At 40.2% G+C, this 72,089-nt stretch overlaps 1 protein-coding gene across 1 annotated transcript; it reads right to left on the bottom strand.

Annotated features, from left to right (window-relative positions):
• Positions 1 to 24,113: 24,113 nt before the first annotated feature.
• LOC132821474 (probable cationic amino acid transporter) lies at positions 24,114 to 71,145 on the bottom strand. Its single transcript, XM_060834068.1, has 7 exons — positions 70,842 to 71,145; positions 49,221 to 49,457; positions 46,073 to 46,290; positions 34,455 to 34,601; positions 29,897 to 30,105; positions 28,058 to 28,935; positions 24,114 to 24,483 (listed from the first exon to the last, which is right to left on the bottom strand). The coding sequence occupies exons 1-7, from the start codon at positions 71,143 to 71,145 to the stop codon at positions 24,155 to 24,157; spliced, it is 2,322 nt and encodes a 773-aa protein (XP_060690051.1). The 3' UTR covers positions 24,114 to 24,154.
• Positions 71,146 to 72,089: the final 944 nt, after the last annotated feature.

The following is a 72,089-nucleotide window of genomic DNA, read 5'->3' as shown; positions in this document are numbered from 1 at the left end:
ACTGCTTTGTTCTGGATGGTGTCAAGCCTGTTGAGCATTCATACAAGTATGAATTGTTCCATCACCCTCTTGACTTGTGCCTTGTATGTGATGAACAAGATTTGCAGAGTCAGATGGTGATTTACTGACTGCAAGGTACCTAGGCTCTGACTTGTCCTTTGAGCCTTGGCATATTAAATGGCTGGTCCAGTTCAGTTTCTGGTTAATGGTGATCCCCAGGATGTTGAGAATGGGTGATTCAGTGACAATAATGCCTTTGAAAGTTGAGGAGTGATTGTCAGATCTCCACCTGTTGGAGATGGTTATCACCTATCACTTGTGTGGTGTGAATGTTGCCTGTTGCCCGTCAGCTCAAACTCAGATATTGTCCAAGTCTTGTTTCTTTGGATATGGAATGTTTCAATATCTGAGGAATTGAATGGTCGAGTGATTCTTTGGGCTGAATAGCTTCTCCTGATCCTATTTCCTGTATTCTGTATGACGTATCTAACATTTGATCAATTGGAAGAAGTGTCTTATGTGATGCTTCATTTTTCTGATAAATCACAGATTGACATGAAAAACAAAAATATTGAAACCAATAACTTGTGATGGCTTTTGGATTCTGACTAATCTCTTCTAGAATTAAAATGTTGTACCTACCCATTTCATGAATTGACAGTGTCGGGAGGGTCACATATTCTGGCTGAAAAACTTCTTCATTCATTCATAAAATATGAGCACTGCAGGCAAAGCCACCCCATACTTTGAGAATGTCTTTGAGAATTTAGCACTGACACCCTGTTTTCCAGAAATTTAATGCAGAAATGGTGGCTCAGTAGTTATCCCTGCTGCCTCACAGCAGCTGGGACATAGGTTTGATTCCAACCTTGGTGACTGTTTATGTAAAGTCAGTACATTCTCCCTGAGTCTGTATGGGTTTTCTCCAGGTACTCTGGTTTCCTTTCACAGTCTAAAGATGTGCAGATTAGGTGGATTGGCCATGCTAAATTGTCTATAGTGTCCAGGGATGTGCAGACTAAGTGGGTTTGCCATGGAAATGCAGGCTTACAGGGTAGTTGGGTGGATGCTCTTCAGAGGGTCAGTGTGGTCTTGATGGGCTGAATGCCCTATATGCTCCGACACTGTAGAGATTCTATGATTGTATTCTCTGAAACTTGCCCATGGAGACAGCATCTATAATTGACTGGGTTTGGGACTTTTTCATAGATCTCTTTACTGTTTAACAGAAAGGCGAGTTTTCTTTTGAATGTGGTACACTTGCATTTAAAAATGGTTTACCCACTGTTTGGTATTATACAACTTGAGTATTGCCAAAAAGATACAGTCAAAGCTTTTTGTCTTGCACTCATCAGGACAATTTGCAAGAATCCCAAAAATGAGGAAAACCAATATTTATATTGTATGAGGGAAGAATGCTGGCATGGAGAATTCACCAATTAATAACGATTGACAGTTAACTGTCAGGCTTTATTTAAAATTTAAAACAGGCATGTTGAATTGGATTGGTCAACACATAGCCCTAAGAAATGCACCAGTGAATGGCTGCCACCAATTTTGTCTTTTCTCAGCATTACTCAAATATATACTCATAAAATTGGATCAGCAATCATTGCCTTGGCTTTGTCTGGAATATTGTGTTCCCAGACATGGATTTTCTTACATGATGTTAAGAAGTTTGGAGTTTAACAGAATGAGTGGTGACCTTATTGAAACATAGAGGATTATTTGGGGTTTGTCAAGTAAATGCAGAGAGATTGTTTCCTGTTAGGGGACAGTCCAGAAACATAGAGTGAGGGGTCACCCATTTCCTGTAAAACAGTGTTGAGTAGGAATTTCTTCTGTCAGAAATAATGTGTCTGAAGAATTTGTTTCCACAGGTGGCTGTCAAGGCTGAGTCATTGGATATATTCAAGGTTGAGATAGACATTTTTTTAATCAGTAAAGGGATCAAGAGTTATGGTGACAAGAAAGGAAAGTAGGGGTGAGGATGATCAGATCAACAATGATCTCACTGACTGGTGGAGCAGACTCAATGGCCAGATGATCTACCTCTGTTTCTGAGTGAGAATGTTAAAATGGAGATATAGTTAAGGAATTCAAAATCATAAGAAGTCTTTGCTTTCATTTGAGGGAAGCTTAGTAACCAGGGAACACAGATATACACTAAGTAAAATAAATGCCACAAAAGGAAAATTGTTTCTAAACAATGAGTTCTTCTGATTTAGAATGCACCACTTGAATAGATGTTGGAAGCAGATTCACGACTAACTTCAAAACAGAATTGGATGTAGACTTGAAAGACATAAATGTGCAGGACTCCAGGTAAACAGCAGGAAATTGGGTGTAACTGAATAAGTCCTTAAAAGATCTCATATAAGCATAATGGACTAAATGGTTTCCTTCCTACAGTGATCAATAAATGTAGTCTACATAGCCTCCAGCATGTATATTGAGTTCCAATTATGATTTTTGGTACAGGAATTTACAATAGGAATATATAAGTAAGACTAAATGTATGATGTTAATGCAATTCACACACCCAGGTACAATATCCATTCTCCTCTCAGCCCACATCTGCCTCGACTCCGTTCTTCCATGTAACCATTAGTCAGTGTGTTCTTTAATTGTGCTCCTAATCAGATATTTCTATAACACAATTTTGAAAAATTCTGTTTCCCCAAGGAGATTTTTCCATAAGTCTACCACATTGGATTGGAGGAGGATGGGAAGATGTGCTAACTGATCTATATATTGCTAGTAACTGTATTGTAAATAAATGTCAACACAACATTGACCATGTTGATTACAGATGAAGGAACACAATATGATAAGGCCATGCAATGATACTTAGGCTGGTTTGTTAAACAACAGTTACAATTAGCTATGACTGGCTAAGCCGATGCTGAAAGATGATCAATCATTTTTATAGCTGAAATATAAATATCTAGGAAAGTGGTCTATGAAGTTTGCAAAATGCAACACTGAATTCATGGATAAGGATCAAGGTAACAATTGATGTGAGCAAGGAGCATCTGCAGGAATTACATTCTACATGTGATGTGTTGAAAATGTAAACAATTCACACTTTCCATATGTAATCTGTTCACTGGTTGTATGATTATATAATAAAAAAACAAGTGCAAGTCTGTTTCATCAGTTGTCTCTATATAAGTACATGGCAGGGCATTGTTCACAAATTTCAATACAATATTGACCTTTTCACTCAGAAAGGAGCAATAACATGAAATGCCCAGAGGTCTCAAGACACCAATTAATGACTTATCTTTTGTGATATGAATTGAGGCCCTCACTGAGCAATGTCATAATTATTAATTAACACTTTGGTGATGGAAGGCCCAAACATGGGAGCTGTTCAGTGATGAGAATATCATCCACAAAATCTAAGGAAGTATGATTAAATTCTGGGAGATTGCAGAGCTCATGAACCACACTTACAGTTTCCTGAGATATTTGAGATTCTGCACAGAAACAATGAGTCAGGAGTCCTGAATAAAGCCCTTCATTCCTGATAAAGGGTTTTTGCCTGAAACATCGATTTTCCTGCTCCTCAGATACTGCCTGACCTGCTGTGCTTTTCCAGCACCACTCTAATCTAGACTTTGATTTCCAGCATCTGCAGCACCCACTTCTGCCCAGTTCTGAATAATGTCCATTCTATGTTGCTCCAACAAGGGGATGGGTACAAAAATTACAAAAAGCCTCACTTTACAACATTTCATATATACAGTGGATTAGTGGATTTACCTCAGAACAAGAAAAACATGGAATAAAAATGTGGAGAAAATTCTGGAGTTCAGGCAAGGAAGCAATTAAAATCATGAATGCTAACATGCCAAAATTAGAAGATTGCAGATATATTAGAGGTTGGATGATCTGGAGGAAGTAACAGAGATAGATTGGGAGCAAAACAATGGAGGGATTTGAAAAACAAGGAAGAGATATTGCCTAATTGGAAACAAAGGGAGCTGGGCGAACAAGAATCAAGGTAAGTGATTTTTACATAGAACTTGGAACATAGAAAAATACAGTGCAGTACAGGCCCTTTGGCCCTCGATGTTGCGCCAACCCAAGCCCACTTAACATACACTAGCCCACTATCCTCCATATGCCTATCCAATGCCCGTTTAAATGCCCATAAAGAGGGAGAGTCCACCACTGCTACTGGCAAGGCATTCCATGAACTCACGACTCGCTGAGTAAAGAATCTACCCCTAACATCTGTCCTAAACCTACCACCCCTTAATTTAAAGCTATGCCCCCTCTTAATAGCTGACTCCATACGTGGAAAAGGTACTCATGGTCAACCCTATCTAAACCCCTAATCATCTTGTACACCTCTATCAAGTCACCCCTAAACCTTCTTTTCTCCAATGAAAACAGCCCCAAGTGCCTCAGCCTTTCCTCATACGATCTTCCTACCATACCAGGCAACATCCTGGTAAACCTCCTCTGCACCCGTTCGAGTGCCTCCACATTCTCCCTATAGTATGGCGACCAAAACTGCACACAATACTCTAGATGCGGCCGCACCAGAGTCTTATACAACTGCAACATGACCTTAGGACTCCGGAACTCAATTCCTCTACCAATAAAAGCCAGTACACCATATGCCTTCTTCACAGTACTATTTACCTGGGTGGCAACTTTGGGCACCAAGATCCCTCTGCTCATCCACACTACCAAGTATCCGACCATTAGTACAATTCTCCATCTTTTTGTTACTCTTACCAAAGTGAATCATTCCACACTTACCTACATTGAACTCCATTTGCCACTTTTCTGCCCAGCTCTGCGGCTTATCTATATCCCGCTGCCACATCCTTCCTCACTGTCAACAACTCCACTGACTTTCGTATCATCCGCAAACTTGCTCACCCAACCTTCTAGCCTCTCTTCCAGGTCATTTATAAAAATGACAAACAGCAATGGTCCCAAAACAGATCCTTGTGGAACACCGCTCGTAACTGCACTCCAAAATGAACCTTTACCATCAACTACTACCCTCTGTCTTCTTCCAGCCAGCTAATTCCTAATCCAAACCTCTAAAGCACCCTCAATGCCATACCTCCATATTTTTTGCAGAAGCCTACCATGGGGAACCTTATCAAACGCCTTACTAAAATCCATATGCACCACATCTACTGCTTTACCCTCGTCCACCTCCTTAGTCACCTTCTCAAATAATTCGATATGGTTTGTGAGACGTGACCTGCCCTTCACAAAACCATGCTGACTATCCTTGATCACATTATTCCTATCCAGATGTTTATAAATCCTATCCCTTACAATTCTCTCTAAGATTTTGCCCACAACAGAAGTGAGAATCACCGGCCTATAGTTACTAGGGTTATCCCTACTCCCCTTCTTGAACAATTACTAGGGTTATCCCTACTCCCCTTCTTGAACAAAGCTCACATTATTTATTATTTCATAGGATGTGAGCTTTGCTGGCAGGGTCAGTATTTGTTGTCCCTCCCTAACTGCCTTTCAACTGAGCTCGCTCAGGCCATTGTCTGGAGTCACACATTGGCCAGGCCAGTTAGAGACAATAGATTTCCTACCCTAAAGGAAAACAGTCCATCAGTTTTAATGACAATCAATAATACTTTTATGGTCATTGTCAGTTCTGTGGTTTCAATTCCACACATTACTAATTGAATTTAAATTCCACCCATTGCCATGCGATGTTTGCCAGTAACAATGTGTCCAAGATTGGGCTAGATCCTGGTTGGGGGGAGAGGCACAGGGTAACCTCTCTGTGTTTCACACTGGGATACTAATCTAACACCTGAAGCATTCGCCAGTTGCTTGAATAGCAAACAAATTCTATATTTATTCAACTAAATAGCCACGTCAAAAAGTGCATGGGAACTAGTCCTCAGTCCAGTCAGGCAGGAACTGCTGTCCGTCACGTGGTCTGAACACCGTGAGTCATGGCCACAGAGTCCTCACATTCCATGGGCTTGAATGATGGTCTGTTATCCACTCAGGACAATCACAGTCAGGGAATTTGCCAGCATACAGTCCACGAGTTGATAATGGTCAAGTTTGTAGGGCCATCGCAAGCAATTGGGGAACTGCATATCATCTGTCTGAGAGCTGCAAATGCAGAGATCTGATCAGTCATGTCTAGAGGCTATTTGTTGAAATTGGCTAATGTCTGCAGTGAATAAAGTTCTGAAGGTCAATCTGTTTTTCATTAAGGGGCCAGAGATCCAACAGGTGCAGTGAAGAATCATTGCCAAACAGATTGGGATTCAAGACTATGGGCAGATGAAATGGTGCAAATAGAGATGGGGATACTGACAGGGAAAACTCAAGGTGTGCAGGAGACAAGTGGATAAGCATCAATGGTTAAGGCAAACTGCGGGGTGGCGGGGGGATATTATTGGCAATGGTCACCTTTGTGGCTTCCACAGTGGGAGCATTCAAGACCAGGATGGGCACCGTTGTGGTGTCATTTTGAGGACAGTTGGATGCAAAGTTCAATATGATAGGTCTCCACATGGGGCGATGAGTAGAAATAAGTTGTCAGGGTAGAGCAAGACAAAAGGAGACATAAAGACTCTGCGCTTGTACCTGATTCTCTGAAGAAGCCCAAAGCTGATGTTATTAACCAAAAACTGCATTCCCTATCATTACTTTCATTCTCTACCTGCAAAATGCAACTGGAAAGTGGCTTAGGCAACACCCAGAGTGGGCAGAGGCAGTGTTAGTTTGATTGTCAAAAGCACGAGATCCTGGCCTGCTGAATGCAAGAACATTGATGCAACATACCATCTAAGTTACATAATGTTGTAAACTCCAGCTATATTCCATTTTCAATCATCTCTTTGTTCATTTGCAATACATGCTGAATGGTTGTGTGGGAGGAGGTGAGTATTGCTTTATCATTTGTCAGGGAGGTATGACAATGGACTTTACTGAATGCAATGAAACCTTGAATAAATGGGGTCTGGGCTGGCAGTGAGTTTGAGGTGCAAGAAGCACTTCCTTTTATTAGTCACTCAGCTGGGGCAGCACCTTCACCAAGTTGGCGCACATGCTGTGAATAGGACCGCAATAGAGCAGACAATAGGACTAGTGAAAATGTACTTGCTGCTTGGGCTAGAGGAAGTGAAGTTTCGCTCCACTATAGTAAAGATAATGTGCAACATCATCCCGGCAAGCAATGAGGCCAAGTGACAGCTGCTGAGGAATGGGACAATGGGAGCATTCTTCCAAAGAGGAGTACAAGGACACTGGAGAGGGAAAATCTTCTTTGTGCATGACAGAACTTAGCTGTGTAAGGCACTATAAGCTAGACAGAACTTGACAGACACCCATTTCCCGTAGACAAACGCTGGATTTAGCAGATCATCATGGGCCATGGACTAATCATTGATCATAATTTGGTTTACGTTACAAGGGTGAATTACAGCCTTTACTTGTTTATGTTTGCTTTTGTTGCCTATAAATTAAACTTTATGTTTGAAATTGTTCAAATGCCTGTCTGTACATAATTTTCCCCTATTGGATGACAAGATTTTTTCTGTGGGCTTTGGGATTGGAGTGTTGGTGAACTAGAGAGGATGCTTAGATGGAAGACAGGTATGGACAGATAAAATGTATGGCTCAGGAGTTAAACAGTGACAAGGATGAGACAATGGGGATGTGTGGTGCAAGGGAGTCAGCAAATGATATGAGTGGAGACCCTACTTTCACTAATCTGATTGCCATGATAGGATGATATTGCCATTGCATGTTCTTATAGTTCTTATGAGATCTTTTAACACTTTCAAACAATACTGAATGGTCATGCCTCTTTGCTTTCATCTCTTTAAACAGCACCAGCAATTAGTTCATTTTCACAACTACAGGTGCTTCTGTGATATCTTATCAGTAAGAAAATGTAACATCAGCTGCATTCTGCGGCTGATTCCGAGGGGTACTCTCAAACTGTGAAATGAATGGCATTATTCAATCCACTCAAGACTAATATGTTGCTGCGGTATTGCAAAGTGAATGAACTCATTACTCTGAAATTACCAGTGAAGAACCACAAAATTAATGTCATCCGTTCATTCCAAATTGACAAACACAATTTTAAATGAAATTGCAATGTAAAACATGGCTGTCTCCCAGCCTAGCATGGAGGTCTCTTGGCCTGGCATCGTCTCAGCGTTGACTTCTGGCCTTGAGGTGAAGCCTGGCACTACCTGGAGATAGGTGCCAGGGTGGACTGGGTTGGAATGACTGTTATACTGAAATTTTATTTCTTTGTTTTTCTAATTTATTCCTATGTTCTCTATTGCTGGACATTTTTTTGGTATTTTTCTAATTTGTCTTCCCTAAGAATTTGTACTTAAGAATCTGTACTTAGGTACCTTGATACCTAAGATGGCACCGTAAGTGATGATTTGTAAACTTTTCGTTGTACTCATTTGGTCACATGACAACAAAGCTGATTCTAGTTCTTAATCTAACTGAAAAATGCAATGCAGATTATTGGAGTATAAATTGTACTAAAAATAAATGTACTCAGTTAATGTTCCAAGTTTAGGGGAGATTGATATGCACTATTTAGCTGTTGCATTTCCTACAAAACAAAATTGACTTAACAGAAAGGTTTTAGTTGTGGTTTAAATAGTGAGCAGGTGCAAACATATTTGGTGCTGTAGTGCAGGATTCTCAAACATTTAAGATTAGACTTCCAGAAATTATTCCATTTCTCCCTTGAGTGTTTACTGGAACTTCTCTGCTGCAATTTTACAATTATTATATCTCAGGATGCCCCAGAATGCTGCATGCTGTACGCTCAATAAATAATTTAAATGTGCAGTCTATGCTATTTTATTTGCAAATATGGGAAGCATTTCATTCAGAGCAATGAGCCACAAAATATACAATGAGCTAACTAGAAGATAATCTGCTTTTCATTGACAGAATAATATTAGTCAGGAACCTGGGAGGACTCCCCTAATCTTCAAACATCAATTGTGTGATCATTTGCATCCACTGAGAGGGCAGGATGCACATTTTCTTTCTTGTTATATTTACATGGAATGTGGGATTACTGGCAAGGCCAGCATTTATTAGCCACTCTTATTTTCCCCTTGAGAACTTGATGGTAAGCTGCGTTCTTCAACTGCGAGGTACGCCCACGTTACACCATGGGGATGGTATTCCAGAGATTTGTCTGAGCAATGGTGAAGTGATGACTATCATATATCCAGATCAGGATGACATATTAGATGGCAGTGAACTTGTAGCCATGATGTTTTCATGGTTCTATTGCATTTTTCCCTAGTCGAGAACTTAGAGGGTGCTGCACCAGGAACTTTGGCATGTTGCTGCAGAGCATCCTGTAGACCATGGACTGTCAGTGGTGGAGTAAGCAACCATCATCTGAAAGACACTATAGCACCACCTCAAGACTAGTCCAGGAGACCAACCTGGATAATGTGCTGCAGTCCCTGAGTGGGACTTAATCCGCTAAGTTCTGAGACCAAGGTTCAAGTATTACCCAATAAGCAAATTTAGGAATTTTATTGTTGTGAAATATTTTATGTTACGAAGGGGCTTCAGGGCCATGAAGCAACCTTGTTGTGATATCACAGGGATACTCCCCACTGGACATAAATAGCACAATGTGGTGGAGCTACATTAGAGGGAGCAAAGAAGCACACTAGCTAATAGCTTTTAAACAGTGCAACAATAAACTTAGAGCCTGATATAGCTCAGACTACCATAAGTGACAATAATTACTATTAAAACACAATACTTCTGTAAGACCCTAAGCCTGAAAACAGTTCATGACAATGACTTCTCCTTGAACTCAAACTCTTAGATGTGGACATGAAACCACAAATCAAATCAATTGCTAAGACACAATCATACAAATCATATATGATGACATCACATGATTGTAATATTTAAAAAAAAACACCAATTGCTGATTCTTTTCCCTTTGTAAAATAGGAAGTAAAGGTATATTTCCCAAAGGCATTTTACAATTAGATAGGATTGCCTTTATTGTGGTGTGATCATTGCAATTCTGTACAAGATTCTCACTCAATGTTTCATGCTGTAATGATGCCATGCAGTCAAGTCAATAGGTCCTCATGTCAAAACAGCTCCTTGAACTTTGCTGTAAGCATTTATGGAGGTATGATGGAAAGCACAGGACAGAACTCAAAAAATAAATATTTTAAAAATGGAAATAATGGGAATTTCAGCAGAGCAGGAGGTCACTCAGGTAGTGTGTCTGTCACTTCCCACATTGCTGAATAATCTTCTAATACTTATTGCACATGAATACATGAGTGAAGAATGCTATCAAAGGGTAGATTGGATGTCCGAAACTATATCTCAACCTGAGGCTGTCTGAGAGGTTAATTACAGATATAAAAAGGAAATTTTAACACAAGAGAATTTTTCATTATCAACCACAAACTGAGAAAATCATGTCAGTGGAATTCCACAAGAGGCCTATGATGCAATTTGTGCAAACTATCCTACAAAAAATCACTACTCTGCATTAGAATTTCTCTTCTATTTGAAAGCATCTTAAAACTTACTTTTTCCCAACATTTTAGTTACTTGTTCCAGTAGCTATTTATATGGTTCCATATCAAGTTTTGTCTGACGTCACATCTCAGCAGCAGTTGTGACATTTTCCGCTATTAATGACACTTTATAAATTGTAATTGTAGGGTTGTAAAATCAGTTAATCTTGGTTTTACAAAGGGTGCCCTTCAGGCCCATAGATGTTAAAATAAGAAGGACCTGATAGTATGTCCCAGATTCATTAAACTCACAACTATAAACTTAGCAAGAGTTTGCGTGAGCAGAATATTACACTGAACCAAGTGTCCTTGGAATGAAATTTATTTTACATAAGTGAAGAGAACATATGCACAGCAACCGAGAGTGAGGCATTAGGTAAAAACAAGGACTGCAGATGATGGAAACCTGAGCCTAGATTAGAGTGGTGCTGGAAAAACACAGCAGGTCAGGCAGCATCCAAAGAACAGGAAAATCGACGTTTCGGGCAAAAGCCCTTCATCAGGAATAGAAGCAGGGTGCCTGCAGAGTGGAGAAATAAATGAGAGGGCATTGGGGGTGGGGAGAAAGTAGCATAGAGTACAAGAGGTGAATGGGGTTGGGGATGGAGGTGATAGGTCAGAGAGGAGGGTGGAGTGAATTGGTGGAAAGGAAGATAGGCAGGTAGGACAGGCCATGAGGACGGTGCTGAGCTGGAAGGTTGGAGCTGGGGTGAGGTTGGGGAAAGGGAAATGAGGAAACGGGTGAAATCCACATTGATACCATGGGGTTGAAGCATTCTGAAGCGGAAGATGAGGCTTTCTTCCTCCAGGCGTCAGGTGGTGAGGGAGCGACGGTGGAGGAGGCCCAGGACCTGTATGTCCTCGGCAGAGTGGGAGGGAGAGTTGAAATGTTGGGCCACAGGGCGATTGGGTTGATTGGTGCAGGTGTCCCAGAGATATTCCTTAAAGCACTCTGCTGCGAAGTGTCCAGTCTCCCCAATATAGAGGAGACCACATTGGGAGCAACGGATACAATAAATAATATTGGTGGATGTGCAGGTAAAACTTTGATGGATGTGGAAGGCTCCTTTGGGGCCGTGGGTGGAGGTGAGGGAAGAGGTGTGGGCGCAGGTTTAGCAATTCCTGTGGTGACAGGGGGAGGGTGCCAGGAAAAGAGGGGGGTTGCTGGGGGGCATGGACCTGACCAGGTAGTCACGGAGGGAATGGTCTTCGCGGAAAGTGGAAATGGGAGGGGAAGGAAATATATCACCGGTGATGGGGTCCGTTTGGAGGTGGCGGAAATGTCGTCAGATGCGGTTGTATAGGACATCGGTTAGGCCACTGTTGGAATATTGTGTGCAATTCTGGTCTCCTTCCTATCGGAAAGGTGTTGTGAAATTTGAAACGGTTCAGAAAAGATTTTACAAGGATGTTGCCAGGATTGGAGGATTTAAGCAATAGGGAGAGGCTGAACAGGCTGGGGCTGTTTTCCCTGGAGCGTTGGAGGCTGAGGGGTGACCTTATAGAGGTTCACAAAATTATGAGGGGCATGGATAGGGTAAATCGGCAAAGTCTTTTCCCTGGGGTCGGGGAGTCCAGAACTAGAAGACATAGGTTTCGAGTGAGAGGGGAATGATATAAAAAAGACCTCAGTGGCAACTTTTACACGCAGAGGGCGGTATGTGTATGGAATGGGCTGCCAGAGGAAATGGTTGAGGCTGGTACAATTGCAACATTTAAAAGGCATTTGGATGGGTATATGAATAGGAAGGGTTTGGAGGGATATGGGCTGGGTGCTGGCAGGTGGGATTAGATTGGGTTGGGATATCTGGTCAGCATGGACAGGTTGGACCGAAGTGTCTGTTTCCATGCTGTGCATCTCTATGACTCTATGATGTGGTTTATGCGAGGGTTGGTGTGGTGGAAAGTGAGCACCAGGTGGGTTCTGTCCTTGTTACGGTTGGAGGGGTGGGGTTTGAGGACAGAGTGGCGGGATGTAGACGAGATGCTTTGGAGGGCATCTTTAACCACATGGGAAGGGAAATTGCAGTCTCGAAAGAAGGAGGCCATCTGATGTGTTTAATCGTGGAACTGGTCCTCCTGGGAGCAAATACAGTAGAGGCAGAGGAATTGGGAATACGGGATGGCATTTTTGCAGGAGGTAGGGTAGGAAGAGGTGTAATCCAGGTAGCTGTGGGAGTCGGTGGGTTTTTAAAAACTGTCAGTGTCAAGTCGGTCGTCATTAATGGAGGCGGAGAGGTCCAAGAATGGGAGGGAGGTGTCAGAGATGGTCCAGGTGAATTTAAGGTCGGGGTGGAATGTGTTGGTGAAGTTGATGAATTGCTCAACCTGCTCGCGTGAGCACACAATGCAGTCATCAATGTAGCAGAGGAAGATGGTGTGGTGTGGTGCCGGTGTAACTATGGAAGATGGACTGTTCTGCTTAGCCAACAAAGGGACAAGCATAGCTGGGGGCCATATGGGTACCCATGGCTACCCCTTTGGTCTGGAGGAAGTGGGAGGATCGAAGGACAAATTGTTAAGGGTGAGGACCAGTTCAGCCAAACAAATGAGAGTGTCGGTAGAAGGGGACAGTTGGGGACATCGGGAGGGTCATGGTTGAGGGGGCAGTAGGAGGAGATGTCTCCGAGTTGACATCTGACTTCAACGGTGTACCACTACCACTGCACCCCCTTTATCCGCTGGTTTGATGGGGAGGTTGGGATTGGAGCAGAGGGAGTGGAGGGCTACGCATTGTGAGGGTGAGAGTTTGGATTGGGGGAGGGGGTTAGACAGGTTGAGCGGTTCATGTCTCGGCAGCAGTTGGAAATTAAGAAATCAAGGGCAGGTAATAGGCCAGCACAGGGTGTCCAGGTGGACGGAATGTGCTGGAGGCGGGCAAAGGCATCCTCGGAAGGTGGGCGGGAGTCCTGATTGTAAAAAGTAAGCTCGGAGGCGGAGGCGGTGGAAGAAGTGTTCGATGTCACAGCATGTATTAAATTCATTGATGCGTTGTTGAGATTGACAAAATACACCAGTCTGCTCGAAGGATTTTCCAAGGTAACATTAATCCATTACTGTGCATTAAAGAACTAATCTTTCAAGTTATTCACAAGTGCTAACTCCAAAAAGAGTAATAGAATGATGACTTTTATCTCAGATATGCTCGAATTCAAAAGTGAATAATTGTTGCATCACTTCTACAGATTCACAAGTTAGATCATATCTGAAGTACCTTTGTTCAGTCTTGGGAATTGCACCTCAGGGAGGTTACACTTTTTTTTTAAGATTAGTTTAGATTCTTGGAAGGAGTGTGGGAGAATCGACGTTTCAGGCATAAGCCCTTCTTGAGGAATTCCTGAAGAAGGGCTTATGCCCGAAACGTCGATTCTCCTGTTCCTTTGATGCTGCCTGACCTGCTGCGCTTTTCCAGCAACACATTTGTAAGCTCTGATCTCCAGCATCTGCAGTCCTCACTTCCTCCTTCTTGGAAGGAGTACCAACTCACAATGATCCCAAGGTTTTAGTTTATTCAGGCCAGCCCATAGACATCCTTTGTATTCCCATGAGTTCCAAAGCATTTACAATAATAAAGGGATTTAACAGGGCAGATGCAAAGCTAATTTGTATTGAGGGAAAACTGGAAAAAGACAGGTTAGCGCCCCCTGTCAAAGATTCGATATTTGGATTAATTGCGTTTTCAAGACTGACACTGATGAAACTTTGTTATCTAAGACTATTAGTTAGGATATAGAGAAAAGGTGGGGAGATGGATTTAAGGATTTAAGGTACAAATTAACCATAATCTCATTGAATGGTGAAGCAGGCTTGAGGGACTGAATGGCATCCTCGCATTCCTATGACTAACCATCATGTGTATTCTTCATATGTATTATGTATGGGTAAATATAGATATATATATAGTACAAACAAATATATTTGATGTACAAATATATTAAATGGCCATTTTATAGTGTGTATAAACATATATACACACACAAGATAATACAAGTTTACTTGCAAATCTCAGTATTTATCTTGCATAGTTTAGCATGAGCATAAGAAAAATAAATCAATAAATGAGTCACTTCGTTAGATGTTTCTGCAATAAATTTTGTTTTTTTTCTGTATGGTTTTGATACAAGTGCAGCAATGAGACAAAACACACCAAAACAAAACCACAGTGTACATACTGATAACAAATATACAGCAATTCCATAGCTTAAGTTCAAAATATACAGAAAAAAATCAACCAAAATCATTCCCGGAAAAAAAAAGTAAAACTCGACAGTATTACAACTCAGACTACAGAGTTAAAACAAAAGGGCAATTTACAGGGTTAAACAGTACCAGGGTAGAGTTTGTACTGAAACTATCAACAAGCAGTGAGAAGTATTGTGAAACTTGAGGTTAAATGCGAAAGAACAGAATTTACTTTCCGACCTCTGTCTGTCCACTGGTCCTTGTTAATATTCATCCATTGATTTCAGTGAAGAGGTCTCCATACCTTTATTTGAGAAGGTACAGCACTTCTGGGCTTTGTGCTGTATGGCATCAATTTCATGCATGTTTCAATGTTTAACGAAGGAGCTATTCCCAGATATTATAAGCCTGGAGTCACTGCTTCTTGTAGCTGACCCTTGGACTAGATCAAAAAGATATGGTGAAAGATATAAGACAGTTACTGTGGACACCACTTTCACTGACATTGCAGGACATTAGGCGCCAAACCGTTCATTCACAAACAACATGAAAACAACACATTGGATCATTAATAACAAACAGTTGACATGCAGTATAGAAACTTCAGCAAATAGTGAAAGAGAAATTTTGGCTAAAACCAACCCCCATCAATAAGGGGACTGACATACATTAACAGCATGAGTATTAGAATGCTGCCAGTGCTCCTGCCTTTCATCTGTGCCACTTAAGTAAATCCCATACCCTCCTCCATTTAAGCATAACCTCTCTGCTGAAGACAATTCAACTTCTCAAACTCATCACCATCAATGCGTAGAAAGATGGAAGAGCTCCACCAAGTCAAACATACCACCATTAAGTTTGGAATCATATCAGTTGTTCCTCCATTTGTTGCTCGATCACTATCTTAGAGCTTACTACATCAATGCACAGTGAAAGCTCTCTCATCACAGACTGCAGCAGCAAGAAGATTGTTCATAATGACTGGTGAGTGCAGAAGCAGGCCTCACACTCTAAGGATACAGTATAGGTCATTTAGTACTGAGATGATGAGAAACTTCTAAATCCAGCAAGTGGTGAGCCTGTGGAATGCTCTGCCCCAGAAAGCAGTTGAAGACAAAACACTGAATACTTGCAAGGAGGATTTAGATGTAGATCTTGGAGCTAAAGGGTTAAAAAGCAATGGGGCAAAAGTGAAAACAGGGCACTTGATTGAACTCTCAGCCATAATTTTGTTGAATGGTGGAGTAACCTCGAAAAACTGAATGTCCTACTCCTGTTCATATCTTCTATGTTTCTATATTTCCATGTAAAACTATATTCAGATATTTCTTATTGAAGATGGAATATTGAAAGTCTGTCAGCACTTGAGAAGTAACCCAGTAAAATATTACTGGTAGAGGAAGGAGGCAGGTCCCAAATCCAATCAATTTTTGTGCTGTTGACACCAATTGGATTCACAACTGATATTTAATTAAGAACACAAACCATCACTTATTGTGCCCCTGAAAAATCTGACATATAATAGAAATCTGTACTTTTTAATTGGATCACTTAATGAGTTTTAATTCATTGCAGGTCAAGAAGATCAGTGATAAGGGGCTCTTATTTTGGAGTGGTAATATCCTTACCTCTGAGGCAGGAGACCCAGATTCAAGTTCCAATCTTCTTCAGAGGTATGGAATAACAACACTTAACAAGTTGACCAGAAAATATCTAACAGCAGGGTTCTTCTCCACTCACCGCAATCCATTTTCTTTTATCGGTGGGGGTAAATAAAGGATAACAAAACAAAGTCACCAGTGACTTCTGACGCAAAAATGTATTGCTAAGGTGGCAGGAAGGTAGTTTGTGTCTTTCTATTCAATTATTTGCCTTCCCAACCACCTTTCTCACCATCTCCAGAGAGGGGAGATAAAAACCACATTCCAATCACAGTTCTGTAAATCAGCAAAATCTATACGGATCTAATTCTGTCAAAAGTAGAGAAAGCAAGCTAACAGTGGCTCAGCTATGATGAAGTAATCTAGACTTGAAACGTTAGCTTGCTATCTCTGCAAGGATGCTGCCTGATCCATTGTAACTTCCAGTATCAGTTGTTTTCAGTACAGTTTCCAGCATCTGCAGGAATTTGCTCCTACATTCTAATTCTGTCAATATCCCATCTGTTCTTCTTTCTTTTGAGATGAAAGAACGTGTATGCTACAGCAGCAAAAATCAATGGCCAGACAACAACAAAAGTACAAAAGTAGAGTGATGTTGACAACAACTATATCATAGTCCTTAATATTTCTCAACATATCAACATAGAAAACGTCCTTCAAAATTTGTTGGACATCTGATAACTTAAGTAATTCATAAATGGGAGGATGTTTCTCTGCTCTGTAATGAAAATTTAATCAAAAAATAAAACGCCTTCCCCTTCATCTGCAATGTGACTTTCATTTGGCGCAGTGATCAGTGTGTGTTTTTCAGTGTTCATTTCAACTAGACAATTGAAACAGTTTAAGTATTTTAAAAAATTATACTGAAGGCTGTCACTTCCTATCACAAAATTAACCTTGGCATATGATAGCCTGAGGCATACAAAGATATACTGAATCATGCATCAAATAATATCAAGGGATTTACTTTCATTTAAAATAATGACAAAGAGAATTCATTCGAACATCAGCTTTGATGATTTCAGGCAAGGTCAAGGCCTGAATTCTATTTGCCCCACAAACTGACATCCAAATAAAACTCAGACAGGTTTAATGAACCTTGTTTAAGATTTATGTGTTCAAATACACTCTGGTGCTTATGACATTCCCTAAAATCAATTCTAATGACTGATGCTATTCATAAAATGAATTGGAAGTAAGGGACTTATCAGTCTTCATATAAGATGGGGGATGGGAGATTTCCTCTCATTGTTAGGTGCCAGAAACATCAAATTTAGTACATTAGAATCTTGCTTTATCAGCATATTTAAACAATTGGAAGCATTATTCTTTTAAAATTTGTGTTCTGAGCTGTTAGTAAATGGGCATTAATGGGAGCAGCTGTGTTCTATTTTATAAGAAATAACTTTCACAGCTACAGCCCACTGAGACTGAACAGCTGGGTGATTGTTTTTGCCTGGCGCTGACTGGACAGGCAGAATCTCCTCTTGTTGTGCTGTAGAACTGCAAGTCTATGACTTTATGACTCTGTCAGATGATGTAACCAATTCAACATGATCAATATCATAAGGAAAAGGTGGAACAACTATGGCCAGCTCTAGATTGATCTCCAAACCTCAAGGTAGAGGGAAAAGATAAATGGAATTGGTAAAGACTCATGTTGGTCTAATATGATGACTCTCCAAAGTTTAAAGTTTAAAGTGCATTCCCAACTAAGTGGGCATAAAATATATTTTGTTCATCCATACCAAACAGTTAAAATGTAATCCATAACTAGGAAGGATAGAAAGTCATGCTATTCAGTACATTTGGTTGCCATCCAGACTTTGTCCATTCATACCCCAACCAACACCAAACTCCAATAAGCTCCTAATTCCTCAGAATATGCATTTCAGAAACAGCAACATTGAATGAATTTGCCATTACTTCTTCAACCACCTCATATGAATATATGAGTGAGGTGTAAAAGTAGACCATTCAGCACCTTGAACTTGCTTTATAATTCAATGAGATCATGGCTGATCACGGTTTATGTTTCAAATGGCACATTCTCACATACTCCCAATGTCTTTTGGTTCCCTTTCCCAACTTGAATCTACCTACTTTTGCCTAAAGTATATTTAATAATCCAATGTCCATTGCCTTCTGCACTAGAGAGATCCAAAATTGCAAAACCTCCAGAGAGGAAACAATTTTCCTTACCTATGTCCTAAAAGGACAACCCACGGTTTTAAAATACTGGCCGTCAGTTCTAGACTAACTTAGGTGAAGAAATACTCTTACCATGTCAAGAGAATTTACCATCTTACATATTTTAATCAAGTCACCCACAATTCTACTAATCTTCAATGGAAACTAACCCAGCTTTTCCAACCTACTCACTCATTCCATTTATTCATCTGGTAAACCTCCTCTGAAACACCGACAATGTATTTCTGTACTTCCTTAAATAAGAACAAAGCTGCACATAGAATTTGAAATGCAGTCTCTCCAGTGCCCTGTATATTTGAAGCATAACATCCTTATTTTTATGTTCACTTCCTCTCATAATAAACAGTAGTATCCCATTAGCCTTCTTGAATGCGTGTTGTGTACAGACTATCATTTTTTGATTAATGCACTAGAACATCTAAATCCTTCTGTATCTTGGAATTCTGCAATTGTTATCCTCTTAAATAATAATCTGTTTTTGCATTCTTCCTGCCACAATGAGAAACTGCACATTTTCTTACATTATTTCATCGACCAGATTTGTCCCAGCTCACGAATGTATTTATATCTGTCTGCAAATTCCTTGTGTCTTCTTCACAACATAATTTCATCCCAATTTTGGTGCAATTGGCAAATTTATCTGCAATGCCCTTATTCCCTTCTTCTCAGTCATTGACATAAATTGCAAAAACTTGAGGTTCTAACATAGATACCTTTGGGATAACACTTGTCTCATCCTCACGATCGACAAAATACCAAATCATGCGTACTCCGTTTTCGGACAGCCAGCCAATCCTTTATAACATCCCTGAGCATGCCCTCTACACTTTGAATTCATTCCATAACATCATTAATACAGTGTCAAAGAGTGCGGCCTGGAAAAGCACAGGTGGTCAGGCAGCATCCAAGGAGTAGGAGAGTTGACATTTCGGGCATAAATCCTTCATCCGCAATGTAATAGGCTTATTAACGAAACATCGACTTTCCTGCTCCTCGGATGCTGCCTGACCTGCTGTGTTTTTACAGTGCCACACTTTTTGACTCTGATCTCCAGCATCTGTAGTCCTCATCTTCTCCTAATCATTAATACAGCATTTAGCCATTTAAACAACATGCACAGCAACCTCTTGCTAACAGTGCTCCGTGTTTCTCATAATCCAAACAAACCAAAAAAGCTGTGGAAAGTCCTATTTCACAGATCATTTCAAAACTGAAATCAATGGATTTTTGTTGATTACGGATGTTGAAATTATGACAATAAAGGTGATAGGTATAAAATTGAATTAGAATTTAGATTAACTTGATCTTATTGAAAATCTGGATTGGTATCATAACTTAAATGGTCTCATATTTCTATGGTCCTATGTTGTATTCTGTTCATTCAGCTATTTTTTTTTGACTTCCATGAATCATTAACTATTGGCGTTTGTATACAGTACTTTCATCCACTTCAGTTAATCTGTATAATAAAACATAAAAGTGCAAAACTATTTTGATATTGTCACAGATGAGACAGTCTTCTTTATTATTTTGTGGGACAGGGGTTTTTATCGCAAGGCCAGTATTCATTGTCCATCCTTAATTTGCCCTCAAACTCAATTGCTTTCTGGGGACACTTCAAAGAGCAGTTAAGAATTAACCAAGTTGCTGTGTATCTGGAGTTATGTATAGGCAGACGGGGAAGGACTGCAGCTGTCCTTCCCTAAGTAACCTCATTGAAACAGATGGGATTTTAAAAATAAATGACTGCAGTTATCTTGGTCACCATTATGAACACTATGCATTCAAGATTTATCAGTTGAATTTATTTCTATCAGAGGCCTTGGTGGTATTTCAACCCATTTTTCCAAGTAATTAGCCCAGGGTTCTGGATTACTAGATTATTGACATTACCAATGTGCCACATTTTATTTCATATTATTTAAATTTATTTCCTCCTTATTTTACTGATGAAGTTGAATCAGCCAACATTCTCCGCATTGACTTTCATCTGTCATATCTGCCCATGTACTCCTAAAATTTATTTCTATCTTCCTCACTAAATTGAGTTTCCCATCATGTACAGTTGTAATATGCATCTTGCAGACAGAACAGTGTAGTTGTTATGTTACTAGTTTGACATTCAAGTATTGTTCCAGCAGTGTAGCTTGCTTCACTTGAAAAGAAAATCTGGGTATCAATAAAAATGACCAGAAAACTTAGTTTATTATTAAAAACTCAATGTGTTCATTAATGTCTCTTTGAGAAACCGGTTGTCTGTTCTGAGCCAGTACATGACGTCAAACCCACAGCAACAATATTGACTCTAAACTGAACACTGGCATGCATCATGACAGAGCAATGAGGGATAGACATTTCTCATTAAAGTAACAATTTTCTTCAATCTTTCCTGGATAACCTAAGCATTCATTCCACCATTACAAAAATCACCTTTGTTTTCCATTTTGATGTGCAAACATCCATTTGCTTTCTCCTGCAGAACCCTTCATTTGAAATTTGGGGTGCTTTCCAACACATTTATATTTGTACTGAAAAGTATATAAAAGCTGTCATCTTGAAGTAACGTGGTCAGTTCTGGGTGTCCACTCCAAGAAAAACACCAAAACGAGGTTAAAAGGAAAATGGGAACCCGATGGCACGTCATACAGACATAAGATTGGATATCATCTTAGAGCTGCTATATTATAGGACTAATAGTACTGAGAATGAGTTCAAATACCACAATGGAAGTTTGAGAAACCATTAAAAATATTTATAAACTGGGAACCTGGTTTCAGTAACAGTGAGCATGAAGCTGTTAGACTGTTGGGGAAAGGTTGACTGGTTTGGTAATTTCCTTTAGGGAAATATGCTATTCTGTCCAGTGCATGCTTGTGTGTGATTTCAAAGCCATATTAAGTTAATTGACCATTAACAGCTCTCAAAGTAACTCACTCAGTCATATCAAATTTCTATCAACGGTTCAAGAGGACAATCCACAATACTGATCTTGCCAGTGAAGTTTGTGAATGAAACAAATACACCACAATGACAATATAGAATGCAGATCTTCAATTCTGTTGCTCTTGGTGCCAGACATTGCATGCAGTTAGAACACGACAAAATGTGCACAGATTTGGAAAAAAAACACACAAGGAAATATATACATACATTGCAATAACAAGAAACATATTTCAAATATTTTTTAGAAAGACACTGCACAGGCATGCATTCTAGTAGGTCAATTCATGGATGGGAGTTTGTGCAATAAATCATACGTGTGACTGATTTCAATTCTGATTTAAAGTTAATGTTTTGAGGCCACGATAGCGTACATTCAGATGTAAGAAGCAAGAGTGAGCCAGAGGTTCAGACTGAATATACCCCTTTTAGAAGTTTATTTTATCTGCACAATACATTATTTTAGTGCTTGAAAGTTTTATGCCTAAAGGAAGGCAAGGCAATATGCAAATAGCAAATTAAAGCAGAGGTATGTACTAATAAATTGCTCCACATTTGTGAGGTACATTTGAGAGGTGGTGGGGTGGAGATTGGGGACACTTCTTCTAATTACTACCCCTCTCTCACTATTCTTATCAGCTGTGATTTTTCCCAATGACATCATATGACTCCAATGAACATCATTGAACTATTATCAATTAGTATAGGCTGCCTTCAGTAGAAATTATCAACCAATCCAGCTTCAATATTCAAAGCCAACCTTGGAGCAGTGAGCTTCCATCCAACTAAGAGACGCAAAGGGAATAATTTAATATGCAAACTTGTAATTCCATACCATCAAGTTGAAAATAATGGCTCTTTATCCTACGCTCAAATTGAAAACATTATTTACAGTAAAACAAACAACATTCAACTTGATATTAATATTGTTTTCACTTCTACTCCTTGTCATTATTGGGTCCTCCCACCACCTCAACTGAAAAACTGCCTTTGAATTAAAAAATAATTTTTTCAATGAGAAAATGAATCTGTATAAAGTCCATGAGCAGTTTCAAGAAAATTACTGTCACTTTTGCTGTGTAGAATGACAAAAAGATACATTCCCCTCAGGGCTCAGATAGCAGTTACACCCAGGAGCTCTACCTTATAACTGATGTTTGAATACACCTTTTTTCAATGTAAGTAAACTTCATTTTTCCCAACAAATATTGCAATTTAGGAGTCTTAAAAAATTGCATGATCATTAGTTGGACAATATTATCAGCCAGAAAGGAAGTAAAGTAATTAGTCTTCCCTGTATGTGCCTGCCTAATTTCTAAAGGAAGGGCTTTTTATAGACTAGTTCAAAAACTTGAACAGTTTACATAAATATTGTTGGATAATCAGATGGAAATATAATCCAGTCCTCCATAACATAAACTGTGTAACTTTTGATAACAATAATAATTCCTCATGCCTGCACAGATATAGTGTTGAAAGATGAAGGGGCAGCAAACATTACTATCATAAAGGAATTGTTACTTATGAAATGAACTAAAGTTGTAAATTTCACTCATTAAATCAGTAAAAGATGCTATAATTCCTAAGAGCCCCACACATCTTTGTTTACCAGATGTGATCTGCACTTTATCTGCACAGCTTGATGTTTCTGGACTCAAGATGGTGACACACAGTGCGGCTGCAGTTTCAAATGTCCACCTCCTTCATTCTTGAACAAAAAGACTGTGATTATCAGCAGGGTAGTCAACACTGAGTTGCATCCCATCCAAGCCCGTCTATAAAAATGTATGCACAGTGGGGGGTCAGTATGTTAGACGACAAGGAACTTGGCTGATTGTATTATGTTGTCACTTGTCTAACTAGGCACAATGGGGCTTTTGCTAACCTGACCCGCCAGCACTCTGATTACAACTGGCTACTTTAGCACAAATTAAAGACTGAGTCTGGGTTGTTCTAGATTTGTAAAAGGCAACATGTTGCTTTTATACATTTTTGAGGCTGAGTGCCTTTTATCAGGTCTTAATCAAGTCTGTAAGGTCAAGCATTCACTAAGTTCTGAACGTATAATAAGAATGTACTCAATGAACTGACACAACACTTTCTGCTCTCAAGGTTCAACATTATAGCAATATGTATGTCAACTTGATCTTTCCTTTTGGCTTTGTGTTAAATTTAATGTCATTCTGGAATATTCGCACTCACGCCTCATTGTAATGTATTGGGATTTCAATTGGGTGGAGTGTATTCTTTCCAAAAGAAAGTTTTTTTTGGCTTAATGTACTGATTAAAGGAGCACTGCAATAAATATCTGGCAAATTCTTTTTGCAATATGATTGTAAGTACATAAAACTCCAGGGCAGTATGAGTTACACAGAATCACCCCATCCACTCATATCCCTGTGATAACACAATTTTGGTCTTCCTGAACAATAAAAGTTTGCCAAACATTTATACAGAAAAATGACAACCCTTTAAGAATGAAAAGAGTGAAGTTTGAAAAAAATCAAACACATTGCCTTTTTTAATGTCACGTGACAGCATTTTTTTTCATATAAAAGAGATCATGTCCAAGATCTAGCTCAGTACCCTTTACTCTGGGGAATTATCTAGCTCATCGTTTGCAATCAGTGCCTCTGATTTCCCGACATACTTCCCTTTACTTCTGCCTTTGTTGTAGGTCCTGTGATTTCCAACAATGTCAGGCATTGCCTGCTGGGACTGATACCCCATCTGCTCTGCTGGTGGCCACTCCTCTTGGTGTTGAGTCACCTCTTCCTCTGGATAGGCAAAACTCTCATCTACCATGAAGCTGTCATCCACGTCATAGCGTTGATACGTGCTCTGGCTCAGGGCTTCCTGACGTGCTCCAATCTCCAGGCTACTATTCCAAATTCCATATCCGAAATAAATGAGTAAACCTAGCAATGGGAAAACAAAACTGCCATCAGGAGCAGACTCAAAAATTATATTCAGATGAGAATCAGATATTTGATGTGATGATATCTTAGGACTGTGGAGGTGGGGAAATGCAAATGGAGTGATTGGAAGGTTCTTTGAAAGAGCAAGCAGGGGGACAATGGGCTGAAATGACCTTCTGTGCCACATGATTTTGAGGAGTTTCTTTTTTTAAAAAAAGCAAGGGAAGGCTATTCAACAACTCACATCTCCCTAGCTGTTCCATAAAGATGGTTACTGAGTGTGTTCCTTCCAGTGTCTCAATGGTATTTATGTTTAGAAATTATGGCACAATTCTTGCTGACCCATGGTCTCTGAAGAGTTTTGCCTTGGCAACCAAGTTTATCTGAGTTATTGAGGGAACACTATGACTTGTAAGATTGCCTTCCGCCTCCCTGACTTGGGACTGGATCTATTCCTTTACCTTGTCTGGGTAAAAACCCTGAAACTCTCTTCCTAAGAGTATTATGGGTGTGCCTATACTAGGGGACTATTCATGATAAGGCTTAGCAGCAATCTCAATGGCAATAAGTGCAGGATAAGTCAGCAATGACCATTTTCTATGGAACAGTAATTTTATAAATGCTTCCAGTTAATCTCGAACCAAGTGGCCTCAATAATCCTCTTCTTTCTGCAATCAGCTGATATCTAATGCTAAACATGGCATTTGAGAATCAATCACAGAATGATACAGAACAGAAGGCGCTGATAAAGAGCAATCCCATTCATTTCAACCCTTGTTCTCTTTTATAACTCTTTCTATCCTAAATAACTATTTCATTTCAAATTATAACAACAATTGAACAACATTTATTTTGTCACCATCCCACTGTTCTTTTGCCAACTAACTTATTTGTATCCATTTGAGTGATTTACCTGCCAAACGAAAAGGTTGCTCAATATTTATGAAAATGCTCCTAATGTGAGCTCTCCCCAGGAAATCTCCTTTTAGCATTTTCATATTTTTCTCTAATTGTTACTTCCTGGTTGCCCTTCAAATGAGAAGACATAAAGGGTTTACACAATATGGGCTAACACGATCAAAAAGATGAGGAGAATAATCAACAAAAATCTAGCCTAACAACGTTTTGTATCTGGGACACCCTTTTATCTTTTTGGGAAAATTATTCATCTTTTGATTTCAGCCAACCTTCGTCTCCTTTCAAGGGTACAAGAATTGTGTTTGCAAAGTGGATTGGGGTCATCATCTTGGTGGCAGCAACTTGCAATTATGTAGACCTCTTTACGGAGTAAAATCTCCCAAACTGCTTCCACTAAATTTGATACTGCACCACAAAAGGCAACATTAGGATAGGATTGGTCAAAGAGGCAAGTTTTAATGAACCTCTTGAGGAAAGAGAGGAAGAGAATGCTTTGGGAAGGAATTCCTAAAAGCTTAGCTGTCAAATTTGGAGTTTGTAAAGCTGGGAATGCTCAAGAGATCAGAATTTGAGGAGCACAGAGATGTCAGATGGTTGTCAAATTGATGAAGGGAACAAAGGTAGCATTTGAGTGAGACAACATTGAAATGTGAATACAAGGTGAGAATTAAGAAGCAAGTTCAGAGTAAATAGTGCATGATACAATACTAACTTATTTTAAAATGCTAAAAAGAGAAAACAAAATCTAGGCCTAACACAGTGAACCTATTGTGCCAGTGACATCACATATATATATGCCCTATAATATTTGGAGGCAGATTTTTATGTCCAAAAGGGTTCAGTGCTGGGGACCACAGGACACTTTAGTGCATGCCCAAACAAACAGGACCCAAGCATGCTTAGGCTTCATTAAAATTGTTTGGACAACTTGCTGCTTTCAGTTCACAGGCAGGTCACCCGATGAATGTCAGGGCTTTTGCCTCACAAGCACCTGACAGAAGGTTATTAAGCTTAAATCCTGTGATGGCATGGTTGGGGGTTTGGCAAGAGGTGGGGGAGGATAGCGGTTGAATTTAAGTGGAGTCACGGATAAAGAGAGTGAATTCTGTGGAGAAGAAGAGACACAGCTACTTCACTTCAGCAAAGTCATAGAATCATAGAGTCATAGAGATGTACAGCACAGAAACAGACCCTTCAGTCTAACTCATCCATGCTGATCAGATGTCCTAACCTAATCTAGTTTCATTTGACACCACTTGGCCCATATCCCTCTAAACCCCTTCTATTCATATACCCATCCAGCTGCCTGCTAAATGCTGTAACTGTTTCAGCCTCCACCTTTTCCTCTGGCACCTCATTCCACACACGCACCATCCTGTGCGTGAAAAAGTTGCCCCTTAGGTCCATTTTATATCTTTCCCCTCTCACCCTAAACTTATGCCCCCTAGTTAGGATTCACCCACGCCAGGGAAAAGACCTTGTCTGTTTATCCTATCCACGACCCTCATGATTTTATAAACCTCGATAAGATCATCCCTCAGGCTCCGACACTCCAGGGAAAACAGCCCCAGCCTATTCAGTGTCTCCCTATACTTCAAATCTTCCACTCTGGCAACGTCCTTGCAAATCTTTTCTGAACATTTTCAGGTTTCACAACATCCTTCAGATAGGAAGTAGACCAGAATTGCATGCATTTAAATTTAACAACAAAAAAATGATATTTTCTAAATATTTCTAAGCATAGCATGGCATTTAACTATTGGTATCCAATATCATTGACTGGCCTAAATCTGGTCTTAGATTCCTTTGTGACAATATGTAAGGGTCATAAGATCTGTTTTCAGTAGCTTCCAAGGATACTTGAAAAATGGGACAACCCCACATCACAGCAGATTTTAAGCATGGAATTAGAGCCAATGAAGCTATGCTCATTTTACATCTGCAGAACAGTCATTGCCATTACTGGCATTGGTCACTGCCAGATTAGACACAGGTCTCATTAGCTTCCACTTAGTCCCTTCTCTAATAAAGTGCATGAGTCTTAATTTGAGATTACTATTCTCTCAGCACCATTGTAACATTTGTGTTTATTAGAACTGTTTTTATGGCCTCTGCAAGGTATGATTTGAAGTACTTGTGTCACCTTTTGTGGATGCCCTTTTGTTGCACATTGGAGGACCATCAAACCTGTGGATTTTATACAACAGAGTAAGGCCACTGCCTCCCAGCTACCCTCCACCCCGCACCACACCATCCCCCAACTGTCCAAGCTCAAACAAGTTTCTGTATAAGAAAATGTCTCTCTCACTGTCCCTTTTCATTCTCCTTTTGGCCAATATCAAAGGACTGGGCTAAGACTGACCATAAATTTACTTAGGATTCAGCAGAGAGAAAACCATCAATCAGGTGTCACCTAAGGGACATTGTGGAAGTCCAGTCATTAATCTTCCAACATTCCAATTATAATTTCTAGAAAAAGCTTTGAGGCTTTCTATATAGAGTGCATTTGTTAAAATTTCAAACAATAGCACAGTGATATTTCTGCATGGATGACACTAATTAATTCATAGTCAGAATTTTATTTAAAGATGAAATTAGAATACTTAGCCCAATTTCAGCATCAATAATGTACTCTGAAATATTTAACCACGCTTACCTACAAAACACCAGACTGCAAAGCGGATCCAAGTTATACTGGAGAGCTTCAACATGAGGTACATATTTACCAACATGGCAAATGCAGGCACGAAGGGAACACAGGGAGCCATGTATGGCAACTTCTTGGGGTTTTCCGGTTGCTGTAGGATCACAAAGACCAATGAGCAGATCAGCAATGCCATCAGTATTATCAGCAGGATGGCCCACCAGCTCCGATCATAGATGTACTCCTCCCCAAAAATGGCAAAAGAGCAGAAGACAAACATCAAGACAAAGAGTAGCATCACACAGGTGGTGACTGTGCGTCCTGTGACAGTGGTCGGACGATCCATCTTATTGGGCAGGCCAAGCCGAATCCTCATCGTGTAGTACCGAGGTCCAATCAGCTTCTTGAGCTTTATTAAGTAGATGTTCTCAGATTCATCTGCTTCTATTCCTGTGCTCATATCCACGGTACCATAGTTAGGATGATTCACGCTATAACTGGACTTGTCCTGTTTCCCAATAAGCATTTCGTTGTCACCCAAAGATGGCAGATTCTTTGCTCCACAAGTGTTCTTCCCAAGGCCAGTGTAGTCTTCCCCTTCACTCATAGGGGAAATGGCTTCCTTCTCACACTCAGCTAGCACTCCTTCCTTCTTCTTAGTGCCTTCCTCTGATAAGAACTTGACAAAGCCATCAATGTCACTCTCAGGCTGGTAGCGCAGAAGCAGAACACACACCGATACCAGGGTGTAGGCTAGAAGGGTTCCAATGGACATCATTTCAATAAGGTCCCGTAGGCTGACCAGCAGGGCAAGCAGACCCGCAAGGAATCCTGAAACAATGCAGGCCACAACTGGGGTCTCCGTGTAGTTACTGACATGGGCAAAAAACCTAGACAACCATAACCATAAATATTACAGCACGATCTTATAGAAACATAGATTACAGCTTTGAAGCAGGATGTTTATGTCAAACAGTCTTTTCTGGTATTTATGTTCCCTACAAATCTCCTCCCACCCTTCTTCATTTCCTTCTATTCCATCATCCCTCACTAATTTACATAGCTTCCACTTAAAAGAATTTCTGCTTCTAATCTCAAATATTCCATATCTTTATATATCAACAGCTTATATTTATATAATATGTTTATTGGAGTAAAACATCCGTAGCTACATCACAAAGCGTGATCAAATATAATTGCCAGAGTTACAAAGTTGGGCTAAAATTTACAACATCAACATGTAGGCTAAGGATGTAAAAATGTATGATTTCTGAAGTTAAACTGTTTCCATTTTGCAAATGGTCACTTTGAATAACAGAACGATGTATTTAAAAGAAATTCTGAATTAGTAAGAATCTCTCAATGTCATGACAGTGAGTCTGTAAATGCAATGTATATGTTGTATGGTACACCTCTGTTATTGTTGAACTCTAACTTACAGCCAAGCCACAACTTATCCGAGATTTCCTGAGTGTGAAGAAAAGAAGCCACTTGACCCATTGGCTGTGCTGGTGAGTTTCCTATATGGACTGCATAATCTATCACTGTGGTCCATCTGCTGGAATCTCATATGTAACCTTTTAAAAATATTTATGGACTCTGCATCTGTGAGCACTCAAGATGCCCTATAATAACATAGACATGCTCTTTCACTAGGCTGCTGGACAATGAGACCAATTGTGTACTTTTGTGGCAAAATGAGACAAAGCCAGAATGGTTGATGTAGTGGAGGGAAGGACAGTAGCTCATTTCATATCCCCAACTGTAAATAATCTCAAAACTGCTTCCCTTCACAGTTATACTCTCCTGCATCATAAGTGAGGTTCCAGAGTGTGAGGAGAGACCACCGACCTGAAGAGTAGACCATCATCAGCCATGGCATAAATCACTCTGGGCATTGGGAAGAGGGAGCCCAGGAGACTGACCGTCAATCCTGCCACCGAACCAATAGCAACAATGTACTTCGCTGCATGGAATCCGTGTAGTACAAACATCTCCATGAGTGGAGATTCCGTGTCAATGGCATAATAAGGCACCATCAGTGTCAGGATAATACTGACCTAGTAAAGGAAGGACAGACGTTTAACATTGTCAGTAATATGGTACAATGAACACTTACCATCATCCACAGATTATCTATAGCAGGCAGAGGCCTAACCAGCAGAGTCTAGTGACTACCTTAAAGCAACTGATGCACTCCCATGACAGCTGACCATGAGAAGATGGATATCAGGACATCATCTTCTTTTTGAAAGGCCTATCATATATAGAATTATATCAAATCATTAGCCTGTTGTTCAGCCCAACTGATCTATGCCAGTTTTATGTTGATTCCATCAGCACCTATCTGTCATCTCTTGATAATCTTCAATCCCACCAACCCAACTTTCCCCAAATCCCTCAAATTCATTTCCTCCCTCTATCCCTCAAAACCACCTTCCCACATCCCTTAAATCCACCTGTCCAAATTCTTCCAATATTCCTCAATTATTTCTTTCTCCAGAAATGCACCAATATATGTCCATCTCAATACCATTGACTCAATACCTACGATACAAATTGATCACTCTTTGGGTGACCAATATCAACCTCCTTTCATTATTGTAAAAAGTTTACTAATTTTAACTTGTCTTGATCTTAATGTTTGAACAAACACATTTCAATAATTCCTTTTAAATTACTCATTAAAGTATGTATTTTAATAAATGTTGTTACAGTATATTAGAGTTTATTTCAATCTGTTAATGGTTTGATGTTAGGTCTATATTCAGATATCTCTGTTACCATTGTATGTCTGTTATTCTATCCCATCTGCTTGCGTATTACTGGAGGGACTTCTGGCAACTGCTCAACTGGAGCATATTGCTGTAGAGTACAGTGTGAATGCTGAAATAAATGCAATGGAACATTTAACAGGAACAGTCAGGGAGGCTCTCAGCCAGATATCAGCTGTGTTATTCACCTTCTTGTCTCAGTTTTCTCCTTCACTCAACATCTTTCAGATTGGATATTCAACTAGCAATGCAATCCAGAAGACAATGGCTGTTCTGTTCGAGAGATTCTGTGGCTACAATTGAAGGCTCCATATGTATAACAATGAAAAACCCCCAACCCAGATGTTAGCAAGGTCAAGTTCATTCCTGGTCCATGTTCACAAGCCTTATAAAAGAAATGGGGCCAATGGGGCTGAAATGAGGAAGGGGAAAACCAGTCAATGGTCCCATACCCAACCATTACTGGATAACAAAAGTGGCAAAGTGAACATCATTCTAAATCTTGCATGTGATGCCTCCAATGCTCAATTAGACTTATATTTAAAGCTTTAATTGAGGGAACACAAGGCAATTGTGTGAATTTTTATGTTTTTTTTACGAGAAACACACTTGTATTCAGAATTGCTGTGCAGGCAAAACTGGGAACTGCCATTCTTATGAGGAAATGTAGAAGCAGGATTGAGGTCTTAGAAGAATGGAAGGCAGATTGAAGCGAGATCTAGGGCCAGGCAAAGAGGTAAACAGAGCCACTGCCATCAAACACTTATTGAAAATAAGTCTTGAATGTGTTTGCTGAGAGGAGAAATGGGTCAGGCTCAGAGAGACTGGCACAAACACAGAATGCTGTAGAAACTGAGTGGATCTTGCAGCACCCATGGAGATAGAAGCAAAGTTAATGTTTTGAGTTTGGAATGACTTCAGAATTGTCCTGAAGAAGAGTCATACCAGACTCAAAATGCTAACACTGTTTCTCTGTCCACAGATACTGCCAGGCCGACTGAATTTCTCCAGCATTCTGTGTTTGTTTCAGGTTTCTAGTATCCACGGTATTTTGACATTAGTAGAGAGGTTGGTTCCTGATTTGGGTCAGGAATTGGACATGGAGTATCGGTTCAGGTTAATAGGCTAGATGGAGTGCTGACGCATCTGCTTTTTCTCTGAGAACCATTCTGTAAATTGATATGGGAAAGAAACTGTGTGCCCTGTGTACAAGCTTCCATTATTTGTCTCATTTCACATAGCTTCTTCAACTGTAAAGAAATCTCAATTCTAAATTATCTGTGCAGTAGTAGTGTATGACAAATCCAACAAGTTAAACATATTTAGATACTTAGCAGTCTGGGTACTGGACCTCAGAAGGGACCGAGTCATCTTAAAAGAAATGCTCTTAAAAGAAATTACTTTACCAATCTGACACAGTCGATTATGATGAGAAATTACCCAACCAAGATTGTATTTTCTGGACTTCAGACAGTTAAAGACTGATTTGATCAAAAGTTGCAAGATATGGAATATAGTGGGCTAGTGTAGGTTAGGTGGGCTTGGATCAGCTCAACATCGAGGGCCAAAGGGCCTGTACTGCAGTGTATTGTTCTATGTTCTATGTTCTATACTGGGAGGAACAATGAGGCTATATGGAAAGTAGATTTGGTTTAGAAATGTGGGTTACAGGGGTCATAGTCTAAAAGTCATGAATGAAATTTCAAAACTCCTTGTCCAAAAATTTGGATGCTAGATTACTGTTCACTTTAAAACTACAATTGTATTTTTTGCTATTCAAATGTAAATGGGACAAATGTAAACTGGAGAGTGGTCACAGATTGCCGTGGTCTAATTGAAAAACTGACAAAGTTCAAGGAACCAAATAATTGTTTCCTTCTCCGATATTCTCCTATAAATGAATGGATATTTTATGCGAGAATCCAAACCAAAGCAAGCTTGTGGGAAATTGTCACATCTGAAATAGATTTTCTTTTAAATTAAGTGAAATGTAGTTAAGATACCTATCAGCCATGATTTAATAGAATGGTGAAACAGGGTCAGGGGATGGAATTGATTGCTTTTGTTTCAACTGCAATGTCAAGGTAGTTTGGTTATGCTTCTGGGGGAATGATGAACTGTAGAATAATACAAAATATTTACAATACAGAAATAGTCTATTCAACCCATCAGGTTCATGTCAGTGTTTGTGCTTTACATGAGATTCCTCCCACTCCTCAACATCTTATCCATTAACACATCCGTGCATTCCTTTTTCCCTTACGTTTATCTTACTTCCCCTTAAATGTAATTACATTAATCACTTCAACTGCTGCCTCTGGTAGTGAGTTCCATGTTCTCACCATTCTCTGGATAAAATTGGATTATTAGTGGCATTATCATGTAATTCTGAAAGTGGAAACACCTTCCCTATTATTAGCGTTTCAAACTGTTTCATCCCTATTTTACCACCCCTCAACTCCTCCTTTAAAGAAAAAAATGCTGATAATTGTCTAAATAGTTCCTGTCACCTGATTTCACATGATGAACCCAGCAAATGTTTGGATTTCAATTTAATTTTTTTTACTCTCTCCTCAAGTTTGCTGTTACTTTCTATTGTGCATAGTCCCCATTTTTCCTTTTAATCATATTTTATCTTTTAGGTTTGGGCCTATCTGCTGAGTCACTGAACAATAGAATGAATCGCCTTTCCTCTCCAGGCATCTCCTGGAGTAAAACATTAAAATTCATTCTATATGTTTGAGAATGGACGAGGAGCATGGGTAGGTTATTGACCACAAACTAAGGTTTATGTATCATCACATGGTGCCCCTCCTCAAACCACTAACCTGCCAATGGTCTGTCCACCAGGTATGCTGTCTTCCCATGACCAATTGGGAACAGAATCCATTATTTCCCAATCTGATTATTTTGGCAAAAACAATGCCTTTTTCCCCATATCTCCACTGCTAAAATCATTGTAAATGTTCAAAGAAAAGTTACAATGTTTACAATTATGTTTCAAATCCCTATGACACTTCTGTCTGTTGCTTGCAGCTGTGTTCTGGAGACTGACTTTCAATTTGAGCAAACCCCTCAACCATCTTGGGAGTGTTGAAAATAATCCCATGGAGATGCGCACAGCTGAGCTCAATCCTTCTGACTATGAAGGACATACTCAGTGGATCACAATCAGGAGGTGAAAAGCTGACCATTCCCAGATGCATTTAGGTCAAAGGTAAGACAATAGATAGAAACCTGAATGACCAACAATTAGTTTAATGCAAGCCAAATACTCAACCTTGGGCCTACCTGGACCAGATTTGATTACTAACCAGGAGGGCTTAGAGATATAATTTACAAATGAAGTTGTGCCTAGATTCATAAGCCTCCACAGGAAGATGATAATGCTAATACATTTACATAGATAAAAGAACAATAACTTGCACATATATAGTCCCAATAACTTAGCTGAAGGTCCCAAGGTTTTTTACAGGTGCATTATCAAATTTGATACAAAGTCTAATGAGATATTAGAAAAGGGACTGGTTACAGTGTCATAAAGGGGAAGAGTAAAGCAGAGGTTTGGATACAGAAATCTTATGAAGTATTGGAAATTTAGATCACATTTAACCACAGAAATTATTTTCACTTACAGACACGTATGCTGTCAGGCAGATCACCAGAGATGCAGTGATAGCGTATGGGATGGAAGTGTTTGGACTCTTTGCTTCCTCTCCTGTCGTGGCAATGATGTCGAAGCCAATGAATGCATAGAAACACGTTGCTGCACCCTGGAGAACCTGTAATCAATGGATTATGAAACTTTTAAAAATCGTTAGGAGTAAAAACATTCTTTATAGAGATTTAGAGGGAAACCCTGACAGCAATCAACGTAACAGATGTATCGGTTGTGGCTTAGATGGAGTGCTCTCAACCAGTTTAGTCCTGACGATGTACTTAACTATTGAAAAGTATGGTCCGTATGTAACCTCTAGGTAATGCAATTATCAGGACATTTGATAATTGGTATCTTTGGGATCTTGCTATGCAAAGATTGACTGCCATTTTTCCTAAGTTGAAACTATGTCCATACTTTGAAGAAAAAACACTTATTGCCGGTTAAAGGCTTTGGGACGTCATAAAATTATGAAAGGAGTTGTATAAATGCAAGTCTTTCTTTCATAGAATGAAATCCATGAAGTCTTACAATATAGATGGGGCCATTCAATCATCATGCTAATGCTGGCATTGTGAAAGTGGTCAAAGTCAGACTGTATAGAAACAAGCCCTTCAGCCTACCGTGTTTATGTTGACCAACAAACTCCAACCTACACCAATCCCATTTACCTGCATATGGTTCTACAGCCTGCTGCGCCCTGGCATTTTAAGTTCTTGTGCTGATTCTTCTTAAATGTCACAAGAGTATCTGCCTCCAAAACATTGTCAAGCAGTATATTCCATATTTCTATCAGTCTCTGGATGGAAAACCTTTTCCTTACATCTCTTCTAAACTAATTATTTCTCACCTGAAGCTTCTGCTGTTTGGTCTTACATACACCTGCCTTAGGGAAAAGATTCTCACGATCTACCGATCGATACCTCTCATAATTTTATATGTGTCAATCAAATATCCCCTCAGACTCCTCTGCTTCAGGGGAAACAAATCCAATCCATCCAGTCTCTCCTCATAACTGAGATTTTCCATCCTAGGCAATATCCTGGTGAACCTCCTCTGCGCCATTTCCTGTGCAATTGTATCATCCAATGGTGCAGCAAGCAGAATTGCACAGAATATTTTATCTGTGGCCTAACCAGTCTCTATAACTATTCAAAATTCATCCCAGTTCCCAGTTTCTATCCGTCTGTCTTTCAGATGGACCAGTTCAGTTGTTAAAGTGATTTAAAAACATCAAAAATTGAGACCCAGTTAACCTTTGATGGCGCTGGGATTCACAGGTCCCTGCTATTTTAGTCAGGAAAACTAATTAAACCTTCCCCAGTTGTGAGATAGTGATGGGCAATGTGTTGTGAGTAGAGTGGAGGCAGAATCCTGCCCCCATCCAGATGGGGACATACCTGAGCACATTGGCTTGCTTTGTCAGAGGGTACTCGTAAAACTTAATAATACTTCTAAATATTTTATCATTTTTATTTTTATTTCTATACAAATTCCAGTGATTTGTAACTACACTAACCCATGACCTCACATCATTTCCATTCATTAGTATCTACACTCATCCTTGATCTCACATCATCTCCATGACCTTAACCACACACCATTTCCATTGATTAGTATCTGCACTGACCTATTACTGTTTCCTCGTACTGTTACCTAACTCCTTAGTCTCAATTGAATATCGGACATACAGAAGCAGGTGCAGTCTCCAAGAAAAGTATAATGGAGATGAAGCATTATGGCCAAAGATTGGGTGCTCAAATCCTATAATATCATAAGACTTAAGAGCAAGATTAGATCTTTCAGCCCATTGTGTCTGCTCTGCCATTCGATCATGGCTGATATGTTTCTCAACCCGACTCTCTTGTCTTCTCCCCTTAACATTCAATCTCCTTTACTAATCAAGAACCTATCTAACTCTGTCTTAAATACACTCAGTGACTTGGCCTCCACAACCTTCTGTGGCAATGAATTCCACAAATTCAACATCGTCTGGTTAAAGGAGTTCCTCTTCATCTCAGTTCTAAAAGGTTGCCTCTTCACACGGAGGCTGAGCTCTCTGGTCTGAATCTCTCCTACTAGCAGAAACCTCTTCTCCAAATCCACTCTTCCAGGTCTCTCAGTATTCTGTAAATTTCAATCAGATCTTCCTTCATCCCTCTAAACTCTATTGTGTACAGATACAGAGTCCTTAACAGTTCTTCCAGTCACAAACGAAAACAGAAGTTGCTGGAAAAGCTCATCAGGTCAGGCAGCATCTGTGAAGAGAAATCAGAGTTAATGCTTTGGGTATGGTGACCCTTCCTCAGAACTGACGGTAGCTAGGAAAATGTTGGTTTATACGCAGAAGATTGGGTGCGGGGAGGGGACAAGGAGTGAATGATAACTGGAAATAGAGCTGAAAGAGAGAGAAGAGCAGTTGGGTAGACAGAAGTGTGGATAACAGTCTGGCTAGGACTATGAATAGCTGTTAATGGAGACTGTTAATGGCTAACAATTGGTAGTATGTAATGTCAGACAATGTGATAGTAAGGCCTGGTGTGTAGGGTGGGGAATTAGATCATAGGAGAGTTCAGGCCCTAAAATTATTGAACTCGATATTGAGTCTGGAGGGCTGCATAGTTCCCAAGCAGAAAATAAGGTGTTGTTCTTCCAGCCTGTGTTGAGCTTCACTGAGACAGCAAGCCTGAGACAGAGATCTTGGCCACGGAACAGGGTGGTGTGTTAAACTGGCAGACGACTGGAAGCTCAGGGTTTTTTTTTAAGCAGGCAGAACATTTCATTTTCTCTAATACAGAGGAGACCACATTGTGAACTGTAAATGCAGTACACAAGATTGTGTGAAATGCAGGCAAAGTGCTGCTCCAACTGGAAGGTATGTTTGGGTCCTTCCCTGAGGAGGGAAGGAGGTAAACGTGCAGGTGTTACACCTTCAGTAGCTGCAGAGGAAGGTGTTCTGAGGATGTAGGGGGTGTTGGGAGTGAAGGAAGGGTGGACCAGAGTCTCCTGGAGGGAACAGTCCCTGTAGAAGGTGAAAAAGTGAGAGGCGGGGAACATGTGTCTGGTGGTGGTATCTCGCTGTAGGTGATGGAAATGGCAGCTGATGATTATCTGGATGTGGATACTGGTGGGATGGTAGGTAAGGACAAGGGGAAATCTATCACTGTTGCGGGAGGGAAGATAGGGAGTGAGGGCAGAAGTGTAGGAGATAGGTCAGTTGAAGTTCCTGCCGATAACGGTGCTGGGGAATCTTCAGTTGAGGAAGAAGGTGGACAGTTCAGAGGGCCCTGTGTCAAAGTTGGCCTGATTGCAATATATGCAATGGAGACAGAGGAAGTGAAAGAATGGAATGGAGTCTTTAGAGGACACAGGGTGTGAGGATATGTTGTCCAGTTAGCTGTGTGAGTCAGTGGGTGTAAAGTAACCGTCTATCCCTAGAAATGGAAACAGAAATGTTGAGGAAGGGAATGGAGGAGTCAGAGGTAGATCAAGTGAAAGTGAGGGTGAGGTGGAAATTGGATGGGAAAGGGTGAGGCGGAAATTGGAAGGGAAATCGACAAACTTTTCCAATTCTGAAGGAGGGAAGCAGCACCGATGATATCATTGATATGTCAGAGAAAGAGTTGTGGGTGGGGGCCGAAGTAGGACTAGAACAATAAATATTCCAGCCCCAAAAGGAGACAAGCATAACTGGGACCCACACACATACCCATGACCTGAAGAAAATGAGAGGTGTTAAAAGAGAAGCTGTTGAGAGTGAGAATGAGCTTGGACAACTGGATGAGGGTGTTGGTGGATGAGTACGGTTTAGGCCTTTGCCCCAGGAAGAAGCGGAGAGCCCTGAGACCATCCTGGTGGGGGATGGTTGTGTAAAGGAATTGCACATCCATGGTAAAGAGGTGGTAGCTGGAACCTGCAAGCTGGAAATTCCAAAACTGGTGAAAAGTGTCAGAGGAATCACCCCGGTGTATGTTGGAAGAGTCTGAACCAGAAGAGAAAAGACTGAGTCAAGGTAGGAAGAGATGATTTCTGTGGGGCAGGAGCAGGCTGAAACAATGGATCTGCCCGGCAGTCCTGTTGTGGATTTTCGGAAGAAGGTAGAAGCTGTGCAGGGCTGAGGGACTGTCAGCTTAGAAGCAATGGGGGCCAGGGGGAGTTCACTAGATGAAATAAGGTCAGTGACCATAGTTGATACAATGGCCTGTTGTGCCATTGTGGGGTCATGGCCCAGGGGAAGAAGCCAACTTCAAAAAGGGAGCCTCAGAAATGAAGTTTCCCCCATATCTTTGTTGAAAGGGCCCTCAACTAGGTCTGACCCATTACCTGCACTTCTGCCCTCACTCCCTCACTTCCCTCCCGCAACAGCGATAGGATTCCCCTTGTCTTTACCTACCATCCCACCAGCATTTACATCAAGATGATCATCAGCTACCGTTTCTGCCACCTCCAATGAGATGCCACCACCAGACTCATATTCTCCCCCCCCACCCCCGTCCGCCTTCTGCAGAGACCCTTCCCTCCAGACACGGTAGTCCACTCTTCCTTCACTCCCAACATTTCCCACAGCCTCACAGCATCTTCCCCTGCAACCACTGAAGGCATAACACCTACCTATTTACCTCCTCCCTCCTCAGTTTCCAAGGGTCCAAACATACCTTCCAGTTGGAGCAGCACTTTATCTGCACTTCTCTCAATCAAGTCCAATACATTTGCTGCTCTCAATGTGGTCTGTTCTACATTGGGGAAACAAAGCTTGGACTGGTGGACAGCTTTGTAGAACACCTACATTCTGCCTGCAAAAAATACCCTGAACTTTCAGTTGCCTGCCAGTTTAACATACCACCCTGTTCCTTGGCCAACATCTCTGCTTCAGGCTTGCAAAAGTGCTCCAGTGAAGCTCAGCACAAGCTAGAAGAACAACACTAATTTTCTGCTTGGGGTCCCTGCAGCACTCTAGAATCAATATAGAGTTCAATAATTTTAGGGCCTGAACTCTCCCATGTCCTACCTCCCTACCACTTACTACACAGACTACCATTACACAGTACCTATTGGCCACTAACAGTCTCCATTAACAGCCATTCACCCTCCTAACTGAATTGTTATCCATTCCTTTATCTACCCAACTGTTCTCATCTCTCTTTTAGCTCTATCTCCACCCATTGTTCGCTCCCTGCACCCTCCCCCACCCTATCTTCTCCATATAAACCAACATTTTCCTAATTACCATCAGTTCTGAGGAAGGGTCACTGGATCTGAGACATTAACTCTGATTTCTCTTCACAGACGCTGCCAGAGTTGCCAAGCTTTTCCAGCGACTTCTGGTTTTGTTTCTGATTCACAGCATCCACAGGGCTTTCAGTTTTTATCGTCCAATGATAAGTCCTTCATCTCCAGGATTGACTTGTAAACCTAATCCAGACCCCCTCCAATGTTAGAACATCTTTCCTTAGGTACTGGACTCCATGTTACTTATAGCATTCCAAATGAGGTCTGACCAGAGCCTTATACAGCCTCAACAGTACATCTCTGCTCTTATGTCCTAGCCCTCTTCAAATGGATATTAACATTGTATTTGTCTTTCTAATTGCCAACTGAACCTGCATGTTAACCTTAAGAGAATCCTCAGCTCGTTCACCTTAGTCTATTTGTGCTTCAGATTTCTGAGGCCTTTCCCCATTTAGAAAATAGTTTATGTCTCTATTCTTCCTACCAAATAGTATAACTTCATACTTTGCCACTTCTTTGCCCACTTTGCTAGCCTGTCCAAGTCCTTCTGCAGCCTCCCAACTCATCAACGCTACCTGTTGCTCTACTGTTTTTGTATCATCTGCACACTTAGCATCAATACCTGCAATTCTTTCATCCAGATTCAATTCCCGCCTCGGGTGACTGTCTGTGTGGAGTTTGCATGTTCTCCCTGTGTCTGCGTGGGTTTCCTCTGGGTGCTCCGGATTCCCCCCACAATCCAAAGATGTGCAGGTTAGATGAATTGGTCATGCTAAATTGCTCATGGTCAGGGGTATATATAGGGTAGGGGAATGGGTTTAGGCGGGTTAATCGTTGAACGGTTGGTGTGGACCTGTTGGGCTGCAGGGCCTGTTTCAAAAAGGGGTGGCACGGTGGCTCAATGGTTAGCACTGCTACCTCACAGTGTCAGGGACCCGAGTTCGATTCCCTCCTTGGGCAACTGTCTGTGTGGAGTTTCACATTCTCCCTGTGTCTGTGTGGGTTTCCTCCCACAGTCCAAAGATGTGCAGGTTAGGTAAATTGGCCATGCTAATTTGCTCCTAGTTTTAGGTGTAGGGGAATGGGTCTGGGTGGTTGCTCTTTGGAGGGTCGGTGTGGACTTGTTGGGCCGAACAGCCTGTTTCCACACTGTAGGGAATCTAATCTAATACTTTCAGTATTGCATAATTTACATTGAAACTGCCTTTTAGGGGGAGTTCAGTGGTTAGCACTGCTGCCTCACAACACCAGGGTCCCAGGTTCGATTCCAGCCTCGGGTGATTGTGTGGAATTTGCACATTCTCCTCGTGTCTGCGTGGGTCTCCTCCGGGTGCTCCGGTTTCCTCCCACAGTCCAAAGATGTGCAGGTTAGGTGAATTGGCCATGCTAAATTACCCATAATGTTAGGTGCATTAGTCAGAGGGGAAGTGGGTCTGTGTAGGTTACTCTTTGGAGGGTCGGTGTGGACTGGTTGGGCTGAAGGGCCTGTTTAACACGAGTAGCAGTGATTCCAAATTGATGGACTATCGCCAAAGATAACAACTGAAGTTCACCAAAATTGATGAAGTGGAAAAGGCATGTCACCTTCAAAAATACTGTACAACACAAATCCTTTCCTCTTGTGCAATGCAAAGGAATAATTTGATATTTTATTGTATGATGTTTCACCAAGGAAGTTAATTTAACATGAGGTAACAGTGCAAGAAGTATTGGCACACTTGTAAGTCATTCTAAGAATCAAGCTCAGATGACGTGCAGATTTCCAGATTTGCTGATTATTATTTTAAATCAGAAACAACTACAGGATGTGTCTATTGTACTTCCAGTATTCTTGTTATCCAAATATTGTAGTGTTTATTTGAGTGAAAACTCCCATCTTGCACTGCTGTTGGTGACAATGATCAGGACCAGGTTCAAGTTTGAAATTCTTTTAAGATTTGCACTTATCTGCAATTCATAATATGTAACATCCCCGTACAACCCAAGGACTAATCAGATCCCATTGGACAGTGCAATACTAAGACCTGTTTCGTTACATCCCACATTTCAATTTCTTCTCCAAAAGTAATGCTTCTTGTTTGCCTTGCTTTTTGCGGGAAGAAATCATTTTGGCCGACCTTATACCTTTTAGGCCCTTCCAGTTCCTGGGACTCAGCTGTCTTTTAGCACAGAGTCAAATACCAGTTCAAAGCTGAACACAGAGCAACAGGGAAGCAGCTGCATTGTAAACCAATGTAAGGTTTTTTTTGGAATACATCCAAGCTAATAAGCTAAGTAGCCACGTTGTTGTAAACAAGCTGGTTCCGTTTCCAAAACTCTGGCATAATACATTGGAGTAACTGACTGTGGCTGCTATTGAATCACAGCCAGGAAACCACTTAAAATAATTCAATTTCAGATTGATACAAAGGAACATCATATTAATACAAATTAGATGAAACGACTCTACGGGCATCTGCAGCGGTCAAACCATTTCGGTGTCACTCATCTTCTGTTTGTTGGAGACAGAAATGTAATAACCTGAATTTGTATTTGCAATGACGACAAAACTGTTTGTCCTCATGGTTATTGCTGGCAAACTGACAGCAACTTCTAGACTTTGCACAGTAAAATGTGAAAATCCATAGGTTGCGATCAGCAATTGTCCCATTGCAATGTTGAAGTACTGGATATGTAAACATTTTAGAAATTACTTGAATGAACATGAACTTTCATTAATTTGATAAATATTCATCCAGTAAAGTAAGAAGAAGTTGGTCCGTCTTCCACATTTAGTTATTCACAATCCACAGTCTGGTATAAACACAGACAACTATACTACAAATTGGCCCACTTTTCCAAGGGTAAACCAGTCTGTGGTCTTGCAAACATGCCACATTGCACTCCATCGTCCATAATTGTGCCCTTTTCGAAATGGCCTGTACAGAGATGTTATGATACACCTCTAGAGGAGATGGGATTTGAACACAGGCCCCCTGCCTCAAAGGTAGGGACACCAACAGTGCACCACAACAGACAGAATCCATTTTACATATTTTCTGTTCAGAGATGTTATTATGAACTTTTCAAGCATGTAGGACTTGAACCTGGGCCTTCTGTCTCAGAAGTAGAGGGACTGTCTCTGCGCCAATGAGAGCTCATATAACCCACTTCGATTTTTTTGAAATCCAGAAATGCTCTTTCTCCCTCATTGCCAAATCACCCATTGGACTTTTTCATCTATTAAGCACGAACAAACTACTTTGTCAATACTGCTCCAATTAACTTCAGCTGCTTTCAATAATATCTGGAGCATGCACAAGTTCATGCTCAATTAGCATAGCAAAATTAGCAACCTTCACTTCTTATGATCATGCTGTCTCCGTTAAAAACCCTAGAAAAAGGTATGCCTTGTTGGACATGTTCTAATTGGAATTCACAGGATGTACTAAATTAAATCATAAGGTTTTCTGAGCAATCTTTCTAGTCCTGAAAATGAAACTTTATGGTCAGAATTTTACAACTGGTATGAGCAATGGGAAATGAGGTAGGGTTTTGGAGTTAGTTGTGCTGGAGTCAAATTTTCAGCTTCTCAAGAGTGAAATGAAAGTAGGGAATTAAGTTTGCAGTTAGATTAAACTTTCTGAATGCAAACATTGGAAACTATTTTAAAGTGTTAGCATATCAAGTGTATTCATTAAAGCACAAGTACACTCAATTAAATTGTACGTTTGCAATTAACCCAACAGTTAATGAACAATATATACTGTCAGATTCATGACGAGTTAAAGGTTGATGAGGTAGTCTTCCTGGTAGATTTTGTCTGAGTTGAAAATCACACAACACCAGGTTATAGTCCAACAGGGTTTAATTGGGAGCACTAGCTTTCGGAATGCTGCTCCTTCATCAGGTGGTTGTGGCACTCCAAAAGCTAGTGCTTCCAATTAAACCTGTTGGACTATAACCTGGTGTTGTGTGATTTTTAACTTTGTACACCACGGTACAACACCAGCATCTCCAAATCTTGTCTGAGTTGGAGCTTCTATTCTTTCATGGAGATCTTTGTTGGGCTACAGGAGAGGTGGCATTGATGCACTAAATCAGGTAGCGGTGGTGCAAATATGGGGAAAATAAAATATGAGGGAAAGTTGGCTATAACTATCAAAACAGATAACATATTTTTCTATGGATATGTAAAATGTGAAGAGTTAACAAAGTTAGCATTAGCCCTATAGAAAGTGAACTTGCGAAATAATAATGGAAAATAAGGAAATGGGGAGATGAACAGACATTTTACTTGGGTGTTCACTATGAAAAATAGAAGTAAAATCCCAGAAATAGCTGTAAATCAAAAACTGTGGGAGTGAAGAAATTAAGAAATCACAATCATCAGGGATGTAGTCCTGAGCAAATTGGTGAGGCTGTAGCTGATCACTCCCTGAGTCCTGATGAATGTTTTCCTCAGGTCTGAAACAATGTCAGTCGAAAGTGTGGTGCTGGACAGCAGGTCAGACAGCATCTGAGGAGCAGGAGAATCAACGTTTCAGGCAAAATCCCTGATTCTCCTGCTCCTCTGTTGCTGCCTGACCTGCTGTGCTTTTCAACCACCACACTCTCGATTGTGATTTTCAGCATCTTCAGTCCTCTCTTGCCCTCTTAATGATGTCGCTAGTTGATGCATTGGGTTTAATTTTCTAAAAGGAAGATTCTATTAGAATGGAAATTATTTAATGTAACAACTTTTACTCAAAAAGGGATAGAAACAGAAAGCAGGAAACTGTAGGTAATTTAGTTGAATATCTGTCACTGTGAATATGTCAGAAGATATTATTAAAGATGTTACAGCAAGGCACTTAAAGTTCAAGGTAAATAGGCAGGGACAACATGAGTTCGTTTAAGGGGAATCATGTTCAGTCAATTTATTGGAGCACTTTGAGACTGAAACATTTGCTAAGGATAAAAGTGGAACCAATGGATGCATTGTACTTAGATTTCTAGAAGGCATTTGATAAGGTTTCACATCAAAGGTTCTTGTAGAAATTAAAAGCATATTTAATATGTTTGCAGGAATAGAAGATTAGTTAGTAAACATGAATCAGGGAAGAAGCATTAAAAGGTCATTTTCTGGTTAGCATGATGGAATGAGTAATGTGCCAGAAGGATCAGTGCTGGGCCTCAGTTTTTAGAATTTATATAAATGATTTGAATGAAGGGACCGGCGGTATGATTGTTAAACTTGCTGATGAATCAAGGAAAGGTAGGACAGTGAGTTGTGAAGAGAATGTAGGGCACTACAAAGTTATATAGTTCAATTAATTGAGTGGACCAAGATCTTGTAAATGGAGTCAAATGCAGGAAAATGTAAAATTGGCAGGAACAAAAAAAAGAACCTAAATGGTGAAATATTGCAAAGCTCTATAGTGCAGAAGGGTTGAGTGCATGAGTCATAAAAAGTTGCTATACTGGTACAGCAAGAAATTAGGAAAACAATTAGAATTTACTGTGACAAGAATTTGCTTCAGTTATACATGAAACAGATGAGACTGCATCTTGAATACTATGTACAGAGTTGCTCTCCTTACTTTAAAAAGATAGCAAATATGTTGGGATCAGTTCAGAGAAGGTTGACTTGACTAACACCCAGAATGCATTAGTTGGCTTGTGAGGAAAGGTTGGACAGGGTGAGCTTGTATCCACAGGAGTTTAGAAGAATAAGAGGTTACTTGACTGAGACAAGTAAAGATTGCTTGTAGCATTTTAGTTTACATTTAAATCAAATGTGTATGTCCCAACCTTTATTGCATTCCTTGTGAAATGATTAAAATATTATGGATGATCAGCATTTTTGTTTAGTTCCTGGGTTGCTGTCAGTGACAATTCTGCAGTGTTGTTGGCTGCTTACTTTGTTTGATGACAACACTACTGGACAGAGATCTCCAGAAGTCAAAATAAAATTAATGTCAGGAAAGCGCATTGAGGCTGCATAGATCACTAGATTCCACTGAGGTCTTTAGTGATCTTCATCACTTGAACACCGACAACAAAATCTGGTCTAATATATCAATCAATATATTGTTGTACAAAAATAATTCAATTAATGAGGAGATTTAGAATTTACTTAATAAGCCATAGTAGGAGACACAGATTTTAGAAAACAGTTTGCAAATGTAAGCAGCTTTCGCCAGTAGCAGAATCAGACAATAGAGAATTAGCAGCCCTGTATCCCATTTCACTCAAAATTACTTTACTGTTGGAAAGGAAAATTAGTCATAATTAAAAAGGCATCCAATTTACTATCGAACATTTCTGCTACTGCTGAAAACTAATCTCACCCCATTTCACCCAAATGGAATTGCTTAATAATAAACTGAAGGGGTTGTTACTAACCCCAGACCATCCAAAAGGTAGAAACCTCCCTTCATCCCAGTTGGCGCTATTGATGAAGAACAGGCCTGAGAACATGATGAAGACCCAAGCAGCCAAGTTGATGATGTTCAGCACATTGTTAAACCCTACGGAATTCTTCACTCCTAAGGAAACGATGGCTGTCACAATGACAGCGATGAACAGTGCCAGGAGGTCAGGATAGGACTCTTCCCCTTTTCCTGTGCAAAACAAATACAGAAAACAAACACAACTCATTCACAAAGTTGCAAACACTAAAACACCACTATTTCAAACCTAAAGCCAAAGTCCTTCAGCAATCTTTGAGAATTGGCAATGCCAAAAATGTGGCCCTAGGATGTACTAGCCATTGAAACTGAGTGTTGGTGAAATGGTAGAGAGCCTGGTTTAATCTTGAACTAAGCTTCAAACTTCTTTCAGACTGATTGGCTTTGCTGTAAGAATTCAATATTAAATCTAAATAACTTAGAGTAAAAGCAATCCCAAGCAGGTATAGGTCCAAACCACAATTTAGTATAATTCCAACTTTATTCAAGACGGCCAGGATAAAGATCGTAAAAGTACACAGGGCTGCTCTTCTGCAATTGCAGTTAAAGGTGGGACTGTGAGGGGTAATGCTAAGGAAATGCATCCAATCTCCAAACAAAGAGCTTTAAAGTGCAGGAAAGAGATGGAAGAACCAATAAATCTTGTTTGATTGGACACTGGTCTGAATTGGTCTTGTACACCTTAAAGCAGAACTCCAGTTTTGACCACTGATAATCATTTTTAAGTTTTATTGGCTTTTCCTTCTGGTAGCCATTTGAATGAAGTATTAACCAAGGTCCTTTCTCTGTTCTTGTGTGAATATAAAGTTTGCATTGAGGACTATTGAAAAGAAATGCACTGAGCATGCATGGGAGCCTTGGTCAATGTTTATCTCTCAACCAACATCACCAAATGGAAATAAATTACTGCAGATGCTGGAGATAGAGTCATAGAGATGTACAGCACGGAAACAGACCCTTCAGACCAACTCACCCATGCCAACCAGATATCTCAATCCAATCTAGTCCCACCTGCCAGCATCTGGCCCGTATCCCTCCAAACCCTTCCTATTCATATACCCATCCAAATGCCTCTTAAATGTTTCAATTGTACCAGCCTCCACCACTTCCTCTGGCAGCTCGTTCCATACATGTACCACCCTCTGTATGAAAATGTTGCCCCTTTGGTCTCTTTTATATCTTGCCCCTTTCACCATCAACCTGTGCCCTCTACTTCCAGACTCCCCCATCCTAGGGAAAAGACTTTGTCTATTTATCCTATCCATGCCCCTCATGATTTTATAAACTTCTCAGCCTCCAACGCTCCAGAGAAAACAGCCCCAGCCTATTAAACCTCTCGCTATAGTTCAAATCCTCCAACCCTGGCAACATCCTTGTAAATCATTTCTGAACCCTTTCAAGTTTCATGACGTCTTTCGGATAGGAAGGAGACCAGAATTGCACATAAAATTCTAACAGTGGCCTAACCAATGTCCTGAACAGCCGCAACATGACTTCCCAACTCCTGTACTCAATACTCTGACCAATAAAGGAAAGCATACCAAATGTTTTCTTCACTATCCTATCTACCTGCGACTCCACTTTCAAGGAGCTATGAACCTGCACTCTAATGCCTCTCTCTGTTCAGCAACTCCCTAGCACCTTACCATTAAGTGTATAAGTACTGCTAAGATTTGCTTTCCCAAAATGCAGCACCTCACATTATCTAAATTAAACTCCTTCTGCCACTTCTCAGTCCATTGGCTCATCTGATTAAAATCCCGTTGTTATCTGGGGTAACCTTCTTTGCTGTCCACTACACCTCCAATTTTGGTGTAATCTGCAAACTTACAAACTATACCTCTCATGCTCACATCCAAATCATTTTGTATAAATAATGAAAAGTAGTGAACCCAGCACCGATCCTTGTGGCACTCCACTGGTCACAGGCCTCCAGTTTGAAAAACAACCCTCCACTACCACCCTCTATATTCGACCTTTGAGCCAGTCCTGTATCCAAATGGCTAGTTCTCCCTGTATTCCATGAGATCTAACCTTGCTAACCAGTCTCCCATGGGGAACCTTGTCGAACAACTCCCTGAAGTCAATAAAGATCATGCCCACCACTCTGCCCTCATCAATCCTCCTTGTTGCTTCTTCAAAACACTCAATCAAGTTTGTGAGACATGATTTCCTATGTACAAAGCCCCATGTTGACTATCCCTAATCAGTCCTTGCCTTTCCAAATACATGTACAGCCTGTCCCTCAGGATTTCCTCCAACAACTTGCCCACCACTGACATCAGGCTCACTGGTCTATTGTTCCCTGGCTTGTCCCTACCACATTTCTTAAACAGTGGCACCACGTTGGCCAATCTCCAGTCTTCCAGCACCTCACCTGTGACTATCGCTGATACAAATATGAAATAAAAACAGAAAGTGCTGGAGCAACTCAGCAGGTCTGGCAGCATCTGTGGAGCTGTAAAATGCCTTGGGAAATCCTGGCGTAATGAAAGCTGTGACATTAATATTGCAAGTTGGGGCTGTTTTCTCCCTGGAGGAGAACACTGAAGGGTGTTCTGATAGAGGTCTTCAAAATCATGACCAAGTTAAGCAACTAGACATGGGAAAGATAATTGCATATATTTTGGGGAAATGCCCACAAATAGAAAGCCACAAATTAAACAAACTGAAAAGGGGACTCAGTAAAGAGGGATGAAGATAGGAAACTCATTACCACAGGGAGCAAATCAGGCAAATAGCACAGATCATTTCAGGAGAGGTTAAGTAAACACTTTAGGCAAAAAGGAGTAAGAGAATCTCTCAATATTATGAGATGATGTGGGGTAAGCAGAGATTCACCTGGAATATAAACTGTGGTCTGAAGTTGCAGAATCAAATTACCTGCTTCTGTACTGCATATTCATGAAATTGTATGAAGTTATTATTTTCATTTAAGTGACTGGAGCACCATAAGGAGTGTTAACCAAATTCCTAAAATTACAGAAATCTAACACCAAGAATCATGATTTCCGTGTTTCTATCAACATTGAGAACTGACAATTCATTTTTGTTCAAATCTGGTAGTGATCCTACTGACCTACCTAGTCCATTCAAAGTGCCAACGTAGTCCACTATCCAGTGGCTGATGGTGTGGTTGGCTAGTGAGTCAAACATACTGCTCAAAGCACTGGCACCAGCTGCTGTTCCAATCAGATACTCCAAAATCAGGTTCCACCCAATGAAGAATGCTACAAACTCTCCCACTGTCACATAGCTGTAGGTGTAGGCAGAGCCTGTAGTCTTAGGCACTCGCACACCAAACTCAGCATAGCACACCCCTGGAAAATAAAAAGAGAAAATACCTGCATCAAGATGGAGTTGGATGAAAGATGTAAGAGCAGGATGCAAGACAGTCACACAAGGCAACTCTGAAGGCAACACTTGTTACATCCAATATTCCCTGTTCTGCAGTCTATCTAATCATTTGACATCTTCAAAATCCATATGCATTTTACCCTTTCAAAAACTCAAATCATCCACTTAATGTAAGGGAAAGTTATATGCAATTTGTTTTTGATTCCGAAAGATAAACATGCCCTAAACTAAAACCCAGAGATGTTAAATAAAGATGATCATTTTAAACAAGGAATGGAAATTAGTGGAAATAACAAACAGTAAATGATATATAAATAGCACCTGTAACATGGTAAAATATCCTAAGGTTCTTCACCGGAGTATTCTCAGGCAAAATTAAACTTCAGTCATGTAAGGCATTACTGGGACAGGTAGAACGTAAGGTAGGTGGGTTGAGAGATTTACAGAAGAAATTTCTTATATTAGGTTCAAACCAGCTGCACAGTCATCAACAGTGGAAACATTAAAATTACAGCTTTTCAAAGGCTAGAGTTAAATGGACACAGATCTCCGAGGTATGTGGGGCTGGAAGCCATTATAGAGATATGGTGTTCCACTTGAATTAACTGTTACTGTAATTCTTTATTTGTTGCATTTCCATGTGTTACCTATCAGCAATAATCAACTTATTCCCACCAATTCTCCTTTCCCCAATCCCATCAGCTTCACGGGGACCAGGGATGTTTTAATCATTTCAGTTTCTGTTTTTACAGTTTCCAGTCACATTCCTAACCTACTATTTACTTTGAAAAAGATGGCTATTTCAGCTGTTTGTTTAAAAATTCGCTCCACATTCCAGAGAGTCATTTAGGTATTAACATGAATTAAAGATTCTTAAAGTAATTCCTCTCTGTGTGAAAAATGGTTTTCACTAATCTATAGTTTCAAAATTGCAAAATTTAATTTCAACAGTTCAAGCCAAGAAAAAAACCTTTAGATCTTGTATATGTATTTATCACTCAACACTTTAAAGATTTGCATTATATCTCCTGAAACCTTCCTTTCTCCAACAATTGGCAAATTAGTTTTTCATAGCCAGCAATAGCAATGTTGCTATATCATATATCTGTACCAGGTAAGTTAGGTAACCCTTAGAGTCATTTCTCACCAAAAATTTCTTAGCTACCCTAAACTACACTAGAATGATGCTCAATGCTAGTCAGTAAAGGCCTTTTAATGTTAGTCAGACATTTTTACCCATAGCCCTTTAACTGTGCACTGTTGAACCATGATGCAATGAGATCAGGAGAACCAAGACAGCTGAATGTTTAAGTATCATTTGGTTAAAAACAGTGCCAAATCTGAGGACAGCAAGAAATGAAAAGAATCAAAACTTAAATTTGAAAATGTTAAGTATGTAAATGAGTTTTTAAAAGGCAGCAGTATTTGCACCTTTGAAGTCCCAACAAACTCTACAGATGCCATTTTTGAAAAACACATTTATATATTTAACATTTTAAAATTTAAGTTATGATTCTTTTCATTTCTCACTCTTCAATAAAGATCCCATTCCATCTCTTGCTCTTCAATAGTCTTTTACAATGAAAATTAGGGCATGGGCATATTTCTGTAGTATCATTGTTCATTTGACAGGAAGATGAATGCTCACTAGGTAACTGAATAGGATCACAGTTTATTCAGCAGGGGGAAGGGTTTCTCATTGTGTAATTGCACAGAATCATTATATATTCACCAGAAGGATTACAATCTGTGTAACTATACAAAGTTGCTGTCTTTTTTACAGCAGGGGAAGGATTATTTACTGTGTATGGAATTGCTGTTGAGTGAATGGAACATAACTATCCACTTTGTAAGCATATAGTTGTTTTCAGAATCAGGTCTGGCTATTTATTATGTATTGATTTCCTGTTCATTCAGAAGGATAAGGATTATTCCTAATCTAAATGCTATTAAATTATTGGATTGGTTCATAAAACATCTTCAGTTCTATTAAGTAAGCAAAAAGTAAAATCTTTCACAAAATAAACTGGGTTACAAGCCTAAGAAAATGAACGATTCTTTGTAGTTTTATTGCATCAGGCAGTATCTTTCATTAAAGTAGTTTCTGCAAATCAAGATAATTTTACCAAGCCAGGCATCAGGATCTAGTCTTTTTCCTTCTGTGTTTTTATCTGGAACAGGATGGCATATGCAGATGGAGTTAATCTCTGAAGATTGCATCACTGATGTTTGGACAGATGAACTGTCTTTCTCTGAGCTATATCTGGCATCAATGTTTAGTCCCAAGGGTGTTGTTGCAACAGAACTGTGTCAGCCACAGCAACTGAGTGTGTAGAATTAGGCGCACTCAGGGTGAGGGCCTGATTCTGTATTCTCAAACAGGACTGATGCTGCTTTACACATGTACCCACTATAGTGTGTTGGTGTGTTATTAGACCAGAAATATGTAATTAATGGACAACCGCAATGGCAGTTTTGAGAATTTCAATAGATAGATTGACAACAATATTTGTTTTCAATTTTAAAGGCATTAAGGAGCAACAGGAGAAAACAACAATATGACATTAAAATAGAGAATCAGCCGTGAATATATTAAATGGTGGAGCAGGCTTGCAGGACCAAAAGACCTGCTCCTGGTTTCTATCTACGTAGATTCTATGATTCAGTGTCCGAAGCTAAAAGCTGTCATTTTAAAGTTGCCCAATTAATATTGTGGCACTTATCATCAGTTTCTTGCATATTTAAGACATCTTCACTGGTTGTCCCACTCAATTTTTTAGTAAAGCCACAGGACTGCAAAAAGGGTAAGTTTCAATCCTTACTTTGATTAACGCTCCCACCCACTTCTTCCCAGGTGTATTGAGTTAAGCTGAGGGCCATGATTTTTGCATAGAATAATTCAAGTCACTGTAGGAGACCTTCACCACATAAGGTTGCAGTTATTCAAGATTCCACTGCCAATTCCTCCAGAGACAGTTAGGGATAGGCAAGAAAAAGCCAGCCATACCAATGGCATTCATTTCACAACAAATTATAAAAATGAAAGCAATTGCAGGATTAGACCCATAACTGCAAACTGGCAAAACTCTGTCTTCAATACTTTCCATTATAGTTGTGATGGTATATGAATATGTTTGCTGGAAAAGCGCAGCAGGTCAGGCAGCATTCAAGAAGCAGGAGAAGCAGTTTTTCCAGCAACACGTTTTCAGCTATGAATATGTTTAGGCTTTCATTGAAACTATGAATTCATTCATACTATTTATTGAAATGAATGATCAAACATATCATCAGAAACTGTCTATACTAACACCATAAGGTAATAAAGTCATCTCGAGCACGTTCTAGTGTGAATCAAAACATACCCTGGCATCTACCAGCTCCTTCGAAAGGAGAGGCAAACCCAAAGGAGAGTAGCTCTGTCCTTAGAACAAAATGTAAACTTAACAATTGCAAGGATGGCAACTGCAATGTTGTCTTATTTGATTTTTTTCATTATTTCAGATATATATCTGGTCATCTTGTTTTCTTGCATCTTATCAGCTGATTGCCTGAGCTGTCAGAAGTAACTGCATTTATTTGCTGTGACTTGGAAGTGATTCACAAGAAGAAATGATAAAGAAGAAGGAATGGCCCATATGGCTCACTTAAGCCTGTCAACCACTCAATCAGCTCCATGAACAAACATGATCACCAATTCTATTTTGTCCACTTTTCCCATACCCCGTGTTCAAAAGTGTACCAACCTTGACAGTGAATGTGTTTAATGGCTAAACATCCTTAGCACTCTGGGTAGAGAACTTCAAAAATTCACAGCCCTAAGAGTGAAGAAACTTCTCCTCCTAAACAGCTGACAGCATATCCTGAGATTGCAACATCTAGCTCTCGACTCTGCAATCAGAGCCACAGCCTATCAGCAAGTCTCTAAGAGTTTTATCGATTTCAATAAGGTCTCATTCTTCTGAACTATATATATGTTAATATCGGAGAAAGTGAGAACTGCAGATGCTGGAAATCAGAGTCAAGAGTGTAGTGCTGGAAAAGCACAGCCGGTCAGGCAGCATCTGAGGAGCAGGAGTTTCCTGATGAAGGGCTTATGCCCGAAACGTTAATATAGGCCATTCTGACCAATATCTTTCATATGACAAGCTTTCATCCCAGAAACCAATCTGATGAATAACTGTTGCCACTCTGCTGGGGGAAGTATATCTTTCTTTAGTCAGGGAAACCAAAATTTTATAAATACCTATCTCAAAGCTGTCAACTGTGATTCAGTGGGTAACTTATTCAATTTTGAATCCTGAGAGTGAGAGTTTAAGTTCATACTCCAGAGCCCACACCCTATATGGCGGATAGTCACATGCAGTGCTAGCACTGAAGGTCATTGGTGCCTTGTTGTGGATGGGAATTAAAGCTGGCCCTGCCTCATTTGATGTGAAAGTTTCTGATACTATTTTGAAGATGAGCAAGGGAGTTATCCCCGATGTCCTGGTCAATACTTAACCCCCAAAGATTACCGATAAAAAGTTTACCTGACTATTTATTATATTGCTGTTTGGGGACCTGACAGTACACAAACTGCTGCATTTTTTATTTGAAAAGTGACTCCATTTTAAAAGTGGTTATTTGGTTGTGAAGCACTTTGGGTGGTTCTGAAATCATGAACCATATTGTGGGGATACAAGTTTGTTTGCTTTAAACCTTTGTTTTGGTACTTAGTTCATTCAAGTGAATATGACTGATGTTCAAGTTTTTATGTTTCAAACCAGAGGTGCAAATGGAATAAATCCCAGTATTGCTGAGCGAGTCTCAGACCATGAGTCCCATGGCCAATCTGAACTACAGTTCAAACACTTCAGCCTCTCTGTGCCACTATATTTTCCACAGAAAGTATTTACTGCTACAGAAACAGAATAGAGATTTGAAATAACTCCATGAAGGCCAGTATCCAGTCACCAAGTCACCCTATGTTTATATATGTTAATATATGACACTCACCCAGCTAGCTCAGAACCAGATTCGAGAGTGACCGAACGCCTGCCACTCCTGTTTAGGTCTGCCAGCAAGGACTCCCTAATTGGACCAGGGGAATAACAGCCACAATCAGGGAATTCATATTCTATGAGGTCCACCTGACTATCCTTGTTTCAATCACTATGAAATCCACATCCCATTCTGACATATGGTTCTTTTTCTTTCTCCCTCATTTGCTTACCTCGCTTCCCCTTAAATGCACTAAAGTTAGTTGCCTTAATGACAACCTGTGGTAGCAAGTTCCTCATTCTCATCACATCCTTGGTACACAGGTTCTTGCTGAATTCTTTGTTGGATTTATTAATGACTATTGAATCTTATATCAATGTCCCCTAGATTTGGCTTCTCCCACAGCTGAAATGTCTTTCCTATGTGTACCTAATTGAATCCTCCATAATTTTAATGATCTGAATATGGCCACCTACCTGCCCTCTAAATTAAAGAGCCCCACTTGATATCAAGAAACTGCATAGGCCATCTCATGGAGCAAGATTTGTTCTGCAACTAACCCATGCTATAGATAATGATAGAATGTTTGCTACTGGAAAATTACTCCATCTCCCAGCACTGTGATGATCACTTGCCGGACACAGAAATGCATCCAAAAACAAGTATAAATGTTAGGTATCCAACAAAACTGGCAACATATTCTTCCCCAGGCTGCTAGCGAACAGAAAGTTTAACACCAGTTATTGAATATAAAAGTTATCCCAAAGAACAGTCAGGGAAATGGGAAATCTATCTGGATTCCATTAAATGATATGTCAATTTCTTATAAATGTAAAAGGTGAAATTTTGCAATTATTGTGGTGATATACTCTGTGTAAAGTATTGGCAACTCTTGTAGAAAAAAGAAAAATAACACATGGTAACAAAAGCAAAACTAGGGAATACAGCAAGATTGGAAGTGGCTGGATGGGGAAATGTAATTACAGATGGAAGAGGCTCAGATTAATATGCCTAACTGAAATATATGATCTGTGTTGTACACTCAATATAATTCTGTTTTGATGTGGTTACAACTTCTTTGCTCTTATCCATTGCCAACCAATCTCAATTCTGGATCTACCTTCATAAGATCTATCCTCCTCCGTTACCTTTTACTGATATATCGTGAGGACCAGCGCCTTCTAGATAGCTTTACACCATGGAAAACAAAATCACAAAATCATCTCATTAAAAAAAAGGCCATAGTTTTGTAATGGTCATCACTGAGTATAGGGTCTGAGATCAACTGTTGTTCTCATATCTTTTGACTCTGTGATATTTAATTTCTCCGATTCCTGACGTACAGCACTGACCTGTCACTTTGCTTCTTTATTACTATATTAACCCAGATGAAGAGATTGTAGGCTCATCACATCTTCTGTGAAGCTTTTACAAAATCCCACCTTCCATAGTTATGTAGTAACTCTTTTAAAGGTAATGAAGTACAATTTCAGTTTTGATTTTAAGCGAGGTCACTGTTTTACTGACAGGACTGTAAGCTCCCACAAACAACAATGATACAATGACCAAGTTATTCATTTGTGTTACTGATTGATGAGTAAACATTGGATTGGGATATTGGAGAAAACTGTATTGCTTTTCTTTGAAGTAACATTTAAAGTCCATCCAAGGAAATGTATGTGACTTCAGTTTAATATCATATCAAAAAGATACCATCTCCAGTAGTACTGCACTCCTTTAGTTCTGTGCTGGACTGTCAGCCTTTATATTTGTGCTCAAGTCCTTGAGTATAACTTGCACTGTGTTTTGGCCAAGCTAAAAATTCTGAGGGAGCCCAGCCACAGAGGAACTCTTTCAATTGGCCAGAAAGGAACTGGAAGTGGGATTTCATCAGGGACAGGAAGTCCCACCTCCCACAGCATCTGGATATTATGAAGCATGCAGTTCTTAATTTCCTGATAGTGCCAATGGGGCAGGAGGTGTCTTCTGGGATTGCAATAAAGAAACAAGCTGCGATAGTTCAGAACTTTGTAAATGTCTGGAGATTGATGAGGGAGTGGAGGTATAAGGTTTAGTAGAGTGTGGTAGTAATCTGACAAATCCATCAGATCAGTTGAAAAGGGACACATCTCCTGTTCACTGCCAGTCAATGTAAGGAAATCTGTCTGACTGGCCACTTGTAATGGGTCTCTCCTACTGATTAAATGGCAGTGGTGTTATGCAGTGGGCACTTCAGGGGCTCAATTAGCCCACTGATGGGGAGGCTACTTGAATCCACTCTTGTTGCTGGTATAATTCCTGCTGTATAGCCAGAATCGCTCTCTGGATTTAACTTGCTCCCGCCATCCCCACCCCCCCCATTGAACCTAGCTTCAAATCCACCTGCATTCAAGCATAAGATCCAAGCAATTGGGCATTTTATTAAAATATATTTCTTTTCAATGAAGGCTGATTAACAGAATATCTCCGGAGGACTTCTTTCACTTCACGTTTAGCCAGAAAATAGGCAAGAGTTTGGTCCCATATGAAAATGTTGTACCCTTTCCTGCTTCACTGGAATTTGAAGAGTTAGTTGGCCGGCTGTAAAACAAATATCAAACCCAAACCCACCAGTTTCCTGTCTCACTGTTAAGTAAAACCTTTCCTCATTATGCTGTGGAGGTCACATTGAAATAGCATCTGTCAAAAGAATTGGAAAAATACTTTAGAAATTTCCATCCTTAAAGCTGAATGAATGACCAAATAATTGGAGATCTAACAAAACCATTGCAATGCTATTGCATCTTTCATAACTTGGTTCAATCTGATGAGGTACCTATGGAACTGAAGTCACTGTAATAATGTAAAAACACAGCAATGAAATACACACAGTAAGTCCTCAAATAAATGGCAATGTGATTAGCTATTTTTGAGATGACGATTGAGGGAGAAAGTGAGGACTGCAGATGCTGAAGCTCAGAGTCAAGAGTGTGGTGCTGGAAAAGCACAGCACCTGCTGTGCTTTTCCAGCATTACACTCTCGACTATGTTGATTGAGGGATTAGTAGTGACCAAGATAACAGAGAGAACTTCTATGATCTTGTTCATACGGTAACCTGGGTTCTTATATACCTACTTAAGAGGGAAGACAGAACCTCAGTTTAATGTCACATCAAAAAATCTGAACCTCAAGCACCACCACTGGCCTGACTACCCAGATTACCTGCTCACCTTCTGGTGTGGGGTTTGACTTCACAGCCTTTGAAAAAGAAACACTCTCCAATGAGCCTCCACTAACACCGTATGTAGGAACTAGAACAGATATAGAAAGACACACAAGAATGCTACCACCTAGAAAGGATTTACTTTTCAGGTAAGGCAGAACAGGTGAGACCTCTTTTCTCCAGGAAAGATGATAAAAAGTAGGAATAGGAGTAGCTGTTCAACCCCTTCCCCATCACCAGGGGGGACAGGAGTGTTCCGATGGACATTCTTTAAAATTTTGGAAGTTTGGGTTGATGTGGAGAAAATGTTTCTACCTGCAAAAATGAATGGAATGAATGACAATGTATAAAAGATGGCCACAAATAAAGGAGAAATCTCTTTACTCAGAGAGTTGTGAGACTGTAAAACTGGCTACCAAAAAGGTTGGTTGTCTTGAATAATATCAAATCATTTAAACAGAAGTTGGATAAATTCATGAGTAAATAAAGAGTAAGAGGATATGGTTAGATATATGACAGGAGGTGGTATTTATGTGATGCATAAATACTATCATCGAACAGTTGGACCAAATGAGCTGTTACTTAATTGAAGATTCTATGTAATTTCTAATCAAATTCCCTAGAGATGCAATTCTCATCCCTCCTGCTTAATCAGCCTCGCAGTTGGCTGTGAGCTACCAGCTCAAGCCACCTACAGATGACAATTTTATTAGGATCCTTAGAACTGTTGGAAAGTGCAATTTTGATAATGGTCACGCTTCATGCTCCTAAATAGAGTCCCAAGTGGTTGTTCTATCACTCCTACAGAGCTGTTTTACTGCTTTGGATTATTAATAATTGCACAGCATTTTTTTATTGATTTTATGCATGTTATTCAGCAATTGCAAGATTAATCTGGTCCTCGCTCTTCTAAATTGAATTTTTCTCTTTCTACATGGTCACAATGCTTTAAAGGAGTCATGGCAAAAGGAAGAAATTGCATTCCAATTGGATCATTCTCGACTTCAGGATGTCCTGAATAGCCAATGAGATAATTTGGTGTGTGACTACTATTGTAACACAAACATGGCAGCCAGTTAAGACACAGATGAAACTCATCAACAATGTCATAATAGATGGTCACATTCCCTGTTTTCATGTTGGTGACTGAGAGATTAATATTGGATGCAGGGTACTGGGGAAGACTTCCCTACTCTTCTTCATTGGATCATTTCCATCCACCTGACATGGTCTGGTCTCTTCAAAAAAGTTTAGATAGACTCTATATATTATCCCAGGGCCAAAATTAATTCCTGAACCAGAACCAATGAAGCAGATGATCTGGACATTTATCATATTGCTTGTGGGATTTTGCTATTCATAATTGGACAACTACATTTATCAACATGAAAAGCATAAGTATAGTTAGGTGTGATGGATTCTTGGCCATCCAAAGATGTGAAAAGCTTGAATTAAATGTAATAATTCATTTCAAAATATTCTTAATGAATTAACTTGAGGAAACTGATTTCAAACTTGCATTCCATTGCAATCCCTGGAGGGTGTTATCCATATATGCTCAGTTGTGGCTCGAAACCAGCAAAAGGCAGTGAGAAAAACACTGCATAGAACAATATAACAGTAAGATACAGAATTCTGACATGGAAAGGGTTTTACAGGAATATGGGTAAAGCAGCTGGTGGGGTTAGTTCAGGATTGATGGGCAACACACCTTAAGAAGGATATATTGGCCTTGGAGGAAACAAACACAGAAACATTTCTTTCCTTTTATAATCCAGTCCTTTTGCAATAAATGCCAGGATTTCATTTGCCTTTCTTATTCTATGCTACGGAGAAAGTGAGGACTGCAGATGCTGAAGATCAGAGCTGAAAATGTGTTGCTGGAAAGGCACAGCAGGTCAGGCAGCATCCAAGGAGCAGGAGAATCAAAGTTTCGGGCATGAAGGACTGGATTATAAAAGTAAAGAAATGTTATCACATTAACATAAGTCATTGGTGAGACCAATTAGTGAGTATTCTGTCCATTTTTGGTGTCCTTACTTGAAGGATGTTGTGGCACTGGAGGCAGTTCAGAGGAGGTTCACTAGAATCATTCTAGGGATGGAAGAGCTGTCATGCAAGGAGCAGTTGGATTGCTTGGGCTGTACTCACTGGAGTTCAGAAGAACGAGGGGGGATCTGATTGAGGTATATAAAATGCTAAATAGAATTGATAAGTTGGATGTTGAATGTTGAACAGATGCTCTTCCCGTTTAGAACAGTCTCAATAAGAAGTCATAGATAAAGAATGAGAAGAGTTATGTTCAAAATTAAAATGAGGAGAAACTACTTCTCTCAGAGGTAGTGAATCTGTGGAACACACTGTCCCAGAGTGCAATGGAGACAGAATCAATCAATGGATTCAAGAAATAAATATATATGTTTCTGATGAAAAATAGGATAAAAGTCTATGGGGATTGGGCAGGAGAATGGAGTTGAGACCAGGATAAGATCAGCCATGATTACGTTAAATGGCAGAGTGGGCTTGAGGGGCTGAATTGTCACCTCCCCCTTCTCATTCCAGTGTTTCTGTGTCTGTTCCCTCCAGAAGGGCTCATGCTCGAAATGTCAATTCTCCTGCTCCTTGGATGCTGCCTGACCTGCTGCGCTTTTCCAGCAACACATTTTCAGCTTATTCTATGCTACACCTACTTACACACTTTCTACAATTTATGCACAAAGATGCCCAGATCCCTCTGCACTGTGCATTTTGAATCTGCTTCCCATTTATATAACAATTTGTTTTTTTATTTTTCTGGTCAAAATGGACAACCTCTCACTTATCCACATTAAGTTCGATCTGCCAGATCTGGCCCATTCTCCTGGCCTATCAATATTGACCTGTAAACTCTTTATCTCCTCACCACAGTCTGTTTTCCCACCTGTTTTAGTAACATCTGTGAGTTTTGCTGCAGTTTGTCCCTGTTTGCAGATCATGTATAGAGATTGTAAATAGTTGAGGGCCAAGATCTGAACCCTGCGGTACCCCACTAGTTATAGTTCACTATCCAAAGAAGGACCCATTTATTCCCAATCCTCTGCTTTTTTTTTAGATTAGATTAGATTACTTACAGTGTGGAAACAGGCCCTTTGGCCCAACAAGTCTACACCGACCCGTTGAAGCGCAACCCACCCATACCCCTACATTTACCCCTTACCTTAACACTACAGGCAATTTAGCATGGCCAATTCACCTGACCCACACATCTTTGCACTGTGGTAGGAAACCGGAGCACCCGGAGGAAACCCACGCAGACACGGGGAGAACATGCAAGCTCCACACAGTCGGTCACCTGAGGCAGGAACTTTCTGTCTATCAGCTAATAATCTATCCAAGCTAACACTCTACCATTGACCCTCTGGACTCTAACCTTCTGGATCAGTCTTTTATATTGCAAATGCTTTCTAGAAGTCCAGATAAACCACATACACTGGCTCCTCATTATCCACCTTGCTGGTTATATCCTCAAAGAACTCCAGCAAGTTTGTCAAGCATGACTTGTGCTCATGAAACCTATGCTGGCGTTGACAAATTGAGCTTTGTTTTCCAAGTGTTCAATTATTTCCTCCTTTATGATTGACCCCAGCAACCTCCCACTACGGAGACCAAACTAACTGATCTATTGTTTCCCACATTTTGCCTGTCTCCAATATTGAATCAGGCTCTTACACTAGAATGTTTATAATTCACTGGTACCTTTCCAGAATCCAGGAAATTTTGGAATATCATAACTAATGCCTCCACTATCTCTGTTGCCACCTCCTTTAATACTCTAGTTTACAGGCCATCAGACTCCAGGGATTTATCTGCTTTAATCCCATCAGTTTACTTTGTATCTTCTCCCATGTTATAGTAATTTCACTAAGTTTTGTGGAAGAAATTATTATCTTCCACTATAAAAACAGAGTCAAAATATTTGATTTAGTGTCTCTGCCATTTCTTATCACAACAGAGGTGACTTGGACATCAAGGGTTAAATTATGAGAGATTATACAAACTGAGCCTGTGTTCTGTAGAATTTAGACGGTTGAGGGGTGATCTGATCAAAATCGTCATGATAATTAACAGGAAAAGATACAGAGTAGATAAGGATAAATTGTTTCTACTGGTTAGAGATTGTAGAATTAGGGAACATAGTCTGAGAATTAGAACCAAAAAGATCAGAATTGTTAGGAAACACTTCTACACACAAAGAGTAATAGATGTTTAGAACTCTCCCCACAAACAGCCATTGCTAGATCAGTTTTTTGTTTTGAAACTGAGACATTTTTTTTGTTCAGCAAAGGTATTAAGATATATGGGCCAAAAACAAGTATATGGAGTTAGGCCGCAGATTAGCTATGACCTCATTAAATGGTGGAACAGGCTCAAGGGGCTGAATGACCTAATCCTGTTCCTAATGTGCCTATATATACAGGAGTATGAGGGCTGTAGAACAGTGAAATTAGATTGGGACTGGTACAAAGTTATGGAGAGACAGCAGCAGTTAGACTGGTTATGAAAAAACAGTATGGTATATTGGGCTGAGTGGTTTCCTTAAATGCTACAGGCTTACTTGGTCCTGTGGAATTAGGACGCATGTTTCCTATAATTGGTAGTGAAAGTGTAGGATTATTGAGGGAGATTGCATTACAACATTTTCTTAATGTTTAACATGATAAAAATGTCTATCCAGAGAAAGAGAGGAATTGAGGAGGTGCCAAAAGAGAGGTGGAATCATTGAGGAGTACCTGAAGTGTGGTGCATTTAAATTGAAAAGAAAAGCTTGTCTGGCAGCATAAGGAAAGACTTGGTATTTATTTCCAATGTTTTCTTGTGATGTGGAGAACACAGGCAATGTTATTCATCATTTTAATTGTCATCTGAAGGTGCTGGTGGGACTTCTAAAATAGCTGCTGTACTTGTATCAATGCACCAACAATAGAATCAGAGAATTCCAAATATTGTCCCAGAGATAATGAAGGAACAGTAATACTCATTAATTTCAGGATGGTGTCAAACGTGGAAGAGGTGGCAATTGCACATTTTGTTGTTCCTACAAATCTCAGAGGTAAAGTTAATAGATTTGGGAGAAATTTGCTTGCTTAAGAAGTCTTGGAAAGTTACTGTAGCGCATCTTGAGATGATACATACTATTGCCATAAGAACTCTAAAGAGGAGGAAAATATTGAGGGTCCAGTGGCAAAGAATCCTGTCAATTGATGTGGTCTGTTCTGGATGGTGTTAAACTACGTAGGGTGATGCAATGCAGCCAACAAGGAAGGTGGTGAGTATTCCATTCCACTCAGGCTGTAAGTTACTAACAGCTTTCAGAAACTTAACATCAGACTAAAAACTGCATCTCAAGCTCACAATGGGTCAGCAACCTTACCAATCTCTTAATTGGATGCCTAGATGGCCAATGTAAAAGTAAGGGTAGCATGTAGACCCCTGCCTGTCCAATCAGAGGATTAGTAGCTTTGTCACTTAAGAAAGAATATTGAGATATGAGGGCACTATTGAAGCCAACAAGAAAGCTGGGGGTGCCTCACAATGGAAGGGCTTCCTGTTTGTACAAATTAAACTTCATAGTACTCAGGCAGACAGATGCCAAGGGATGGAAGAATTATCTCTTTCGGAGTTATCGACATCAAGTCAGCTGTCTCTCAGCCTTGTGACCCCTCTCTTAGGGCTTGTGCTCTGAAAGGCCCCTAAATGCCACAAAGAAGCCACCTGCCTGAAACTGGCAAACTACAAGGCAGAAGGATGGCCCTGCTATGGAAAGATAGTGGCAGCCCTTTAAATTTTGGCCTTTGATTATACAAAGCAGGTGGAGTGGTGAACCAATGCAGTTCGCAGCCTGCCAACAGTAAACTTTCCATTGATGGGACAGAGCCCAATAAAGCTCCCTTTGTTTTAATAGGGCCTGCTCCCATCACCCAGGGTCAAATAACATTTAAGCCACTGAGCCATGCAGTAACATACTGCAGAAAGAGACCATTTGGTCCATTGTGCCTGTTGGAGCTTTTTCAACGTGCTGTCCAATTAATCCCACTCACTTCCACTTTACCTGCAGCTCTGAAATTATTTCTCCTTGAAGCATTTCTGCAAATCCCTTTTGGAAGTTAATACTTAACCTGCTTTCTCCTCCCTTTCAGACAGCACAACAACTCATTACAATTTTCCTCAACTCCCCGCTTGTTCCTGACCAAATTAAATCCATGCCTTCTGATTTCCAAAGTTGCTGCCCTGGGAAACAGGATCTCCAGATTTGCGATAACAAAGCCCTGGAAAATATTGGATTGAAGAAACAGTAAGATGGAGGTTCGGTCAGGATTATAATGTATTACAAGGAGATGTTGCTGGTTATGCTCCTAATGACTTGTGTGTTTTAAGGTCCTGGAGATCATTACACAGAAGGTTTCACAGCTTCTTTCTCACAATGAAATGCTTATTTCATTATGACTATCTGACATAGAGCAAGGTGCCAGATGGCATTCAGACATAGAATTATGATCAGACCTAATTGTTCTCAACTGACACCAGTTCTCCCTCACAATGCAAGTAGGTAACCAGTTGAATAAATGGACACCTAAAGAATGGGATTTTCTCATGCAAAGAGGTCAAATAAAACTGCAATGGAATTTGGTTGAGGTTACACAGTGATAGCGAAAAGAAAATGGGAATCAGGTGGCACTGAACCTGGGTTTTGACAATCTTAGAAGGAAGATGCAATATATGAGAAGGGAAGGTTAAGGAAGGTGAGGAGTTCTCAGTGTCTTAGTTCCCGGCAACAAATGGGTTAGAGTCGGGAAATGCAGCAATGCGATTTTAAAGAAGGCAACAATTTTGTATATTTTGACAACTGCAAAAGTTTATCGATCAAACAGAAAGACAAGCAGAGTTATGATGGATAAACAGAGGTTAGAGATTAGAGGTCACAGAGGAACCTCTAAAGGGAGGGAATTGTACGTTTGTGTTTTGCAAAAGTTACTATGGTAATATTGTGCCAGCAGATGGGGACTGACATGAATGCTCACATGGAGAGATGCCATCTGCTGAAGGGGGAAAATGAACAAAGATTGATGGACAAAACATATTGAAAGAATGGATTTAGCAATCATTTAACCCTTGGATTGCCAGCAGCCCTGGTATTAGATGCATCAGCCATCATTTCTCTACTTTGAGATTTCAAGTCTTGCTCCACACAAACTTAAAAACAAAACATGGAGGAACGAAGCAAGTGTATTAGCCAAGCTGCCAGGCACAGTCATGTTGGCTGAACTACCACTCCTCCCATCTTTCCTCACAGCCATTCACCATAGCCATAATTTCTTGGGAGAGGCAAAATAAAGGGAAAATATGGGACTATATGGGAGGAAAATAACTGTAAGCATTTTCCCTCCAATCCTCTCAGATAATCAATAATGATCAATAACAATCAATAATGCTAAAGTTGATGGAAATGATACTGACTTGATCCAGGATAATGATATTCTCGCAAAATTAATGTTCTACCTCTGGAATATTTCAAATATTGTGAACAACAGAGATCAGAATTCCAATACAGCATAATTAGATTATTCACCCTTTCCTGTGACTTGGGCCAATAGTTATTCCCCCAACATTACTATAAAGGAACATCTTGTCTTTGTCACATTGTTGTTTTTGGGACCATGCATAAATTGGCTGCATGTTTCCTGCATTACAACGGCAGGAAAGATATACCTGTGACATCCTGTGATCTTCAAAGTCACAGCATTTTTAATTGTTTTTTCTGCCTCTGAGAATGGTAATGTAGTCAACAACTTAAGTAGCACCTGCATTGTCGGGTGGAATTCTGTTTTCACTCTCAGCGGCTCACACACGGTGAGATCACTGACCTTTCATCCCAACTAGGAGAATGGACACATCTGGTAGCTTTTCACTAAACACTTACATGGAACAAGGACACAAATACAAAAGATGGCCTTTTGAGTTGATGCCCACTTACCTGCTGCCGTCAGGTTTGCTGCTAACAGCCAATGCAGTTGCCTCAATTAGACAGACTTACTGGCCACATCAGGTTTCACCCCGAATACAGCAAATGTTTAACAACAACAAGCCAGACTGGCAGAGGACTGAGACTTCCCATGAGCTGTTCACCATGGAGAGAATTTGACCTTAACACTAAATGTTTGTGTAAAAAAAATGGCTTTGCCTTAAGGAGCCAAGTTGATCAAGACATTTGTGACCACTGGAGATTGGAGCAAGAAGTCTACCCAATATGCCCCATATATACCGTTAGGTTGGTGAACAGACATTTCTGGTTTTGGGCTAATGAGATTGCCAGAGACTGTAATTCTGTAGGATTTGACAAACTACAAGGATAATGAGTGACTTGTTCATTTTCTTTTGTCCAAGTGAATAATTTCAGCATGGCATTTCGCTTTGTCTTCCCCAAAAGGTACTGTAAGATATTCTATCATAGTTATACAGAGACCAGGTGGGCGGCACGGTGGGCGGCACAGTGTCACAGTGGTTAGCACTGCTGCCGCACAGCGCCAGAGACCTGGCTTCAATTCCCGCCTCAGGCGACTGACTGTTTGGAGTTTGCACGTTCTCCCCGTGTCTGCGTGGGTTTCCTCCAGGTGCTTCAGTTTCCTCCCACAGTCCAAAGATATGCGGGACAGGTGAATTGGCCATGCTAAATTGCCCGTAGTGTTAGATAAGGGGTAAATGTAGGGGTATGGGTGGGTTGCGCTTCGGCGGGTCGTTGTGGACTTGTTGGGCCGAAGCGCCTGTTTCCACACTGTAAGTAATCTAATGTAATCAAAAGTGTCTGATCAGAAATGTGGCAGCTCCAACAATGCAGCACCCGCCCGCCCGCGCACCCCCCCCCCCCCCCCCCCCCCCCCCCACACACACACACACACGATCAATATAAGTTGAAAGTGGGACTATTTTAGTTTGGACAATTGGTTGGCATGACATGTTGGACCGAAGGGTCTGTTTCTGTGCTGTATTACTCAATGATTTGATAAGGTTAGGTGAATTGGCTGTGCTAAATTTCCACATACGGTCCAGGGACATGCAGGCTAAATGGATTAGTCATGGTAGATGCAGGGTTATGGGGATGGGATGGGTGAGGATGGAATGCTTTTCAGAGGGTCAGTGCAGACCTGATGGGTCAAATGGTCTCTATCTGCACTGTGGTGAATCTATGATTCCATTGTGTGCAACATGGAGACATCAGTGTACAAATCATTAAAACTGTCAGGGCAGGTATAGCAAGCAATTAATAATACACACAGGATCCTAAGTGTTATAATAGAGGCACAAAGCATAAAAGCCTGGACATTATAAAAAATCATTATAAAACACAGGTTTGGCCTCAACTGGAATATTACATCAAATTCTGGGCACCACACTTATGAAATAATGTGCAAGCATTAAGGCACAGATTAGATTTATAAGAATACCTCTCAGGATGGGAGACTTCAGTTGCTTGGATAGATTACAGAACGTGGAACTGTTACCTCTAAACAGGTTTGAAAGGAAATTTAATTGGGGTGCTACTAAATAAATAGATAGGGAGTAGCTGATCATGTGCTGGCAATGTCAAGAGCCAAACTTGACATTGCCGAAAACTTGCTCATGCAGCGAGTGGTTGGGATCTGGATCACACTGCCTGAAAATGTGCTGGAGGCAGATTCAGTCATGGCCTTCAAGGAATTTGGATCAGCACCTAAAGAATAAGAAATCACAGTGCTGCAGAGAAAAGGCTTGGAAGTGCAATGAACACTGCTGGTCTTTAAAAGCAGAAAGCAAATTAAGATTATGTTGTTAGGTCGAGAATTGTAAATTGGGAGGAGGATCATGTTGAGAATACACTCCAGCATGGACCAGTTGGGACAAATGGCCTGTTTCTGTGCAATTTATTTGATGCAATTTGATGCAAGTTGGGTTACCATGAGGCATATATATGTTAGTGGATTTTGGGCTCAGGCTTAAATGAAGGGATGTCTTATTCACAGTTACTGCTTGTCATCTCTTTTCCTCTTATTCAGCACATTTCTCTACCTGAAGTTTTCACGAACAAGTCAAAGATTGCACTTCCAAAAGTTCTTGCCAGTGAGTTGCATTTCATTCTCGCATCCATTCATTATGTTGTTGAATCTAAACCATATGAAGAGAAAGCAGTGCAGCTCAACCTTATCCTGATCCTCAATTTAGAGTAGGAGTAAGCTACATAACAGAACATAACAAATCTTACCTGCAGCTTTGTTTGTATTAGTTTAGAAATAGATTGTGCAACAATCATATTTGTGACCTCTGGTATATCAACTATCCTAACATTGGAAATAGCAAGCATTTTCAACAAAGTATCCGGAGTCACTTCAAAGGAGGAAGAGATACTAAGAATAGGTGTGGAAGGCTTGGTCAAAGAAATGGTTATAAACAGCATCTTAAAGTACAGGAGAAAAGTGGAGATGTTTGGGAAGGTAATTTCAGCACTTAGGGCAAATGCAGCTCTGAGATTGACAGGAGCTACTGGTGGCGAAAAAGGTGTCATAGACCAGGCAAGGGAGTCCTTTTGGTTGATTGTACAATTCTTCACATACAGACATATCATTCAGTAACAGATCTAACAGTAGATGGAAGCTTAAATGAATCTTTCTTGTCTGTGTGACTCTAAGCACTGAATGTTATCAACAGAGTGAACGTCTGGACAGTATTGTGTGGAAGCATCAAGAGGTTGGGTCTCATTGGTCCATGTTGCCCCTCTTTTGGGAAAGCTCATGAAACCACATATCGATCAGGCAGTGGTGAGGCCACAGACAGGTCTTCCCCTGGCATCAAGACTGTGGGAAAGGTATTGGGGATGGAGGCAGGGAAGATTGCCGATGAAGAGTTGCTGGTGAATCAGAAACACCTTGTGCAGAGGTGGCTACGGCTCCTGTTAGAATGACAGGCACCAGTTAATACCACACTGAGTTCGTACCTGTGGCAGTGAGTTGAAGCCCATAAGTGGCCATTGATTGGTCTCTTAAGGGCTTCAATTTGTGGTGTTGAAGGAAGGATGAGTATAGGCCCTCCTGTTCGGAACTTAATTCTGGCAGAGATGGCATTGGAGTGTGGTTCAGGTATGCTACTGTCCTGTCTAACTATATTCTCTTTCCACTACCAGCAAAGATGTTAAATCTAATGTTTCTGCAAGTAGCAGGGCCAATTTTACATATCAAAGAAAAGCAAGAGCCACAAAGGAATCAAGCATTTTAGGATGTGGAACAGATGACTCATATCAATAATTCAAGAGGAGACTGGATATTTTACAAGCACATTAATTAGAGAGGGTGAGCAATGACAGATTACCTTAATCCCCAGATACACTACACAATGGTAAAGTGTTTAGTGTCATGTTCTGAATAGAATATTGGAATGGAATATTTTTCTCTTTCAATCTAAACTAAAAGAGTTGAAAAAACGTTGGTGAGAAGGGCAAGTGTATTGCTAAGTCGCCGCATCCCTCTGCAGTCAGACAGGATCCATTTTGTTGGAAGGTGGAGGAATTAGGAGTGAGGAAGGTTTCGTAAGAGTGCTCCCAACATCGGGATAGGCCTGGTTAGATTTCTCATCCCCCAATTCTGCCACAAATATTGCCGTAGCCTATGTTCCTATAAAATTCCACCTCTTGTATTTATGGAGCACCATTGACATCATCAAACATCTCCAAGGGCCTTGACAGGCTCATTCTCAAATTGACATTGACAGTCCCTGATGTGATTATAAAAGCCTGCTGGGCTATGAGCAAGGGTTTTAAATATGTTCATGAGGTTTGACGAAAAGCAGAATTGTCACTGCCCAGAAATAAAGTCTGAGCCTTCAGTTTCACATGCAGCGCCCCTATACCCTGTGAGATTTTGCTGAAAGGACAGGGTGTACTAGCTTCGCTTGTATTCCCTTTAAGTATGATCTAATCAAGGCATTTAACATGAATAAAGGAATTTGATAGAATAGCTTAAGTAAAACTTTGGAGATTCTAGAACTAGAGGACTTAACCTTAAAAACAGATTAAATCATTTGGAGGTGAAAATGAAACACATTCACATGAAAAGTATTGATGTATGAAACTTATTCCTTCAACAATCTATTGATGCTAGTGATTGATTAAAACTTTGAACACTGAGAACGATAAGTCTTTGTGAGGTAATGACATTCAGGGATTTGGAGTGAATTTAGTTAATTCAGTGTTAATATGTTTGAACATTTGAACAGGTCAGAGGGGTCAGTATCTACGCTCCTGTATACAGTATTCCTTTATACTGGCTCCAGCCCAAATCAAAACATCACAACCTGTTAAAGGACCAAGAACCAGGGGATAAAGATTTAAGGTGATTTGTAAAAACAGCAAATGCAAGGTGAGGAAAATAATAATGTTTTCACACATGAGTAGTGAGGATATAGAATGCACTGCTTGGAAGTGTGGTAGAGGCAGCATCAGTTGAGGCATTCAAGATATCATTGGATGATTATTTGGGTGGGAAAAAAGGAGATGGCCAATAAATAATGGTGTTCATTTGGTACAGAGTTGGTACAAATATAATAGGCCAAATGGTCTCCTTCTCTAGCATAATACTTCTGTGATAAATCTCAAGTTTGAAAAAAAAAACAAATTTCCTGGGGGCAGGTATCAGTGTTTGTTGCCCACTCCCAATTATTCTTGAACTGAGTGGCTTCCTAGAACATTTTTGAAGGTAGTTAAGTTTAACTACATTGTTATGGGTTTGTAGTCACCATTAGTCAGATCAGGTAAGGGTAGCAGATTTCTTTCTCTGAAGGACATCAATAAGCCAGATGGGTTTTTATGACAATCAATGATAGTTTTGCAAGCACCATTACTGAAACTCGTTTTCAAATACATACTTTATTAATTGAATTAAAGTTCCACCAATTGCTTAAGCATGATTTGTTTCCTGATCCCATACTGTTAGTTTAGTCCTCTGGATTACACGCCTACAGATCTGTAATCTAAAGACATTACTAAACCATGCTACCATCCCCTCCACATTCTCAGTCTATAGGAATTAGTCCGACACCAGGTAAAGGAACCATCACTTGACTCTGAGGACAAAGACAAAAATATTTAGTAATTTGCCCAGTTACCTGATAAGATGGAGGCCACTGCTGCGATGATAAAAGACACAATGACACCAGGTCCTGCCATCTCCTTGGCGACCAGTCCAGATACGACATACATGCCAGTCCCCACACAGCTGCCAACTCCAAGAGACACTAGGTCAACTGTGGTGAGTACCTGGGCCAGTCTGGAGTGACCTGTTCCTTGCTGGTTGGAATCATCAAGCATAGATTCCACAGGCTTAGTGCGAAGAATCCGTGAGTGTAACGCCATCCAAGTAGCACCCCAATGAACCCGTCGAGGGTCCAGGTATGAGAGGAATCCACTCATAGCTGCGAAGCAGGTGGCAGGGGTGTGAATTATGGAATGTTCTTCAGCTGATGTAAAGGTTCTCAATTGAATGTGGAGTACTTCAGCGGAGAATCCAAATTCCAGTGCGAGGGAAACCAGCCATTCACATGAAGACCATCTGAGCCTTTAAGAACATGACTGAAGTCCAAATGAATGAGGCCTACTGGAAACCCGTTGAACCTGGAAAATAATATGTTAAGGACAGAATTCTTCAGAAAGTTTTCAAAGGACAGTGTTCAAAAAATGAAGGGAGCTTTCTTATTCAACAACTAGCATATATATGAGGTTTATGGGGGTCAGGTTTACATTTGGGCAACAGCAACATAGGAACAGAAGTAGGCTAATCAGCCCCTTCAGTCTGTTCCACCATTCAATGAAATCAAGGCTGATATGTAGCCTAACTCCATTCACCTGTCTTTGGACCTTATCCCTTCACTTAACAAACAATATATCTATCTCAGATTTAAAATTAGCAACAGATCCATCCATTTGTGGAAGAGTGCTCCAAACATCTATCACCCTTAGTGGGTAGAAATATCAGAATAGTCTAGCCTTAATTCTCAGACAAAGCACCACTCGTTCTAAAATCCACAGCCAGTGGAAAGAGTTAATTTAAATTTTTTCCTTTTAATATCTTGAAGACTTTGATCAGATCATCCCTTAAACTTTGAAATTCTAGAGAAAACAAGCTTAATTTGCGTAATCACTTCTCATTAGTTAAACCCTGAAATCTATGTATCATTCTTGTAAACCTACTGAAGAAAGTCACTGGACCTGAAACATTCACTTTTGGCAAGTTTTGAGAAGATTTGTAGCTTGGTTGAGGCTTTGGATGTAGGTTGCTTGCTGAGCTGAAAGGTTCATTTCCAGACAGCTTGTTACCTTCAGTGGATCTTATGTGAAGCAATGCTGAAAATTCCTGC

This window comes from Hemiscyllium ocellatum, chromosome 13 (genome assembly GCF_020745735.1).
Source record: "Hemiscyllium ocellatum isolate sHemOce1 chromosome 13, sHemOce1.pat.X.cur, whole genome shotgun sequence".
NCBI lineage: Eukaryota > Metazoa > Chordata > Chondrichthyes > Orectolobiformes > Hemiscylliidae > Hemiscyllium > Hemiscyllium ocellatum.
The sequence above is the reverse complement of the archived record's forward strand: the minus strand, read 5'-3'. Positions and strand labels throughout refer to the sequence as shown.

Coding starts and splice junctions, on each gene's coding strand:
- LOC132821474 (XM_060834068.1), bottom strand. CDS start 71,145: ATGAGTGGATTCCTCTCATACCTGGACCCTCGACGGGTTCATTGGGGT. Junction 46,291..49,220: donor TGGCACTTTGAATGGACTAG/GTAGGTCAGTAG, acceptor TGTTTTGCACAG/GAAAAGGGGAAGAGTCCTAT. Junction 28,936..29,896: donor GATGATGGTCTACTCTTCAG/GTCGGTGGTCTC, acceptor ATGGTTGTCTAG/GTTTTTTGCCCATGTCAGTA.